The sequence below is a fragment of the Mytilus californianus genome, unplaced genomic scaffold (genome assembly GCF_021869535.1).
Source record: "Mytilus californianus isolate M0D057914Y unplaced genomic scaffold, xbMytCali1.0.p SCAF_3, whole genome shotgun sequence".
Lineage (NCBI taxonomy): Eukaryota > Metazoa > Mollusca > Bivalvia > Mytilida > Mytilidae > Mytilus > Mytilus californianus.
The window spans coordinates 126,836,432-126,887,481 of record NW_026262679.1 but is presented as its reverse complement, the minus strand read 5'-3'; the positions used below and the strand labels follow the sequence as shown (position 1 = coordinate 126,887,481).

At 31.9% G+C, this 51,050-nt stretch overlaps 2 protein-coding genes across 2 annotated transcripts; one reads left to right on the top strand and one right to left on the bottom strand.

The window, feature by feature from the left end:
* Window positions 1-37,721: 37,721 nt before the first annotated feature.
* LOC127736139 (heavy metal-binding protein HIP-like) lies at window positions 37,722-43,583 on the bottom strand. The gene is made up of 2 exons (XM_052246687.1): window positions 43,299-43,583; window positions 37,722-38,436 (listed from the first exon to the last, which is right to left on the bottom strand). Exons 1-2 carry the CDS (start codon window positions 43,504-43,506, stop codon window positions 37,946-37,948), a joined length of 699 nt encoding a protein of 232 aa, XP_052102647.1. The 5' UTR covers window positions 43,507-43,583; the 3' UTR covers window positions 37,722-37,945.
* A 1,332-nt stretch (window positions 43,584-44,915) lies between these two features.
* Window positions 44,916-48,604, top strand: LOC127736129 (heavy metal-binding protein HIP). Its single transcript, XM_052246683.1, has 2 exons — window positions 44,916-45,228; window positions 47,897-48,604. Exons 1-2 carry the CDS (start codon window positions 44,985-44,987, stop codon window positions 48,385-48,387), a joined length of 735 nt encoding a protein of 244 aa, XP_052102643.1. The 5' UTR covers window positions 44,916-44,984; the 3' UTR covers window positions 48,388-48,604.
* Window positions 48,605-51,050: the final 2,446 nt, after the last annotated feature.

The window sequence follows — 51,050 nt, the reverse complement described above, 5'->3', positions numbered from 1 at the left end:
ACTGATTTGGACAATTATTTAGCTAATCATCAAAAGCGAATGACCGAAGCCTTGAAGACAGCTAATGAGAACATCCACAAGAAAGCGAGTGATAGACAAGGAAATTATGAATAAAGGAACAGATGACAAGCCTATAGAAATTGGTTCAAACATCTTATTGAAGAAACATGTACAGGGACGAAAAAAAATGCAGGACAATTGGCACCCAATACCTTACAGAGTTGTTCACCGTTTTAAAGACAATGTGTATGGAATTCCGTTAGGAATGTCACGAGAAGAGAAATCTGTGACACAGGGAAAGTAGACATGATGCAAAACTCAAATTCAGATATTACTGAGGACAGAAATTCGAGTTTTGGAGTATGGAATGTGACCTATATTGACCCGAATTTGTTACCAATTCAACTTTAACATCAGGAATCTGGCGAAGATGAATAAGATGTAACAACAGATAGCGTAGATATGACACCACCACCGATAGATGCTGACAGTTCAAGAAGAAAATCAAAACGAACAAACGCTGGAAAACATTCAAATCCATTTAATTTGCCAAAGTCTGTCTCGTTAAATAAAGCATATGCTCAAGGGAACATAGAACCAGTAAAATTTGAACAATTAGGCGGACAATTGCTGCATTAGGAACGGTCTTGGGAAGAGTTTAGGACAAACACTTCAAGAAGGATGGTTAAACCATAATATGCCAAACAGTTAGATTTTTATATTGTTTGTTGAGGGCAACAAAAAGAAAACTAGGCAGATTTATAACATGTCAAAAATTACATTAGTTATTTTTGAATTATCCCTCTTTGTATAGAGTTCAGTAAATGAAGTGAAATTGAGATAATATTTATAAAAGCATTTATATATTTTATCAAATGATATTTATGATACAGTTTGATTATTTTGCCCAAATATTATTTAAAGGTATTTCAAAATATTATTTACTTCATTCTAGTAATTAGTGTACAGGTAAAAAATGGTTAACTACATTGTATGTTTTTCCCTATTTATATATAACTGATCGACAGGTGTAGTTGCGTCTCAGTTTTGTGAACCAGAATATTTGAAAATTGAAGGTTAGTGTATTTTGAAAATATTTATAATGATTTTGAATATGACTGTTTTATATAAAAGTGTTTTATAAAATACAAAAAGAACAAAAATATGATATGTACATGTAAATAACATTCTATATTTTTATCTGAAGTTTTGCAAATGCAAACATGATTTCGAAAATTTTGTATCATCATTTGAATTTGAAGTATAGTTTTATTGTGCCAGTTGATAGGCATTGTTGAGAAATATTTATACTATGAAAGATGTTTTTTATATTTTAATTATGTAGATAAGGTCAGTATTGTTCACAGGTAGATCTATGTGTTTTTCACTACTAGAGGATGATATTTTGCTGTGAAATTGTCTGCCATTTCTTTATTTAGGGTATGTATATTAAATTGTAAAAAGTAAAATCACAAAAATACTGAACTCCGAGGAAAATTCAAAACGGAAAGTCCCTAGTCAAATGGCAAAATCAAAAGCTCAAACACATCAAACGAATGGATAACAACTGTCATATTCTTGACTTGGTACAGGCATTTTCTTATGTAGAAAATGGTGGATTGAACCTGGTTTTATAGCTAGCTAAACCTCTCACTTGTATGACAGTCGCATCAAATTCCATTATATTGACAACGATGCGTGAAAAAAACAAACAGACATAATAGGTAAAAATGTCAAAAATGGGGGTACAGCAGTCAACATTGTGTTATAATCTTAATCACTATAAAAACAAACAAATATGTAACAAAGAAGCACAAAATGGCATATATCAAATTTAACAACCTCAATCATTGCTTTTTTTATAAAACGATTTTATTTATCTATGTAAAATCCACCCATAAAGGATTGAAAGATTTTAAGTACTATGACCGAATCCTTACCCTGACAGGCACATGGTTAGGTTAACATTAACTCTGACGTACAATTGCGCGTTTGACGTACATCAGCTGATCAGCATGTAAACGTCACACAGGTAGAAATAAAATAATTTTGTCGTTCAAAGTATGAACAGAATATAGTCTATAGTTCTTTTAGGCATATCCTCTGCAGAATCTAAATTAGAAGTTTCCCTTGTTTTCTTGTCGCGTGTCTATATGCTTATTGTGAATATCTTCTAAAAAAGAGCCACGTCATTATGTTTCAAAGACACACAAAAGGGCATACAGACAAAGCATTAGCAAATATGAAAGACAAGAATACAAAAATTATTATAGAAAAATAACACAATGGCGGGATGTATAAGTACAGAGCCGCGTCATATGTATTTTGTAAGTGTGTGTCCTTGATTGATATTATGATTATGTTTGGTTTTTGATATTTCTAATTGAAACATTATTGTTTATCCATGAACAAATATTGATTACTTTGAAGACTTTCTCTTATTTCATACTTTGATTGACAAAAGTTAAGAATTGTAATATTAAGAAAGGGAGATAATCATGTTCTTGTAGCTTTTATATAGCTTTGTATGACTAAATGTTTCTGATGCATTTAATTGATATTCGGATAAGCAATCTTTATTCCAAATTAAAGTTCATTGAATTTATGATCTGCATTTCAATAGACTTATGATGTTTTGTGTTTTTCTATTTTTCCACAAATATTGAACTATTCAGCGTTGCCAATTAATGTGATTATTTTATATATATGAATATACAATAAATTAATGAACCTTATATTTGTGCTTTCGTAAGCCAGTTTATTGTTTTCGGAGGTTACATTAACAACGTATTTGATTTTAACGAAAGAAATCTCTGTATTACTGAAAAATTATTACACCAGGGTTTTCGATATCAAACTTGTAAATTTCATCATCGGCACAGAGACATCATTCGTAAATATAAATCATCGTGCAGACATTTTATTCGTTCAGGTATTTCACAACCCATCTTTTATGGTAATATTCTAAATGTCGTCATTCACCTCAAAAGCTAACCAAACCTGTAAACTGACTTATTCAGAAGGGATATAGTAACGATACTGTTGTCAGGTCATTAAAGATGGATTTTGTTTGGAATTAATATTGATTCACTCATAGGGTCTTTGCATCGGAAATAAACACATTTATTATGAAACCAGTTGTTGGCATGATACGGATTATGTTCTTCTCGTATATTTGATGATGGTATGATAATAAACCCCTAACGGGAGGGATTGTGCTTGATTTTCATGTGATGAAGACATAATCTTTCAATCAGTTTAATTGAGGTCTGGAGCTGGCATGTCAGTAACTGCTAGTAGTCCTTTGTTAATTTATGTTGATCACTGTCATGTTGCTTAGTTTCTTCTGTTACCTATTCTAACATCGGACTCGGACTTCTTTTGAACTGAGTTTTTTTCTGTGCGTATTGCTGTGTGTTTGTTTATTCTACATTGGCATAAGGAGGGGGCGGTGAGATCTCACAAAACATGTTTAACCCCGCCGCATGTTTGCGCCTGTCCCAAGGTAGCAACCTCTAGCCTTTGTTAGTCTTGTATGTTTTTTTTTTATTTTTGTTCATTTATATGGTTCGGAGTTAAGTGTGACGTCCATTTTTTTTTTGTTTAAGGTGAGAGGTACGTAAATGAACGCCTCTAGCGGAAAACGGGAAAATTTACGTTTGTTGTTATGAGAGTTATCTCCCGTACACCAGAAAAATATTTTCAAGATGTCGGAAGATATTCCGCTTCGTCGGAATAATGGTCAATTCGGTGGAAGAGTATTGAATGCACCTCATCAAAATATAACAAAAATTGAAGTATGTAAATGAAATTTCTTGTCCGAGTTAAAATTGCTTCCCTCCCATGAAAATGAAAGTAACTTATCATGTCGTGATGGTCGGAGACTGAGAGTGATTGAGTTGAGTTTACTAGCTGACCAACTTAAAGCTTGCAAGAACTCCTTTGCACCATTGTTTCTACAGAACTGTTTAAAAGAACAAAGAATCTGTCTCTGAAGTATTTTGTATATACCTTGGGGTAACTGTCCATACATTAACTTAATAAACGCTGGTAAACGGCACAGATCAGAGACTTAAAAAATCGGGAATGTTGATATGGGACGTGAAAACAAAATTTAGTATGGGTAAGAATATTATAAACACTTGCATTACACACATACACTCGCACAAAAACAAATTAAAGCTTACACTATAACGTTTTATTTTCATTTTACATATTGAAATTCCATAGCAAATATAGTCACAGAGTGACAGATTTACATTTGCATACAAAGAAATAGATTTATTTCTCAAAACAACTGTGAAAACTAGAAGATATTCAATCCTCGACAAAAAAGAGGAAACACACTTTTATATGCTTAATACTGATATTCGTGTTATATAATCACTTTCTCATTTAAATATAAACATATGGATGTTCATACAAACAAAAAACCTTTTTTTACAGTGCTTTCTTTCACGTCCGCGATATGGTCTATAAATAGAATTTGAAAGTACTAGTACTAAGTGTTAAAAAACAAAGGATTAAAACAAATAATTTATATTAAAAAATAAAATTGAAACAAAAGAGTTCAATTACTGCGTTACATGAAATTTGTGAAATATAATGTCGGAAATTACTCCAGAAGGGCAAGCAAGAGAAAAGGAAAATAAACTTGAATGAGAATCGAAATGGGGATGGGGCCTTGTGCACGGACAAACGGGAAGTAAAATTGTCTTTCAAAATGAACGAAAAATTTTAAAAAAAGTTTACACGTTGCTTTTCAGTCAATTTGAATTGAATGGAACATTGTGAATAACGAGTTTCCAGCATGAAAATGCGGTAAGGGAAAAATAGAAATCCACTGCATGAAAACCCTTTGCCGCCGCTTCAAAAATAAAATAATTAGCAAAGTACATATATTATACTGAAGATTTAGAAATTTCTGCGTGCATCAATTAATTCATTTTAAAATGGGCAAAATTTGGTAACTACTGATTGCGATTTCAGTTAATACTGTATACAAATGCTGCTATTAAAATTTAGAGTTAGAGTTTTTATTTTTGCTATACGTATTTCTTCTCAATTTTCGCAATAATTAAAACTTTGCAAAAAATTCTAAAGTACGAACAGGGATATTGTTGGCATAAATTACGATGCACATAATGCCATTGGCGATGTGCAATCCCTGCAACAGCTAATCAACACGTTAAAACTCCTTCCAAGAGTTCTTCAAAATCACATGCAGCTTTTCTATTCAGTACATTGTTAGCATGATCATTAAATTGCAGCTCACAAAATCTAGACTGGATACATTTATCATTATGTCATCTAATGTGTGTTCAAAGTCCGAGATGAACAATTAATATTGCAAGATCTAATCCTTGCAGGAAAAAGAGGAGGTGTTGATGGGGTACGCGAATTGCGCAGCGAAAAGTTTGACGGGAAACCCCGAGTAACAAAAGACCAGAAGATATATACTGGAATCTATTTCAAAATACTAGTACATTATGTCAATAACAAACTAGTTAAACATTGTTTGAACGCTTATACGTTTGTTATTGTATGTTTCGTTTTTTTTTTTTAAATATTCGCAACAATTCACTATCGTCACTATAATAATGGAACAAAACCACGGATAGGAAAAAAAAGTAGGGATAATATTCATCAAACTTCATAATATTATTTTTGTTTGGTTTTTGCCTATAATTTAAATTTATCCCACATCTCCTTTCATCATATTAAACACACCATTTAAGTTTGCAAATGACCAGACGACAATTTAATTCAGTACTAGTGGGCTCGAAGTATGTGTGTATTTTTGTGTTGCGTTCTCGTGCCATTGAAACATAATTTTATATATTTTATATGACCTTCTGCAACGATCAGGTAAATTAAAGTTTACTGTTGTATTTTGTTTGTCTTTTGGCCGGTTTTTCGTTTTATTTTGCCATGGCATTGTCAGTATGTTTTCGGCTTATAAGTTTGAATTTCCCGTCGCGCGGTATATTTCGCCTCCCTTATTGTGCAGCAGCAAACATTTCATGCAAAATTGTGGTCGAAAATGTGAACATTGAATGGATATCGTCATTCGGAGAATCGATTTGAATGACAGATCTTTTATTGTTTCTGTTAAATATGTTTATAATTTTAAAGAATGTACAATTAAGAGCTTAGCATATGGCATATACGCCAGTCCATTTTTAAAGATGTCCTTTAATCGTTCCAGAAATACGTAATAAATACATAGGATCTCGTGTAATCACTAAAAAATAATAATAGGTAATTAATACTTTTTTTTCAGGCAGGATAATTTGCTCTAAGAGAAACAAATTATAATGAAGCGGTCGTTGTCTTTATGTGACAATATTTCAATGCTGGTAGACGATCAGCAATATGTATTGGCTCTAAACAGAAGCTTTCAGTTACATCAAATGAAAACATTAATATTGCTATGAATGGACAACAAATTAAAGAAAGTACATGTGAAAAGGTTCTAGGTATTTTTGTTGATGCATCTCTATCCTGGTCTTCTCATATTGATTATATCATAAAAAGGGTTAACTCTTCTTTAGCTTTACTAAAAAGGATAAAGAAATATTTAAATCACAAAGCTAGACAAATGTTCTATAACGCTTACGTTTTACCTCACTTAGATTATTGTTGTTCAATATGGGGAAACTGTAATAACTTTCTATTAGATAGTTTACTAAAACTGCAAAAGAGAGCAGCAAGAACAATTTTAGACGAACATGATTACACCAAACCTTCAAGCGAATTATTTCACGAATGTAACATTGTGCCGATTACACAAAGAATACATTATCATAAATCATTACTAATGTATAAGGCAAAACATGGCTTAGGTCCAGAATATATGTCCAGTCTTATTTTATCAGCTTCTGCAAACCAAAAATACAATACGAGATTTTCGTCCTCAGATAATTTTATAATTCCAAAACCAAATACAGAGTTGTATAAGTCTAGTTTCTCGTACAACGGACCAAAAGTATGGAATGCTCTTCCTAATTCAATTAAAAAATCAAACACAGTATTAGAATTTAAACATAACTACAAATCTATGTACTTTTAACATTACCATGATATTTGTACTGTAATGCCATATATAATAATTGTTTATTGTATTTAAATTGTATTACATCTTTATTTATCATTATTATTGAATATGTATTGTTTATTTTTAATGTAATTATTATTGTATTAAGAGAGCCTTATTGAAAATTGGTGTAATCCAAATGAGTTACTCTCTCTGAATAAAGATGTTATTATTATTATTATTATTATTATTACGACGATTCTGCTGATGGAGACTTAACGTTGCGTAATCCTTTTCGGCGACGTCATGCAATTTCTATCTTTTCCCGTCGGTAACACCCTTTCAACGGCTGATATATAAAAAGGGAGTTCGGTAAACCCATGAAAATTATATATCAATATAAAGGAAAATTCGACCATAAAAACATTTAATTTTTATAGAAAAATCGTAAGATTGGTTTTAACTGCAGAATAAATTAAGCTTGAATGTTCTTATTTTTGGTTTAAATTTGACGTTATGTCTATGTACTTTATGTTGTTTCCTTACCATTTTCAAATGTCTGGAACTCCGAAGTTAGATCGGTTACCAACTTAAATTTTTCGATTTTTCATTATCTTTTTAAAAGTTCTACGTGTATACAATTTCTTTTAAAAATCGGTAGACAAGCCATTTACGTACCTCTTACCTTAAGGGCCAGCTGAAGCCCGCCTCCGGGTGCGTGATTTTCTCGCTGTATTGAAGACCCAGCCTAGGGCTGTTTTCTGCTCTTTGGTCGGGTTGTTGTCTCTTTGACACATTCCCCATTCCCATTCTCAACTTTATCAAAAATACACAAAGACAAATAAAAAGAACACTATAACACGTAATTAAGATGATTAAACAACGTCAGTACCTAGAATCTATATTTCCATTCTCATTTTATTCAATGCCATCATGTATTATTTGTGAAGTTGATACAGAATATGTATCAACAAGGTAAACAATCTTGTGAAGTTGATACAGAATATTTATCAACAAGGTAAACAATCTTGTGAAGTCGGTTTTTCTGTGTAATGTTTTGTATACTGTTGTTTGCCTTTTCGTCGTTTTCTTTTTATCCATAATATTCTCTGTTTTTCTTCGACGTATGATTTCTATTGTCCGCTTGGTATCTTCTGTCTCTTTTTACCAGTAGAAGTCTAAATTTAAAAACCTGCGTTTGTTTCATTCACGGGATTAAAATCTTAAAGTTGTAGAATTTTTCACGACTCTAAATAATAAAAAGCCTATATCATATACTTAAAACAAGAATGTGTCCATAGTACACGGATGCCCCACTCGCACTATCATTTTCTATGTTTAGTGGACCGTGAAATTGGGGTCAAAACTCTAATTTGGTTTAAAATTAGAAAGATCATATCATAGGGAACATGTGTACTAAGTTTGTGAAATCAAAAACTACTTTGACCAAAAACTTTAACCTGAAGTCGGTCAGGCGGACGAACGGACGAACGAACGGACGCACAGACCGAAAAACATAATGCAGTGGGGCATAAAAACATTTTTTTACAACAGTTTTACACAGAATAGAGATTTACATGTTTTAGCAGAGCTACACGTTGCTGCTCAATGCATTTTGATACAAAATTAGAAATTTACAGGTTTTGTAAAATATTGCATTTAACCAAAATGAACATTTTACAAAATTTGTTGTCAAGCTAAATACATTCTTTTTTTCTTTCTTCCCTTCCTTTTTTTTTTGTAGTCACAATGTTCTTAGGAACCAAAACAATTTTATCACACAAAAAATATAAAATACTAAGGATTTTCTACCCCAAAAATAGATTAGCTATATTTGGCAAAACCTTTCGGAATTTTGGGTCCTCATTCTCTTCATATTTGTGCTTGATTTAGCCTGTAACATTTTTTGATTCGAGCGTCACTGACAAGTTTTTTGTTGACGAAACGTGCCTCTGCTGTACACAATTATAAGCCTGGTATCTTTGATGATTTAGTTTCTGCACCGGTGAATAATTTCATTAGGATTTACTTTTGTGATAATAATGGAATCGCAGTTATTGCTCTTTTGTCACATTCATGAGAAATACTGTAAACTGTCGTTATCAAAAACTTACGTGTTTGGCAATGGTAAAGATCAAATATTGATTGAAAATTAAATTTTATTCAAACAGAACAAAAAAATATTGATGAATGATCGTACATGAAAAATATCCGTATTTAAATGACAAATCATATCACTTGGGCAAACGATAACATTATTCAAGTATTGTTTTCAACTTTTTACCGTAGCTTCCATAGTGGCACCAACTAATCTGCAAGAAATATTTTATTAGATATAAAATTAATTGACACAAATTTATCATACACTGATGATAATGGGTTGCTCAAATGTAAAACCAAGGAGATAAATGTTAAGATTTTTTTTAGATATAATGATTTAATCAATAAGATCAAGGTTAAGAGGAATGGAGCTACTCATTAATAAAAAAAACCAAAGGTCTTCAATTTCATCCCCCTTTAAATTATTTTGATAGGACATATATATTTTCTTCTAGGTTGATTTAAAAAGATTCACCAATAAACATAACTTAAATTCAATATTTTTCGAAATGTCCCTTTAACAATAGATGACACGTTTACACTTTGAATAAGCACTGTTTGACATGTTACACATGAATAATGGAGATTTGAAAGCTTAGGATTCCTCAAAACGTAATGTTTATAAATCATGGTAGTGCCGAACAAGGGCCTTGTTAACGATTCTGTTTAGTATTTTTGTTTCCTTTCTGAAACTAAACGGAATACGACTAATAGTGCAAAGACATTAAAACCAAGTGTTAAAGGGCGAATCAGTTAAAGTCTAGTGATACTGACGAGACAGATCAAATATGCCAAAGAAAGGTGAACAGACATACAGACATACAAGGAAAGGTTTAATTAAAAATGAACCAGATAAAATAAAAGCCTGATGAAGGAAGTCCCACCAAAAACCGTGAGTGATGAATTTTGTTTTTCTTTTATAACCTCCTTGCTAACCCGAACCGAACAATCGACAGGTATTGGAATTGACAAAAATATTTTTATTTGCAATACACATTTTGTACTAATTGCAGCAATATTCCAAAAGAATGGTGGTGAACTTGTATTGTCAGCCCTAATCACTTTTCTCAATTAATCATACTTAACCTAATTTAAATTTTCAACGTAATTTTCAGATTATATTTGGATAAAATCTTATGATATTAGATTGATTAAACGAGAAAATCTGTGATTGTTTCCTCATAAAAAGTAAGAAAATCATTGAGAAGAGAAAACGATCTAATACTGGTTTATTTTAAAATATGTCAAAGTTTGACAATATAACTGCTAAAGTTGGAGGAAATACCAGTTTAATCCTTTTTGCGAGATAGTGTAAAATAAATTAATAAAAATGGTTCCAGGGCCTACAATATTAATGTTTTTTAAGGTCATAATACTATATGATAATGAAAATTAATTGAATTTTGCTATAGCGTTTCTTTAGAGAATTCACCAGGCTTCATATATTCATGAACATGGTGATTATTGGAAATTACCATTTGTGAAATAAACATTTAGATCTGCATCTTAATAAAAACAAACTTTAAAAATATTAAATGAATTTATCATTATAAATTTGTATTTAAATGCTAGAACAAACATTTTACTAAATTTCAGAAGAAATTGACTGAAAATACAATCTCCCAATCTCTCTCATTATTGTGTACTTTTTCGGGGGAGAGATGTCGCTATTATACTTCTCCTTTCAAGAACATTTATGACATAACTACAATCAAATATTAACTTAATGGTGTTTTTTTCTCTCCATCATATCATGGAAGAACAACCAAAAAAAAGGTAAAAGAGAGGCGTGAGATAAACAATAGTTATCCATCCTCATTAGTCGAAAACGAACTGACAACGCCATGGCAAAATACGAAAAACAACCAAAAAACAAACAACAGTCTTCAAAACACAACATAGAAAACTAAAGACTAAGCAACACGAAAACCTAAATAGCCAGGAGTGATCTCATGCGCTCTGTAGGAAGATACTGCTTCATATGTGGCACCCGTCGTGTTGCTTATGTAAGTACTCATTTGTTGATAAGTCTAATTATGTAGGTCATATTAGGGGATAAGAGGGCGGCATTGTGGTTATGACAATTGGAGCATATCCGTCTTCATCTTTTAAACAGATATTTTATAGCAGTTCCACTACCGGTTTACGGTGGGGTTTGTGTCGCTCAGTCTTTCGTTTTTTATGTTGTGTTTTGTAGACTGTTTATTGTCTTTTCGTCGTTTTTCGTTTTTTGACATTACATTGTCATTTTGTCTTTGACTTTTGAGTTTGAATATCCAGTTGGTATCTGTCCTTTATCAAATCGACAAAATACTTATGAGTGGATACGGAGGATTGCTTGGTATAATAGAGTAGTTGATACATACCCTTCAATACCATTACAGGCCGAATCAAACCCCTCCCCCACAGAATGTCCGTGATTGTATTTAATTTCACTATAACATGATAAATATTTTTTTTATTTTTCTTTAGTTTTCTATGTAATGTTTTTTTCGTGGATTTGTTTGTCTTTTCTTCGTTTCTCGTTTTTAGCTCACCTTTGCCATAGGGCCAAATGAGCTTTTCTCATCAATTGGCTTCCATTTACTTTTACAAAAATCTGAAACTACTTGGCCAAATGTAACCAAACTTGTCCACAATCATCATTAGAGTATTCATTTTTAATAAATGTGTCCGATGACTCCGCCTGCGAACTAAAATGGCTGACATCGCTAAAAAAAGAACATACCGCTATAGTATAAATGGAGAAAATGTTGAGATCGACCTACTGTCCATTTATGTCAAAACTGTCGACGACTTTTTAACAGGAGTTACTGTCCTTGAAAGATGAATTTTACAATTTTTTATTCATTTTTGCGTATCTTGAACACTATTGTAAATAGAGAGAAACTTTAATAGCAAAAATGACTAGAAAGGCAAGATCTACAAATGAGTGTAATGGCCAAAATATAGGAGTTATTGCACTTAAATGACTATTTTCTCAACTTTTTGTGTTTTGGGCAAAAACTAAAGAAGATCGAGAGAAACTGTAAACAGAAAAATGCTCAGCAAAACAAGACCAACAGAAAAGAGAGTTTTGTCATGAATTCTATTCTAGTCTACAATATTGAAGAGTTCCCGTTTTTGGAGATGTACATATATTAGGTGAGCGACACATGCTCTTTAGAGCCTCTGGTTTGACTAGGCGTTGTCAGTTTCTCTTCGACTTTTGAGTTTTCAATATCCCCTTCGTATCTCCCGCATTTGTAATGTGATAACATAATTTAAAAAATCCTTAAGTACAGATTTGAGTGTTTACGACAAAATTTCTGTACAATCTCCATACGATGCGCTTGAGAGCAAAAATTGGGAAAGCCGAACACATTAACATGTAAGATCACCAAGGAGGCTAAGAAGAATAACTGAAATAGTTATCGATTAAGCTCCCTGTGTTTTTGTATTGCAAACTTAATGTATTGGAAACCGTATGCAAATCTCCCACAACTCGATAAAAAAAAACGGTCAACTTAGCTTAAATGTAGTTTTGTCATTATTGAGAATTTGGTATTGATGGCAGATTTGTTTAAATATGATCAATAATAAACTTTATTCATATTTGTTCACTTCATATGGTGATTAAGGGCTAGATATATTGTTTAGACACCGATGTCTATTATTGAATATGACATGTTGTGTGAACAGCTGTTTAATTAAGACCTTACTATGTTGACTATAGATATCTTTTGGTTTTCTGTTGTGTTGCTGTCTTATTGAAGCATGTGGTTTTACTCCGTTCCAAGGTTATGGATTCCTAGTTTTCACTTCTTAACATAGGTAATATATTTATATCAAACCATAAAATGATTGAGATTAGATGATGAATTTTAAAGAATGAACTCCATATAGTTTCTGTTCTTTTTCTTAATGAATAATGTGTTTTATGTAATGTGACTATAAAAATAAGGAGATGTGGTAGTATTGGCATTGAGACAACTATCCACCAAAATTCAAATGAAGTAGATGTAAGCAATTATAGGCAACTGAACGGCCTTCAACAATGAGAAAACCCCATACCGTATAGTCATCTATAAAAGGCTCCGACATGAAAAATATGAAACAATTCAATTGAGAAAACTAACGGCATAATTTATAACAAAAAAATATTACGAAAGACAAATATGACAGACATGAATCAACGACAACCACTGAACTAGTTTGATATTTAAAGTTAAATACACTTTTACATGTATTTCTATTTAGGGTATAATTCAATAATGGATAAAACCATAAAACTAATAATAGATCTATCTATCATTAAGCAAACAATTTAATTAAATCTGAAACTTTTAACATAGATTTTTATTATAAGATTCTATACAAGTTTCAGGACTTCATAGGTCACACCGAATGTATGACGATATTATACAAAGTGCAACATTTTTTATTTTTCAGTAGAAAAAAACCTAATTAAAAGAAACAGGCTTATATAATTCGATATGTCAGACACGCAGTAGAGCCAAAAAAAAATCAAGATCTTACAATCAGCTTTGACACATAGTAATTACGTTATTTCAATATATTACCATCTAAGAAAGGAAATTACTTTGTTTACTATAGTTTCCTTTGGAATTAATTGCCTGCATTCTGGACAAATTCATTATAGGATGCATCATTACAGAACTTTTAAAGGTATGATAAAGGATACTTTTCAATCGAAAATCATAAGTATTTTAAAACTATCGAATAATATTTTTCAGTTATTCATAAAATACTGTCAAATATTAGAAACACTTTTTGCGTTAAAGGCAAAACTAAAAAACAAAAACAGAATCGTGCTACTTCGAGATTTTTTGAATATAAACTTCTATGGATAAACTAACAAGCATTCTGTGAGTATTGCCTGGCAATACATAGTCCCCTATCGGTTGAAAATTCATTGTACTGGAACAAAATGCTAGTTTGATCTATAATTTGTCTTCAAGCATGACGAAAAAAAATGTGGAAAATTGATTATTCGAGTGAATTTTCTAAGTCCAAGGACCATATCTCTGCACAAAATCATCAGACCGGAACAAAATCGAACTTGATCTGTAACTTGTCATGATGAAACTATACACCAAATATCAAGTCAATATCTTCAAGCATGACGAAAAAAGTGATGAAAACTGATTATTCGAGTGAATTTTCTAAGTCCAAGAACCATAACTCTGCACAAAATCGTCAGACCAGAACAAAACGCAAACTTGATCTGTAACTTGTCATGATTAAACGATACACCAAATATCAAGTCAATATCTTCAAGCATGACAAAAAAAAAATGGAAAACTGATTATTTGAGTGAATTTTCTAAGTTCAAGGACCATAACTCTGCACAAAATCATCAGACCGGAACAAAATTCGAACTTGATCTGTAACTTGTCATGATAAAACTATATACCAATCATCAAATCAATATCTTCAAGCATGACAACAAAAATAAAAAATGGAAAACTGATTATTTGAGTGAATTTTCTAAGTTCAAGGACCATAACTCTGCACAAAATCGTCAGACCAGAACAAAACGCGAACTTGATCTGTAACTTGTCATGATTAAACGATACACCAAATATCAAATCAATATCTTCATGCACGAAGAAAAAAGTGTGGAAAACTGATTTGCCGGACTGACGGATGGACAGACGGACGGAGTGCAAACCTAAAGTCTGCTTCGACTTCGTTGGTAGGGGACTAATTATCGGGTTTTCTGCATATTGTAAAATATCAGCCGCTTGACAAAATGTAAAGCTTTTGGTGTATTTTGTAATACATTTATGTTTTTTGTCAATTTTGAATTCGGAATTATTTGCAAATCTATAATAGTTTTTGCTATTTTAATTTAAAATTTTCCAGACTCGGATCTTTTTAAAGATTGGCATTTTGTAAAGAAACCTCCCTATTATTAATGGCCGTATGATGACGCCTATATGGTTAAAATTGAGAAAGGAAATGGGGAATTTGTCAAAGAGACAACAACCCGACCAAAGAGCAGAAAACAGCCGAAGGCCACCAATGGGTCTTCAACACCGCGAGAAAATCCCGCACCCGGAGACGGGCTTCACCTGTTCCATAAACAGAAATGTGTACTAATTCAATGAAAATGGACGTCACACTAAACTCCAAAACATATAAATGAACAAAAATTAAAAAAAACATACCAGACTAACAAAGGCCAGAGGCTCCTGACTTGGGACAGGCGCAAAAATGCGGCGGGGTTAAACATGTTTTGTGAGATCTCAACCCTTCCACTATACCTCTATTCAATGTAGAATAAACAAACACACAGCAATACGCACATTAAAACTCAGTTTAAAAGAAGTCCGAGTCCGATCTCAGAATAGGTTACCAAAGAAACTAAGCAAAATGATACATAAATTAACAAAGGACTACTAGCAATTACTGACAAGCCAGCTCCAGACCTCAATTAAACTGATTGAAAGATTATGTCTTCATCATTGTTTTTTTGTATTTTGTCTTTAGGATGCTGTAATACATGTATTTGCATATATACCCCACATATCTTTTAATTTTTTTAAATAATGTACATGGTATTTAAATTTTATGTTAGGGTTCATGATAAATCGTTAGTCTGAAAGAAAAGAAACGAAGATCTTTTGTCAGAATAGACATAATGTCAAATTCATTGAAAGCCTGGCATTTTAATTCCATCAACATTGATTGAAATGCTTTTTATTAAATTACAACTAATGTGACGCATTCAAGCCGCTGTAGAAACGATAATGTAGTTCAACGTTATACTTAAAATGCACCACTTTGTTAATTATTTCGTCTATGATTATTATTCTTTCAAAAAAAAAGGGAGCTGAACCGCGTGAAAACGTTAAAAAACTATCGATAATATACGTTGCAAGGAAATTTCCCTAATGCCATATTTAGTTATGTTACACACCAGGCGTCACTAGGGGAGAAGGAACTGAATACGACAACTTGTTCTGACATGTAAGCTTAGTATACACACATTTCTAGTAGGTATTTTTATTATCATCAATTTTTCGGTTTCGTTTGGAGGACGTGTTTTCAACAAACAATCGGCATTCCTTTGGAAACCATTTGTGCTTCTGACTTGTTCCTTAATTTACATGAGATAGATTTCATACTGAATGAAAATTTGTAACTGATATGTTATACTGCATCATTTGTTCAGGTACCATTTCTTAATTCATTTTTCATCGCTTTCTATTGTGTTAGTATTAACATTTATGTCCCTTTAAATTACAGCAAAACTATTATTGGTTTCATGTGCCCTAACTCTTGATAAATTTATAGAAGAAAAAGATCGTGCGAATTTCCGTACCTAATTACGGTCTAATACACCTTGTCATCGTGCGACAAAAGAGAAAAAGCTGACATTAAATTTATTTTTTTTAAACTTCTGCCAGATAGATTCATGGGTGATGGTTACTCGAAATAAATCTACGATTTTTCAACTAGAAGCACTTTATATTTATTCAGATTCCTCGTGTAAAGTCACGCTCTTTGCACGTTAAGAACCCTGGCAAACAACTCTTAGAGGGATCCTTAGGTGGCCTGTCGTATTATCTAGTTACACAATGGGCTATAAATATAAAAATAAGAAGATGTGGTACGATTGCCAATAAGACAACTCCTCTCCACAAGAGACCCATTGATGTAAAAGTTAGCAACTATAATAACTTTTTTTTATAACGCATAAGCAGTAAGCACATTTTGTGTTTTTCTTTCTTTTTTGATGATTTCTTGTTGCTTCGCATCACGGTGCGGAGCTATTAGTTTCAGTGGACATACACGCCATCTTGAAATAATTAATAATTACTTATCACATATAGATTCTGATTGGTTGCTTTATGATGCGGCCGAGATACAACAACAGCTATTAGCTTAAATGAGATAAAGAATTACAGACTTTTCTCGTCTCAGGATAAGACATCAAATGCCGGAAAATTAACTATGTGTATTTCAGTTCCGATCAACTGTCATTAATTTATGTTCGTTTTATTATGCATATATTGCACACTGAAATTCAATATTGAAATATCAATTATCAATACGTGTTTATTTGCTTTGTTAATCTGCAATATGCACGATTTGTTTTGCTAAACAATGTTCCTATACAATGCTTTCAACTTACGGCCTTCAACAATGAGCAAAACCCATACCGCATAGTCACCTATAAAAGGCTCCGAAAGGAAAAATGTAAAACAATTCAAACGAGAAAAGTAACGGTCTGATTTTTTACTGACATTTTTCATTTCATTATTTTAAAAGGATCACATTAAAGCTTATACATGTAGATTATTTATTTCATTGTTTACAAGTATTATCGTTTCTATAAATATACACTGTTGAATTCCATTGCTTTATGGAACTTATATAATTCTCACTGTATAGCTTTAGTTAATTAAGTATGAAGTTGCAATTTGTTTCCTTGTGTTGACCTATCAAAAAGCGCATAATTATCAATTTAAAATGTGTCTATAAATATACATTTATTTTTATTTTCAGTTATTTCTTTTTTGTTCAAGGTTTATGAAAATCAACGATATCAAGGTGATTTCCAATTTATATTATTGTGTATCAGATAGTTTTCCTTATATGCTCAGGTCCAATCTGAATGCTTCATAAGAAAATGCTTCAACAACCAATTTTTACTCAAATGGGCCATCATTTTGTTTATGTTCATATCTAGACGGGAAAATACTAAAAATATGCAAGTTTGTCGATATTGTCAGGGATTATTGATATGATGATTTATTTGTAAAAAAGTGACTTAATGAAGAACAGATTCTGTATTTTTCAACTTTAAATGTTTACTTGTCCAGCTGTTAATGGCAACCGTGATAGTGTCATTTATTCATTATTTAATTATAATATTCAAGATTTTGAGAAGCTACTTTTGTTTGTATTTGTATGGATTTTGCATGACTGCAATGTAGTAAAAATCCTCAGACACCAACCGACGCGCTAATCGTCTACAAATTACTTATCAGTGACATTCAAATCTAAAAAGTAAAAAAAGTATTAAATAAAATACAATGCTGAAAAGCATTGAGGACCCGATATTCAGAAAGGTTTTGTCAAATACAGCTAAGGTAAACTACTATTAGGCACCAGAACTCAAAATAGCTCAAAATTATTAAAGGCCCCCCCCCCCCCCCTTAGGTGCATAATTTGGATTTTAATGTGTGATATGGTTTTTGAGAAGCTATATGTGAATATTTCTTTTTTGGCTTTCATATGTTCCACTGTGGTAGTCATATCTTATTTCAGGGTGGCATTAAAAATTGCAAATACTCATATAGGATCACCCCAGTTACTTAGTGTTTAAATATGTGAGACAACTTCTGACAAAAAGCTTTGTATATGTATTTCTCATAGTTCTATGTTAAACTGTGTTTAATGATAGTGGCCATCTTGATTTTTTGAATTTGTATTGTCAACATGAACTCAAAATTTTTTTAAGGCTATCTTTGATTTTTTTCTACAATATTTCAAATAAATATGCAAAGAAATTCTTAAGAAATTATATGCAATTTCAGGTAATCAGAATACATTTTTGGTCTCTTGCAATCATTATTAATTTCAGATCCAAAAAAAAAATATTAATTGTACATTCAAATATGAAAATCCCTGATAATGTTGGTCCTAGTTGGCAGAAAATTTAAGCATGAAAAGTTTTCAGACGATTTGTCAACAGTAATGACCATTTAAGCATGAAAAGTGTTCAGACGATTTGTCAACAGTAATGACCCTTTAGGCTTGTTTATGGTTATAGATTTTGAAGAGAAAAAAAAGGAAATATGAAACATAAAAATTTGATATGACTAGAGTATTTGACTGAATTTGAAATACAAAAAAAATATTGCATGATCAATTTTGTTGACGAATTTTTGTTTTGTGGAGAAAGATATAAATAATGAATCTTGAAGGAAAGAGTGGATGAAAATAGGAGCAGGCAGTTTTTGCATCATAAAATAAAAATAGAGCAATACTGTTACATATATTAACACAAATTTAGATTTAACAAATAACTATAAGTTAAACTATGTAAGTTACTATTAGAAGTTAGTAAGGCCTCGTGAGATTCGTCCCTTTACATAAATATGATGTATAAATGAATGACAATTTGTACTTGGGACTCTTTAGTAGGCAGTACAGATGGTTAAAAGTGTATGTCAAAAACACCTGGCATCATACATGTATTGCAATAAGCATTTTTATGCTTTCCTTTGTTGGCTATCTGGAGACAAAGAATGTTAGGAACAAATGGAAATAGAATGCTTTAATCTCCCTGAACAGTTATGATAATACTTCAATAATACCATGTGCTGACAGTTGTTGAGAAATTTATATATTATAGATTATACAAAATGTTTCAACCATCTTACCTAACAGTTCATATCATGTACATGTAGATTTGGGTGGTCTGTTTTAAAATCTTAATTCCATATATAGTGTATATGCATAACAATAAACTGAGCTCAATGCAAAGAACTTTAAAACTAAACTTAGACAGAGAGCTCAATTCGTTGATATACTTCGCAATACTGGGAATAATCAACAAACTGCATGGAGATCCTGAAAAAAATATGCCAATTACTTCTATTAAAAGTAGATTACAAAGGAAGAAAGCAAGCTGTATACAAATATTCAGTATAAAGCTAGTAATTGCGATACAAAAGGGTAAATATTGATTGTTTTAACCGGCGTCGCTTTAAAGCGCACATGGGCTATTTCATGGCGGCCATATTTTATTGGTGAGGGAAACCGGAGTGCCTGGAGAAAACCGCAGGCCTTCTATAGGAAAACTGAAAATCCTAGTCAATAAAGATTTGAGTGCACCTGCACAAGCAGGGTTCGAACCCAAAACCTCAGTGTTGACTTGCTAGTAATTACAGTAACAACTTCTGAGACCACACGGCCACCGAGGCCCCTTGAAATGGTAAATACACAAGATGACAAACAATTCTACTATTAAAATAGTTAATTAAGTTTTCTGTGAATCAAAGTTATCTTCAAATTTTATTTAGATTTTTCTAGTTTTGGCGAACAGACAAATCCATGATGATATGGTCCTATCCCCTTCGCAAGAAGTGTCAAAACTTTACAAATTTATTCTACATATAACATTTTATAACTTACTATGAGGTCAAATGATTTAAGCTTACTTACTTGTTCATCATTTTCTAATTTTCTAAATTTGCTCCCTGGTAATTCCAATTTTAAATCCTGAAACATGTTAAATGATGAATTTTCATTTTTTTTTTATTACATTCACTTTCCTTTGTAGAACATTTTAACTGATGTGCTTTATACAAGCTTTGTGCTTGAACATTACATTCAATTGAGCAATTGTTGTGTTGCTCGTTTTCTTTAACACTCCTCTTTGAACAATATTATTTGTTACACATACTGCACATGTATTTCGAACAATCTGCAATCTATTCCAATATTTAACGCACTTTTACACCAGTATTCCAGTAAAATTTAGTCGAAGTTGAAAAAAGAAGTTCAGTAAAATATATACCAGTATACTATATGCATAGTTGATGTCTTTTGGCGAATACACAACATGTATAAAACACCCCACATTATTTATCCTGCGATGCAGAAATTCTAAAAAATATTGCATCAGAATTTTCCGACGATGCTGAAATGTTTTAAAATGTTGCATCAGAAATAACATGTAACCATTGCATTCGGAAATTTCATGATTATTTTATACTTTTAATGTATTTCCCAAATCATTTATGATGCTAGAATTTTAAAATATGTTGCATCAGAAAAAATGTTGCGTCAGAAATAGTCAGAAACCATTGCATTCGTAAATTTCATGACTTTTGATACCTTTAACGTATTTGCATTCGGAAATTTCATGACTTTTTATACCTTTAACGTATTTCCCAAATCATTTATTTATTTAGTGTATACATTTATATTATACATAATATATTTATAAAATATAAATAGATAAAATTGTATAAAATTATACAAAATTATATATAAATAGATATAATTATATATAATTTATAATATGATATATGATATATGATTTTAATATATAAAATATAATTTATAATATTATAATATAATATATAATGTATAATGTATAATATATAATATATTATATAATATATAATCATATATTACATTCAATTCAAAATTTATCGTTTGTTGATCTCTACTAGCCTCTTTGATGTTCATTGTATTGTTGGGTTGCCTTTATTGCCTTTACTCATCAGCTTAGGTTATGAAAAATAGAAGATATTCAAACAAAAGTTACACTGCTGACATTAAAAACACTCCCGTAACAAACGCTCACACAAATTCACCAGTGGCAGAATAAAACTACTAATGCTTTAAATAACGTCTAAAATGATGTAACATTGAGACGTTGGAATTTTATTCATTGTAAAGATTACAGAATTTTTAAAAGAAGAATTTCCTGGCTATCTTTGAAACCCATATGTTGACCTCTAGATGTCTTTCATTTTTTATAATGTTGGATTGGCACATATGATTATAAAATCTTGTCACCCCAGACACCTACATATGTGCTTATACATATGTGCTAGTGCTAAGCCGGGAACTTCGTCAGTGGTTGTCTTAATGTTTTTTTTGTCATTTGAAAATCTTTGATAGTTTCTGTTGAATCTATTCACAACATCTTAAGGCTCTGTTAAATCTATGCACAACATCTTAAGGCTCTGTTAAATCTATTCACAACATCTTAAGGCTCTGTTAAATCTATGCACCAAATCTTAAGGCTCTGTTAAATCTATTCACAACATCTTAAGGCTCTATTAAATCTATGCACAACATCTTAAGGCTCTGTTAAATCTATTCACAACATCTTAAGGCTCTGTTAAATCTATGCACCACATCTTAAGGCTCTGTTAAATCTATTCACAACATCTTAAGGCTCTGTTAAATCTATTCACAACATCTTAAGGCTCTGTTAAATCTTTTCACAACATCTTAAGGCTCTGTTAAATCTATGCACCACATCTTAAGGCTCTGTTAAATCTATGCGTTTTTTAGTGTTGCACATAAGTGTTTCTTGTTTCTCGTTTTTTATATAGATTAGACCGTTGGTTTTCCTGTTTGAATTGTTTTACACTAGTCTTTTTGGGGACATTAATAGCTTGCTGTTCGGTGTGAGCGAAGGCTCCGTGTTGAATGTTCTTTTATTGAAATCTACCTCACATCTCATTTTATTGACGTATACCCGACATCTTCCTTTATTGAAGCATACCGACATCTTTGTTTTATTGACGAATACCCGACATCTTCCTTTATTGAAGTATACCCGATATCTTCTTTATTGAAGCATGCCGACATATTTTTTTATTGACATAAGCCGACATCTTTTTTATCGACGTATACCAAACAACTCCCTTTATTGACGTATGACGACATCTTTTCTTTTAATTGACGTGCAACCTACAAGTATAATAACATTTTTTCTCTTAATTGACGTGCAACCGACATCTGCTTCTTTTTTTAAAGTATATTCCATATCTCTTTTATTGACGTATACCCTATATCTCTTTTACTGAAGTATACCCCATATCTCTTTTGTTGACGTATACCCTATATCTCTTTTATTGACCTGTACCCCATATCTCTTTTACTGAAGTATACCCCATATCTCTTTTTACTGATGTACACCCGACATGACCCTTTTCTATTGTTGAAGACTGTATGTTGCCCTCTAAGGGAGCTACCATTTGATTTTTATGGAAAAGGGGGGAGGGGGGGGGGGGGGAGTGAACTAGGATGAAATTTGAAAAAAAAGGCAGGACAGGAGTTTTGAGTAAAAAAAAGGCAGGATGACCAATTTATGTAAAAAAAAGTCAGGATAAACTAAAAAAGTAAAGGCAGGACCGAATAGAGAGAAAAATAAAAAGGCAGGACAAAGTAAAAAAAAAAGGCAGGACACAATTTTTCATCCTACCACCTCCCCCCCCCCCCCCCCCCCCCCTCCCCCCTACCCCCCTACAAATACATTAATTGTTGAACTTCCCATCTGATGATAAATATATAAAAGTTGGTACCGTATAGTTGCACTTCAAGCTATGCATAAAGGCCTTTTTAATATTGTAAACGTTTTTGGCATCACTGAAAATACATTAAATTGTTGAAACGCGCATCTGTTGAATAAATTTTATAACAAAGTTTTCCTTCAAGCTTTCGCTGCATTTATTTTTGTTTGTTTGAAGAATCATTTGTAAGATAAGCTGTCCTGAAACTGGAACATGTATTCTTATATCAGATCGCCGTAATGTGTGATTGATAACCTTACGTCATTTTTTTCACCTCACGCCAATGAACTTTTCATTTACTGAAACTTACACCGTTGCAGAACATTTATGCCTCTGTTGGATACTAATTAAAAATAAAGATACAGATCAGGGACGAGCTCGTCTTTTTCTCTAGGCAATAGGACAGCGTTAATGCTAAATAAAAGCCAATACATATTCAGTACTTCGGTATTGGAGGAGATAAACGGATATTGTTTTCTTAAATCGTTTGTTATAAAACTTGAGAAATCATTGGAAATGCAGGGATGTATCTCTTTTATACATATCTTGTTTCCTTGTCCTTTTTTTGGTTATACTTTTGGTCCTTTTCGATTGTAATTGCACTTCAAGATATGTATTAGCTTTTTTTCTAATTTTCGTAGTTTTTCGTCGTAATTTAATGTAGTTGAAGGACGAGGTCATCTTTTTTATTTAATCAGCAATAGTGTTTATGATAAAACAAATAAAATATATGGCACATAAGTTTCACATGTTTTCACAAAAAATCTTGCCATTGAAAAGTGTATGACTAACAAGTACTTTTATTATTCAGATGTTTTGTGAAAAGAGCCGCTGAACTTCAAACAATTTAAGATTTGAAATAGTTAGTAAGCAACGTTATCTTGTATCTTATTCTGGTCTATGACACAACAGCTAGCCTCAAACAGTAATCATTAGATACTTTGCACTTCATGAAATTTTCAAGAAAATACTAAACTGACAGGTTAACTTGCTATCCTGAGTTCACACCGAAATGCAATTTTTTAATTTAGTATTACAAGCCCTGTAGCTCAGTTCTTCTGTACTGGAATGAATAAACGGATATTGTTTTATTGAAATTTGTTGTTATAAAGCTAAGAAATCATTTGAAAGCAATGAATGCATCTCCCTCATCTTTGTTTCCTTGGTTATATGGTCCTTTCGGTTATATTTGCTCTTCAACGAGTGCATTAGATTCTTTTAATTCTTTTATTTTCAAATGTTTTTGGCAAAACTGTAGATACATTAACTGTTGTAATGCACATCTTGTGAATAATTTATAAAATGTGGTACAGTTTAATTCCACTTCAAGATGTGCACTAGTTTTTTTTGGGTTTTTTTTTTTCAACGTTTTTGACACCACTGAGTATACATTAATTGTTGAATTGCTCATCTAGTGAATTAATTTATTAAATATGGTACCGTTTTATTCCACTTCAAGATGTGCAATTGGTTTTTCTTTATTTCGTAAACGTTTTGGTATGACTGAAAAAACATAAATTGTTGAAATTCGCATCTGTTGAAAAATAATTTATAAAAATTTGGTACCGTTTAAATGCTCTTCAAGTTGTGCATTATGTCACAAAAAAAAAAAGATTGAACGTTTAGGGCATCACTGAATATACATTAATTGTTGAAATTCCCATCTGGAGAATAGATATATAAAAGTTGGTACCGTATAATTGCACTTCAAGCTGTGCATTAGGATTTTTTAAAATTTTGTAAACGTTTTTGGCATCACTGTAGATACAGTAATTGTTGAAATGCGCATCTGGTGAATTAATTTAAATTTAAAATTTGGTACCGTTAAAGGTTATTAATTATAGTTATAATCTTAATTAAACAAGTATACTGAAAACTAAATGTACACTGTTGATAATTGTAACTTATTGCCCGTGTCATCACCATCCAGTTCTGTCATTCTTTATATTTTAGAATGAATATCATTTATTTACATGAATGAATGAATTAATTAAATATTTAGTTTTGATGTCTTTTATATAACTATTTGTTAAATTTTCTTTGTACTATTCACCGTTTTCCTTTAAGTCTTCGGTGCAACCATATTTTTTGCTTGAATCATTACTTTTCGTTGGAGTTCGGTATTTTTGTTATTTCTTTTTTTTTTGTAAAATATACTGTCCTGAAACTGGAACATGTATCTTTGTGTCAGATCGCTAATGTGTGATTGATAACCCCTTACGTCATTTTTTTCACCTCACGTTAATGACCTTTTCCTTAACTGAAATTTATACCGTTGTTAAAAATATAGATGCAGATCAAGGACGAGGTCATCTTATTTTTTTATTGGCCTCAAAACAGTGTTAATGCTAAACACATTTAAAATCAAATACTTTTAGTACTTCGGTACTGGAGTGGATATACGGATATTGTTTTCTTAAATTGTTTGTTGTAAAACTTAAGAAATCATTTGAAATTCAGGAATGTATCTCCCTCGTGTATATCTTTAATTTGTTTCCTTGTCCTTGTTTGGTTATACTTTTGGTCCTTTTCGGTTATAATTAATCTTCTACGTGTGCATCATCTTTTTTTAAATGTTTTAAACGTTTTGGGTATGACATAAATTGCTGAATTTGCTTCTGTTTAAGATTATTAATTTAGATTATAATCTTAATTAGACATGTATAGTGAAAACTAAATGTTCACTGTTGATAATTGTAACTTATTGCCTGTTTCATTAAGATCCAGTTCTGTCATTATCTATATTTTAAAATAAATATCATTCATTAATATTAATTAATTAATTAAATTCTTAACGAAACAGACAATGGATAAAACTGTTTTGTTTTAGATTGTTCAAATTCTCTTAAGTACAGCTATTTGTAAGAACCAGGCAGGGGGTGATTCATGTATGTTTCAGAACTTCTTTATTTTTTTATATAATAGACAGCTAAGATTGAAATGATGATTGCAGGCTAAATTTTTTAATTTTGTTGAACGGTTGCTATGGAACCATGCATCCATTTTTCGAGAATTGATGATGAAATCATACATGAAAAATTGAAAAATCCATGTTATTTTGGTTGCAAACATTTTCTGATTATGAGAATTGCAAAAAAAAAAATAATTTTACAACATTATTAAACATTATTTGAAATATATATTTTAATGTATAGGTTTTGAAATTTTTGTTCCTATAAAGCGAAAATACTATTTTAAAAAGTGGCAAATATCTGTTTTTCACATTTTTTGAAAATGGCTGAAATGTTACATTTTCAATCAAATAAAATTAAAAATGGGCAGATGATTTTCTTTTAAAACATGATTGCAGCTTAAAGTTCATATATTGAATTATTGAAAACTGTAAAAAAAAATCTGGGTTTTTTTCGCAATTTTTGTTACCATGGGAACCAAAATTGGCAATTTTCTTAAAAATGACATATCAGAAAATGTGTTTATTATTAAGATTGTGCATATCTGTTATATTAATGCAATTTAACACACAATAAAACCTATAATTTGTTGGAAAATATTTTTAAAAAATTTAGAATTACTTAAAATGGTAAATTGACCATAGAAACAGATAAAAAGCCTTAGCAACCGATCTCAAATTGCTGAAATAATTCACAATCAGCATCTAACACATGAAAATCAATGTATTGAATACATATGATAAATGGAGTTTGAAGTCTATACTCAGCACTTCAGTGTTTCATTCTGCTTTCGGTAACCATGGAAACAAAGTAAGGTTCAGATTTGATACAAACGGATACGGTATAATGTCTTTTATTCAGCACTGTAAATGTACTTCTTTCAATGAAAATCAACATGCAATTATATTTCTTTATATTTACAACTTGTATCTCTTGATTCCATGAAAGGGTTATCTTAAAATCAATCAGGTTAATTCTACCTTGTAACCATATATAAAGTCTATGTAAACATCATCAAATTACAACAAGGCATGCATAGTTACTGGAAATTAAGAAATTATTGTGATTTTTTTTGTCCAACTGGAAGGTGTCATCTGACCTTGACTTCTTTTTCATGGTTCAGTGGTTAGTTAAGTTTTAGTTTTTGGTCTTTTTTTCGCATACTATATGTAATAGGTAAACTTTATTTGGTGTATGGAAATATTTTAAGACGAACATGTCTGTCTGGCAAATATCATTGACCTTGACTTCAATTTCATGGCTCATTGGTCAATGTAGTTTTTCTGTTTAAATTTGTTTCTTAGATACTGAAAAAAATATGTCTATATTTAATGCATAGGTTGGTTGTAAGGTGTAAATGTCTGTCAGGCATGGATCATCTGACCTTGAAGGCTTAAACTCATTTTTATGGTTCATTGTTCCATTTTAACTTTTCCTTTTTAAGTTTGTTTCTAAGAAACCATAGGCAATAGGTCAACTATATTTTGTGTATGGAATTATTGTAAGGTGTAACTGACTTTGACCTTCTTTTCTTGGATCATGTTAAGAATATATTTACAATACTTATATTTGTGATACTAGTATTACAGCTTTTATATTTAGGACTATCAAGATAAAATTAATGGCCAGCAAAGCAGACGAGACATTTCAGCGTGTGCACTCTTGTTCTTATCATCTCAAAAATTAAAATTGAAAATGTTTAGGCAATTCTTTTTTAAAACATAAAATAAACATAAAATATATAAGATGTACCTTATCAAATGACATATGAACAATAATTCATAACTAAAAATGTGCCTGCCATAAGCAAGATTTGATTTGCAGCAGGTCAAGTTTACGAGCTTATTCCATCTACGTTAGTGACATACAACCTTACGACTTTTCATGGTGCGCCAGAGGGTTGCATCCTGTTCTGCAAATTATTTTTTGTTTCCATATAAATGAATTTGTTTCACCAAAAGTTAAAAGATACCAAAATAATTTTTATAGAGTTTTAGAATTTTCCTATATTATCTGTCATTTGAAAAGATATAATTTTATTTTAAAAAATATTGCTTCATATTATAAAATTAATGAACAGTCAAATCTGATTTCTAGAATAACAATTAAAAAATTCTTCTTCATTAAAACAATGCTGCAAGGAACATATTTATCTGCATAATTTCTAAATACTGAGCACAATTCCTTAAATAAGGGTGGTAACGAATAGATTCTAATATGACACATTTTAGAATTTGTCAATTATATATAGAAATTACCAAAATGAAATTACTATAAGTCTTTAAACTTAGAAATTGTTTCAAATACTGACCACTGTAGAATGCATACCTAAGACATGTCACAGAAGTAATTTTTTTGGCCCTATATCATAAGAACTTTGGTAGATAAGTAAAATTCTGTCTTTATTTTCCCTGTATATTGCCCGTTGCCATGGTAACCATCAAAACAACATTTTGCCTGAATATGTCAAAAAAGACCCTTTTGAAAATTTAAAATAAGGGAATTTAAAGTCCCATGGAAATTGAGTTAATCAATAAAAACAATTAGGGTTTTTACATTGTTAATAAACAAATACCCAATCTATTCAAAAACGTTAAAATTTGGAATTTACCAAATAGTTTGTTTCCATAGCAACCATTTAAAAATGTGTTAAAATTCGAAAATGAAAAATTTCAAAAACTCCTAAATTTTAAATCTGTTTATCTCCCAAGACCAACAATACCATGACATTTCATTGACAAATTTTGAAAGACAACTTTCTATATATTCATAAAATAAAAAGTGAGTGGTGTGTTTTTTTTTAAGTTTAAAATTTTAAGTTCTAATATTGATTATTATTTTTTGCCAAAAAAGACTATTTTTAAAATAACAAAAATAAAAAAACAATAAATCGGTCTTTTGTCTTAAATCAGTGGTTTTGATAAGAAAATAACACTCTGTAAAAATTAGACTAATGGGACAGTTATCAAGTTTGGTACAGTGTTCAAATTTCATTATATATGGAAAATTTAATACATTGCCTTGTATCGTTTCTTTTGTTGACTAGTATACTATTGCGCAGAGTCCGAATATGTACACATAATGGCTGTTACTATTTACCTCCCATGTAATTCGACTTGTATCGAAACCTTTATGCAAACACTTATTTGTCACTATGTCGATTTAACTGTGTCAAAATTGAAATTGAAGAAGAACTACAGAACCGTTCTTTCTATTCTAATATATAATGATTCTAACTTATGCAAAAGAGCTTGAAATAAATGAGGAATGTGTCCATTGGAAACAGATGATGCTACCGCTTGCATATCATAAAAGTTATAAACGGACATAACTGAAGAACGGTAAAAGTGACACTAACCAAATGTGTACTTTATGTAAGTTTTGTGGTCACAAGAATTGTGTAAAAGTTTCATAACATTTGGTTGAGGCAAACTAAAGAAAGGAAAAAGAAACGAAAAATTCAGCAACTTTTTCCCTTTGTAAAGAGGCATGGCTCTAGAACAGTAAAAGTGACACCACCAAAATCCAAACTTGATCTGTATTTGGTGGTTTTAAGCATTGTGTATAATTTAAATAACATTTGGTAAAGACAATCTAAAGTCAGAGAACGGAAACGAAAAATACAGCAATACTTCTATTTGTAAAAGGGCATAACTCTAGAACGGTTAAAGTGACATCACCAAAATTATAACTTGGTCTGTGTTTTGTGGTAATAAGCAATGTGATTAAGTTTCATAACATTTGGTTGAGGCAAACTAAAGTTAGAGAACAGAAACCAACTTTGGGACGTACAATGGTAAACCTTAATGCCCCCTCCGCCACGGCAGGGGCATACAAATGTGTAAATATAACAATTGATAAAATTGAGCAAAATTCCATGAATGATCTTTGCACATGGTGGTCCTAAGGTTTTGAGAATCAAAACAGTATATACTAGTTAGGACCAGCAAATTTTCCTCAAGGCCCACAAGGAGAATATGTTTTGAGAACTATAAAGATGCGATAACTCTGCCTTATACAAATAATAGTTCAGTTAGGTTATTTAAAAAAAAATTGATAGACAAGCTGTCCTTTTCCATCATATACCATACAAACATTGACAAAGTCTTGCACAGTTTAAGATAGATCGTTGGTATATATATCCTCAGATAGAACACGTAGAATGTGTATGACCCTACCGTAGCGAAGGGGGCATTAAGTTGTACCCTTGTTCGTAAGTACCTCCGTTCTAGAGTTATACACCTTTACAAATGGAAAAATTGCTGACTTTTTTGTTTCCGTTCTCTAACTTAAGTTAGCCACAACCAAACGTTTTGAAACTTATACACAATGCTTATGACCATAAAATACAGTTCTAGTTTGAATTTTATTGGTGTCACTTGTACTGTTAATGAGTTATGCCCCTTTAAAAATGGAAAAATTACTGAATTTTTCGTTTCCGTTCTCTCTCTTTCGTCTGTCTAACAGTTCATCTTACCCTGACCTCATTTTCTTAGAACATTGATAATGTTAAGTTGATATGATACTTATATTAAAATCTTTATATAACAGAGTTTCAAAAGTAATTCATTGATAAATAAAACCAACCAGACATTTCAGGGTGTGCATTTGTGAGCCAAAATTTGTTCCTGTGAAAAAAGTTCCAGTGGAACTTATATCACATGAAATATGTTCTGGGAGAACTCTTTTCACAGATAATTTCTATATAATTTGTTCCATCTCTATAAAATAAGTTCCACACTTTACCTGGTGAAATAAGTACCGGGTTGGTGAAATTTGTTCCTTACATAGTGAAATAAGTTTCGGGTTTATGAGATTTGTTCCTTACCTGGTGAAATAAGTTCTGAGTTTGTGAGATTTGTTCCTCACTTGTGAAATAGATTCCTTGTTTTTGAAATATGTTCCACTGGTTAAACAAGTTATCTTATATACTGAGCATTTGTCATCAGTGAGTTTAAAGTTATCATTCATGTGCATTATAAAAATAAGTATTATATTAATAATATTATAGATAAAAAGTGTAAATCATCCAGTTTGGATCCTATGGAGTATAGCAAATGTTTAATTATATACTCTGTAAAAAATATCTAAATGACACTTTTGAACCAGAAAAGATTAGAATAAGAAAAATCATTCAGAAAAAAACTATAGTTTAAGAGGAACATATGTACTAATTTGAAAAGGACAAAGTGACTTGATCATTTATAAATATCAAAAGACATGTAGAAAAAAAAGACACACTCTTTTGAAACTGTGCCATGTCCTAAGTACATGTATGACTAGAACACAGGGCCATGACAGTTAACAGGAACCAAGGAGGAATACCGCATAAAACATAAATACAAATTATGATACATTACCATCGCTTTTATTTCTTATCTTTATCCTATAGTTACAGTCATGCCTTCAATTGCAAATGTATCCCATGCAAGTACACTCAGTACAGCATTTAGCTTGCATTATAATTTAAGTGTAATAAGAAAATGTTTCGGTGTGCAATAATGATTAAGCGGAACTTATTCATTAGTTTCTATGAAATATTTAAATGTCCGTTTAAAACTAATGTCACGGGAACTTATTTAAAACTTTTAAATATTAATTGAAACAAAATTCATGGAGCTATGATTTTTATTCCGGAACTTATTTCACATTTGGCCAAACAAAAAATTAGTTTCGGAACAAATTTTACAGTGCTGGAACATATTTTCTGTGATATAAATTCCGGAGGAACATATTTCCGATGAAATTTGTTCCGGTGTAACAAATGTCACGCCGGAACAAATTTTTTGTTACACATTCTTGTTTAGCAGATCTCAGTCTAGGGCAATTTTTTTTTTAAATTGTTCATTAAGATTTGATTTAAAGACAATCATGTTATGCTCATTGTTGAAGGCTGTTCAATGACCTGGGTTGTTCATTTCTATGTCATTTGGTCTCTTTGGTCTCTTGCGGAGAGTTGTCTCATTGGCAATTACAACACATCCTCTTATTTTTATGCACAGACTTAAATGTTTTTGGAGTTCAATATTATTCTTTTTCACTAACAGCATCAATCCCAGGTACGACAACGGGTTATGCGTATTACCATTTTTTTCAAACTTCTGAGAAATCTTACATATAACTATAGAAGTAATGGTATGCTTATGCTTAGTTCACAAGAAAACACAATAAGATTTCACATTTTTTTCAACAAATTTTATAATTTTGAAAAAAATGATTTTTTTTTCCAAAAAAAAAAGGGGGGGGGTGCACCATACCCAGAGTGATGAGTTTTCGTTTTGTACAAATATATCTTCATTAATTATATATTCTTGTTTAAAATTAACAATTGTGTGTCAGAGTTGCACATATAAATGGAATATTTTAGCTTTTTAAGTTCAAAATGTTTGATTATTCATCTGTTTGGTAATCTGAATTTTGGTGAAAATTGACAATTTTTGACTAAAATTATTTTTTTAAAGAAAAAAAAACCCACGACTTTCTTTTTATTTTATGAATATATAGAATGTTGACTTTCAAAATTTGTCACTGACATGTAATTGTATTGTTGGTCTTGGGAGATAAACAGATTTAAAATTTAGAAGTTGTCAATACTGTAAATATACTTATTATTTGTATTGATTAACTTTATTTCAATGGTTCTTTAAAATCCCTTATATTTCAATTTTCAAAGGCTACTTTTGTACGTATTTTGGCAAAATTTTGTAAGGATGGTTTCCATGGCAACCAAGGTTCAAAAGAAAAAAAATAATATATGAAACTTATTTTCATACCATACCTTCTTCATAAACAAAATATAAAGACATTTGAAGAGGGGTCATGAATCGCCCATCAACAGGAACCTGCATGATTCTTACAAAGACAGGTACATGTACTTAATACAATTAAGACCAAATGACGTAGATGTTTTATGATTTATGTACGAAACACAAATATGATATATAGCAACAAACGACAACCATTGAATTACAGGCTCCTTACTTTGGACCGGCACAACCAGATTGCGAGTATCCAAGCCTTCCTAAGCTGGAACAGTGGTTAAGCAGCACAACAAGAACAAACTCATCAAATCGTAACAAAGCGCAAAAACAACTAACAAAAAAGATAGACACAAAGTACAGATCTGAAAGCTACTTCAAATTCAAAAATAACTAGTCAAAACCATGTATCTTAGACTAAAATATCAATCAGTACAACTCCAATGGATTTAGTGTAAAGACGTCATAACCAGTCACATAATTTAACATAACTTCAGTGATATATTTATATGAAGTTATGTCCTTTCATAACGCTAGAAAAAACAACCCGGAAGATACCAAGATATAATGTGCTTCAATTCATAACATAATGACCTGTGTAAGTAATTATTTACCCTGATTGAAATACAGTTTTTAAAGGTTTTAGACATAAATATTCATTTCCTTCGTTAAAGCTGATTTTAATTTTCGAAACAAATAATCTATAGTTTTATCGCTACATTGCTACAATCATTACATGAGATAAATCTAATAATGCAAAATATTATATCACATTTATGTGTAGAATTTTTTTGGGGGGAGGGGGGAGGGGGGAGGGGGGGAAATGATGTTTCCCCCTGATTTTCAATCTATGAAGAAAAAAATCTATTGTCAGAATAAAGGGAGGACACTATTATTCTGAATAATTCTTTTAAAATTGTTAAACAAAAATAATCTGCTTTACTGCGGAAAAAATATTGTTGGTTGTTATATGATAAGAAAAATGATAAAATATGCATGTTTAATCCCGCTACATAGTATATGTGCCTGTCCCAAGTCAGGAGCCTGTAATGCAGTGGTTGTCGTTTGTTACTGTATATCATATTTGTTTTTCGTTTATTGTTTTGGACATAAATCAGTCCGTTAGTTTTCTTGTTTGAATTATTCTAAATTTGTCATTTCGGGGCCTTTTATAGCTTACTATGCGATATGGGTTTTACTCATTGTTGGAGGCCATACTGTGACCCATAGTTGATAACGACTATATCATTTGTTCTTTGGTGGAGAGTTGTCTCATTGGCAATCATACCACATCTTCTTATTTTTATATTACCTATTATACATATTGATCCTGTTACCCAATAACCCACGTTTCATCCCGTTTATCCCAGTGAACCTGAAACTAGAGATACTACTGACACTAGAAGGTTTGCTTCTTGATATTTGACACAAATGGACGACTTCAAACTAAAAAATATGACAAACATTTTCAACTTCCCATTTCTTAACAGAAACATACCCTCTGTGCCATCGTATGTCGTTCATATATCTCAATACATACGTTATGCTCGTTCATCTTCACACTGTATCGACTTCATTAATAGGGTTTGCTTCTTTCACAAAAAGTGTCCCAACAGAGTTATGAGGAGGAACTAAATCGATACATCACAAGTTTTACGGTCAGCATCAAGAATTGGTTAACAGAAACTATGTGTTTGATTCTCAGCTCACTAGCGACATGTTTTGGAGGTCTTAGATCTTTATATATATATATATTTATCTTACCTCCTATAGATTTATAGGGATATGATTGGTTAAAGGACTACATGTGGTGACTATGTATATTTGATATAGGGTGTCCTAAAAATATAGGGTTAGTTACCATACATGGTTAGTTACCATATGGGGTTAGTAAGGAGTTACTTCCCCTTCAAAACAAAAAAGATGGCACGACCCTTTATAAAAACAACACGGTGTTGAGGAAAAATCTGAAAGGTTTCAACAGACGAAGAAATTGATGATGAAAGATTGAAATAAATTCATAAAATATAATTAAAGCTAACAAGTTGTTATTGTTGGTATTAAGGAGTTACTTCCCTTTCAAAACAAAAAAAGAAATCTGAAAGGTTTCAACAGACGAAGAAATTGATACATGTAATGAACGATTGAAATAAATTCATAAAACAAATTTAAAGCTAAAACGTTGTTATTGTGGGCATTTGTTTTCTGTATAGACAAATGGAAGTAAGATCTTAATACTAAGTATTGAAGACTTTAAAATCACTTTGATAGGTCGCTAGTCAAAATACCACATGTGAAGATAGTCGGCAAGATAAATTCGTTACACGGTGTGCTAGTGACCTAATACGATATATATGGGTTCAGAAAATTCCATATGGGGATTCGAGCTTCGCTCTTACCCCATATCGAATTTACTGACCCCATATATACCGTATTAGGTCACTAACACACCATGTAACTAATAATATATATACATCATCTTTGTAAATTTGCTGGTTGGTCCTTTTTATAGGCTTCTGAATTATTTTTTTCTCCGAATGACCTGTATTATGTTACTTACATAATCCTAGTGAATTTAAGTTTCCATCTCTTACAACATGAACATTTTCTGACATATATATAAACAGATTAGAACACTACTAAGATGGTTCTATCATTTGTTTTTCTATACTTGTATTCTGTACTCATTACAAAGCACAAAATCGTTTTAATGCATTGCTTATAATCGAGTAACAAATTAACTCGGAAGTAAATCAGCAGATATCAGAGTGTAGTAAGGCATAGTATTAAATGCTATGGGCTTGTTTTTAGTAGCAGCAAACATGCTTTTTTTTCTACAATTTTATTAAAATTCAGATCTATCGTATTATCGTCTTATAGAAGCATAACAAAATCAGAGATGTAATACTATCTTTAGATTGTTGTTTCTCTTTCATTTTAATACTGGAGCGTGTCAAGTATTTAGTATGTGTTGATTTCGACTAGCTCTTTGAGGTTTATTATGTTGTGTTTATTGATTTTATCCATGTGCTTTGGTTAGGAAAAAAAAGAAGATATCTAAACGAAAATTACACTGCTGATTCAGACATTAAAGCTATCCCGACACAAGAAGAATTGAATATTGTCTATCTGTGAAACCTGTATGTTGACCTCCAGATGTTGACATCTAGATGTCTTTCATTCATTATGTGTGTTGGGTTTCTGCATATGAGTGTAGGACGGCAAGGTTTCATATGAGCGGGTTTTATACTTTGAGCTAGGTTTAAGTAACTGAGATTATCCTGATATTATTGTATTGTTTATCATTGTTTTGTTTGTGCTTGTGTTTTAAATATATAATATACCTTTATTATATACTTAAGCAATTATCCTGTAGTGATATTTATAGCATGTGTTTATGTACCCTTTGTAACCGATGGAAATTAAAAGAGGGTTGAGATTTATGAGTTAACCCCGACACAAACTTATGTGCCTGAGCTAAGCCAGGAACTTTGTTCCGACATCTCTTTTCAATGACACTATTCCATGCCTTTTATTAACGTATACATCATATTTTCTTTTATTGATATAAACCTTCTATCTCCATTTAATGAGGTAAACCAAAATCTTTTATTGACGTATACCCCATATTTCTTTTATTGACGTATACCCCATATTTCTTTTATTGACGTATACCCCATATTTCTTTTATTGACGTAAAACAAGACATCTCCTTTGATTGACATTATTAGGCCGTTATTTTTCTCGTTTGAATTGTTTTACATTTGTCATTTCAGGGCTTTTTATAGCTGACTATGCGGTATGGGCTTTGGTCATTGTTGAAGACCGTAAGGTGACCTATAGTTGTTAATTTCTATGTCATTTGGCCTCTTATGGAGATTTGTCTCATTGGCAATCATACCACATCTTCTTATTTTTATATATACCACAAATCTTCTCTAACGTATACGACGTCGCCTTATAGTCACACATACTAAACAAATACTTTTATTGACAAACACCCGACATCTCATTTCAATGGTGTATAACTCACGTCACCTTTTACTTAAATACACCCGACATCTCCCTTTTTGAAGTAAACCTCATATGTCTTTTTATTGTCATCTACCCGACATCTCCTTTTATTGAAAGTATACCCACATCTCTTATAGACATATACCCTACATATCTTATTGATCTATACCCCAGATTTCTTGTAGACTTATACCCTATAACTTTTTGGATGTACGTATAAATCGACATCTCCTTTTATTGACATTTACCTTAAATCTTTTCTAACGTATACCCCAAGTCTACTTATATTCACATTTACCCCACATCACTTGTACTTGAAGTATTCTCTACATCTCTTTTTACTAATTTACACCCGACATGACAACTGTTGTCGTTTTATTGCTGTGCCATTGAAGCATATCCACATCTCCTTTTTATTTTCCCTTCTATTTACTTACATCTCCTTTCTTGTTGTATACAGACAAAACCTTATATTGATGCATGCCAAAAATCTCATATTACGCATGCCCACATCTCATATCGACTCATGCCCATACATCTCATATTGATGCATGCCCACATCTCATATTGACGAATGCCCACATCTCATATTGACGCATGCCCACATCTCATATAGACGTATACCCAAGTTTTTTTTTTATGTTTGGAATAAATCTTGGCCAGTGCTAAGGCACTGACTGTTTGCCTGGTGAATAGCTAAGAAACTGAATGTTCATTGACTAACTTCAAACAATGAAATATATTGATTACTAGGTGAACAGGTATTAACCTACACTGTATTCTCTTACTATATACTTGAACTACATCGTAGCAAGACATGTATTTATAAAAAGAAGACATACTATTTAACTATTCTTTTTTTTATTAATATAGAAACTGTTGACATTTAGATGTAAAATTTGGTGATATTTAAGTTGTCTTTATGATATATGAGTGGTCATTGTTTGTCCAAAGCACTGTATTATTGCAAGTACTATTTGTAATTTGTAATGAAATGAAAGTAAATTTAATTTGAATCAGGTTCACAATGGAAAAAAGAAAAGTCCGTTTCATTTTCTTTATGCGACTTTAATGAAGCATGAAACCAGTGAATGTGCTCATAGAATGGACATAAAACGGAGGAACACCATCAGAGCCATGTTTCACTACTTCGACATGATCTCCTTTCTGAAGATGGACAATTTCACTATTTGAGGCGCAACCCAATTCTAGATGTTCTGCGTCGGCAAATATAATCATTTCATCATGGTCCTCGACGTGTAGTGCCATTTCCACAATGGAGTCCTTCTTGGTGCATATTGTGACACTGAAATAAAAGAAGCCTTCTTCTTCTGCTACAAATTTTCCAGTATCAGCACAGTAAGAACCTCCAGAGTTTACTCTGACTTTATCAAAATGAACTACTTCGTCTGCGACCATATTTTCTATTGGATGGGTCAGTTCAGCAGAAAATGCAACGTGGTGAGTTTTTAAATATTCAACTTCCTTATGCAGCTGTTCTATTTCATGATGTAGTTCCTCAATTTCGTGCGTGTTATGATTTGTATGGTTTTCAACTTCTAAAAAATAGATACAGTCTGTTGTTAATATTGCAGCATTGATGGGTACTTTACTAAGTAAACCGCATACAGACTTATTATTACAGTTATTGTATTACAAGTATGTCAAGAGAAAATAGCTTATTTTAGACTTGTTTTTCTTTTCGTTGTTTTTGTTTTGCCATGACATTGTCAGTTTGTCTTCGACTTACGAGTTTGAATATTCGTTTGGTATCTTTCGCCTCTCTTTGGTATCTTTTGCCTCTCTTTTGCTGATACAAGTTAAACATTGAGAGAAAATCATTTTTAAACTCAAACAAAATTTTCAGCTAATGTCATATATACCGGTTTTGCTTTTGAATAGAAACATTCTTCAAAGATGTGCATCAGGGTATATATATATCAATGGGACAGAAACCGGACGACAATATCTCAAACATCATAGCATATTCTTTCAATGAGAATTTTGTTTGCAGTGTATGAACAGGAAGGGAAAAAATAATAAAATTAGGACCTTTATATCAAAAGAACAACGCGTGTATTTTTGGTATAGACAAATAATTCATTTTTGATATTGTATTAAAAGCAGATTAAAGGTCAAGGTATATTTTTGCGTTGAAATTACGTATGTCATAGTTAATGTTAACCATTTTGTTTTGATCGATATTGACGAAAAAACATAGCTTTACCTTGCCATATTGTAAAGGTGACAAAGGTTAAAACAGTGAAGATTTTGAAAAGTTTGCAGAAAATGTTTGTAATTTCATTTAATGACACGATAAAAAAACATGAAATCATCGTATAATTAAAAACTTTATACAGCCAGAGATTCACAATGAAAATTGATAACCTTAAATGACACAACACTAAGAAATGAGTATAGAGAGTTGTATAACTGAAAGTTAATCGAAAACTGAAATTTACTAGGACACGAAGACTATAACAAGGACAAAGGAAGGACAAATAACCGAAACTTGCTGAAAATAAACTGGACATAGAGAGGTATGTTTCCAAAAGTTACCGTACACATACTCTGAAATTAACAAGGACAAGGACAGCTAAAAACTGAAAGTTACCGTACACATACTCTGAAATTAACAAGGACAAGAAGAGCTAAAAACTGAAAGTTACAGAACACATACTCTGAAATAAACAAGGACAAGGAGAGCTAAAAACTGAAAGTTACAGAACACATACTCTGAAATTAACAAGGACAAGGAGAGCTAAAAACTGAAAGTTACAGAACACATACTCTGAAATTAACAAGGACAAGGAGAGCTAAAAACTGAAAGTTACTCTGAAATAAACAAGGACAAGGAGAGCTAAAAACTGAAAGTTACAGAACACATACTCTGAAATAAACAAGGACAAGGAGAGCTTAAAACTGAAAGTTACAGAACACATACTCTGAAATGAACAAGGACAATGAGAGCTAAAAACCGAGAGTTACAGAACACATACTCTGAAATAAACAAGGACAAGGAGAGCTAAAAACTGAAAGTTACAGAACACATACTCTGAAATAAACAAGGACAAGGAGAGCTAAAAACTGAAAGTTACAGAACACATACTCTGAAATAAACAAGGACAAAGAGAACTAAAAACTGAAAGTTACTCTGAAATAAACAAGGACAAGGAGAGCTAAAAACTGAAAGTTACAGAACACATACTCTGAAAAAAACAAGGACAAGGAGAGCTAAAAACTGAAAGTTACAGAACACATACTCTGAAATAAACAAGGACAAGGAGAGCTAAAAACTGAAAGTTACAGAACACATACTCTGAAATTAACAAGGACAAGGAGAGCTAAAAACTGAAAGTTACAGAACACATACTCTGCAATTAACAAGGACAAGGAGAGCTAAAAACTGAAAGTTACAGAACTCATACTCTGAAATAAACAAGGACAAGGAGAGCTAAAAACTGAAAGTTACAGAACAAGTACTATGAAATGAACAAGGACAATGAGAGCTAAAAACCGAGAGTTACAGAACACATACTCTGAAATAAACAAGGACAAGGAGAGTTAAAAACTGAAAGTTACAGAACACATACTCTGAAAAAAACAAGGACAAGGAGAGCTAAAAACTGAAAGTTACAGAACACATACTCTGAAATAAACAAGGACAAGGAGAGCTAAAAACTGAAAGTTACAGAACACATACTCTGAAATTAACAAGGACAAGGAGAGCTAAAAACTGAAAGTTACAGAACACATACTCTGAAATTAACAAGGACAAGGAGAGCTAAAAACTGAAAGTTACAGAACTCATACTCTGAAATAAACAAGGACAAGGAGAGCTAAAAACTGAAAGTTACAGAACAAGTACTCTGAAATTAACAAGGACAAGGTAAGTAACTGAAACTTGTTAAAATAGCAAGGACATGGAGAGCTATGTAAACGAAAGTTACCGAACACATACTCTGAAATGAACAAAGACATTGAGCTATGTCACCTAAGGTAAACGAACATACTGTGAAATTTACAAGGATATGAAGACATAAAACCTAGAGTGACCAAACATATTCCGAGATTTCACTATTACAAAGAGGGAGCAATTTAAAGAAAAGCTTTATAACATTGTACGCAATAATTATCTTTAGTCCTTAGGCAGAGGCATCAAAACAAAAACATGTGTTTACAGAAACATTAGGCCGAATATGTGTTGAAATGAAATTTACGTGCCTTGTGAAGTTTTATTCAGTGATACATGACATAAATTACTATCATTATTTTTTGCATTTTAACTATGAACAATGTCTTTAGCTATGGTTTAAATAAATAATCGAACGAAAATTTAAGAGTGGACCACATCATATTTCTACAGCATGCATATTTTAAACAAGAGTGGACACACTGAAATGTCTCGCCTGCTTTAATGACCATTGATTTTTTGTTCAAAGTCTTAACGATAAAGGTTATACTACAAGTATAACATGAACGTAACATTTTTAAAGATCCATGACAATGAGGTCAAGGTCAAGTAAATCCTGTCAGACAGATCTGTACACCTAACAATTATTTCATATACCATATATAGTTGACCTATTGCTTACGGTTAATGCAAAAACAGACCAAATCACAAAAACTTAACATTGACTAATGAACCATGAAAATGAATTCAAGGTCAGATGATAAATGCCAGACAGACATGAACACCTTACAAGGAATGAACTAGTATTCTACTATGAACAATGTCTTTAATTGTGGTTTAAATAAATAAGCGAACGTTAATTTAAGAGTAGACCACAGCATATTTTCTACAGCAAGCATATTTTAACCAAGAGTGCACACACTGAAATGTCTCGCCTGCTTTACTGACCATTGGTTTTTTGTTGAAAGTCTTAAAGATAAAGGTTTAACTACAAGTATCACATAAACTTAACATTTCTAAAGATCCATGACAATGAGGTCAAGGTCAGGTAAATCCAGGCAGACAGATATGTACAACTAATAATTATTTCTTACGGTCAGATGATAAATGCCACACAGACATGTACACCTTACAATTATTCCATGCACCAAATATAGCTGACCTATTGCTATTAGTATTTGAAAAACAGACCAAAGCACATAAACTTGACATTGATCAATGAATCATGAAAATGAGGTCAAGGTCTGATGGTACCGGTTAGACCGACATGTACACCTTACAAGCATTACATACACCAAATATAGTAGACCTATTGCTCATAGTACTTGAAAAACAGATCAAAACACAAAAACTTAACATTGACCAATGAACCATGAGACAAAAACTGTACTGAAAACCCATTATTTAAATCAGTTTGTTCTAACATGAGCAACACGACGGGTGCCACATGTGGAGCAGAATCTGCTTACCCTTCCGGAGCACCTAAGATCACCCCCAGTTTTTGGTGGGGTTTGTGTTGCTCAGTCTTTAGTTTTCTATGTTGTGTTTTATGTACTATTGTTTGTCGGTTGGTCCTTTTTTAGCCATGGCGTTGTCAGTTTATTTTCGACTGATGAGTTTGAATGTCCCTTGAGTATTGCATGGCAATACATAGTCCCCTACCGGTTAAAAATTCATTGTACTAGAACAAAATGCTAACTTGGTCTATAAATTGTCATGGCGTAAACTATATAACAAATATCAAGTTGATATCTTCAAGCATGACGAAAAAGTGAGGAATACTGATTATTTGAGTGAATTTAAAGGACTGTAACTCTGCACAAAATCATCAACCCGGAACAAAATTTGAATTTGATCTGTAACTTGTCATGATAAAACTATAAACCAATTATCAAATCAATATCTTCAAGCATGAAGAAAAAAGGTTTGAAAAACTGGTTTTCCGGACTGATGGACAGACAGACGGACGGAGTGCAAACCTAACGTCCCTTTCGACTTCGTCGATAGGGGACTAAAAATAAAGACATTTTCCAAGTAAATCTCCCTTTTACTTTACTATAATTTGAGACAGGAAATATATTATCCCAATAATTTAGACGGCAAATGTATTATCATAATAATTGATAAAGATAAATTAGTATCACAATAATCGAGGCGGGGTATAAATAATCACCTATGTGTGGTATTTTGCAAATGTTTTGAGTGCAAAATTCGAAACAAAAATAAAATTATGATAGTTTTAAACAAATTTAATATCTTTCAAAGGCCTGTGATGGTGATACTATGAATGCAGTTTTTAAATTGAACATTTAATCATTCTGTATGACTTTTTGGTTTTCTAATAATAAATAACATGTCAATAACCTATACGTCTTTTTTAATATCTGTTATGTGACGTTCTGATGTAAATGTTGTGACAAGAGTATTCAAAAACGAAAGAGACATCAAGCGCCAAATGTATAAATTTTATATCTTGTAATATTGTTTCTTATTTAAATAATGTCTTACCGTGAAACTCCTCTTTAACGTCACGATGAACGTAATTTTTTAGCTGACCATTGAGTGATGTCAAGTCAAATTTGGCCTTAAGTAAAGCTTTGTGATGGCCTATTATCGGGGCATCGTGGTGTGGTTCTTCAACGGGATTAGTTGATCCCTGTTCAAATAAACTGATAACGCAAAACAGCACCAGGAATGAAATGTGGTAACGAGCCATTCAAACACAGGTTAAAACTGATGTAGATGTTGTAGCAGGCAAACGTCGACAGTCGTTTGTATCCGATTTCATTTGAATTTCAATTTTATACAAATGTGTCAAGGCGCATGGGCAATCCCAAATTTGTAGTGTGTTATTTTCTAGTATGAGAAACATATCTCGTTTTCCTATTATTTTCAGCTGATTTCAATATGCTACAGTAGTATGTAAAAACTCGATCAAAAATACCAGGCTTATAATTTGTTAAGTTTTGTTTGTCTACGTAAGACTCATCAGTGATTCTAGAATCAGCTTGAAGACCAAATTAAATACAAAGTTGTAGAGCATTGAAAATCAAAAATATCGAAAAGTTGTCCAAAAAAACTGCGAAGTATGGCTGTGGGTAGAAATAAATACCTGAGTGTTCCGAATGATTCAAATTTTGTACCTAATTTACAGAAAATGACCGTTTCATTGATATTTCATGTCAACACAGAAGTGGTGACTATTGTGATACCCTCGTGGATGAATAGTCCAGTGACATCCACCCAGTGGTTGTAAAAACTCAGCAAAGATAACAAGCTTATAATTTGTAAAGCCAGTCGCACGTTTTGTCAAACAAATACCCAGCAGTGGCACTCGAATCAAAACAGTTTGATGTATGTACCTATAAATACAATTATTCTATATAGTGCTTTCACATTTGGGCTTACAATTCTTATACTACACAAACTTTTTCTTATATATATTTACATAGGCATAAGAATAAGAATATGATGGGCAGCATGACATGTACACATAAAACAATACATCATGATTTGTAACAGAAAAACATTTTTTTTATACATTGAAATGAAACATTAAAAAGTTCAGACATGTTAGGCATATATATAAAGGAGTAAAGCAAAATAGTTCATCGTTCCCTGGTGTATTATAAGTTCGATATAGAACTTACCACGTAACTGAAACAACTTTTTAACCGACTTTCGGTAATTCTTTGTAGATATTTGTCCTTAGTAATGTCGGTTAATCTAAAATTTCTCTAAGTAGCTAAAAAATGCTGACATAATATTAATCTGTCGAATGTGCTTGCGTAACAAAACCAAAGTACATATGTATCTATCATTTTTTATCAAGTAAATGTAGAATTCAATTATCCTCTCCCCATGTCACACTGCACTCAATTTTAAAATGCATATAACCTTGGCATACATCCACGTTTCAAAACCTAGTTGCACTCTGAATTAATATATTTGTCAGGGTTTCCTTTTAAAAAATACAGATAAATCTTGTATAAACTTCGTAAAACTGGCAATTAAATGCTGCCGATGCAGTTTTTCTTTCTTTGTTTCGATGTTCCAAATTCTGGACTGTTAATTCGGGCATGCCCATGCGCCTTGACACATTAGTATAAAAATGAAATTCAAATGAAATCAGTTACAAACGACAGTCGACGTTTACCTACTACAACATTTACATCAGTCTAAACCTGTGTTAGAATGGCTCGTTACCACATTTCATTCCTGGTGCTGTTTTGCGTTATCAGTTTGTTTGACCATGGGTCGTGTAATCCCGTTGAAGAACCACACCACGATGAACACCAAGATGAGCATCACGATGAACACCACGATGCCCCGATAGTTGGCCATCACGACGCTTTCCTTAAGGCCGAATTCGACTTGACATCACTCAATGCAGACCTTAAAAAGTACATCCATCATGAAATTCAAGAGGAGGTTCACGGTAAGAAATTATTTCATAAAGAAACAAGTTTTGTTTTAAATAGTCTGGTCTCAACATTTACATCAGAAGGCCACAAAACAGATATCAGAAAAGATGTATAGGTTATTAAAATATTTTGTATCATTAGAAAATCAAAGAGTCGCACAGAATGATTAAATGTTAAATTTTGAAAACTGCATTCGTATTTACACCATTACAAGTCTTTGAAAAATATAAATTTGTTTTATAATTATCATAATTTTATTTTTGTTTAAGTAGTTTGGAATTTTGCCCTTATACGTTTGACAACTATAAATGTCAATTCATTCCCCGCCCATGTTATTGCGATAATAATTTCTCTGTATCAATTATTATGATACTATATTTTGTATTGGGGTAATATATTCCCCCGTCTCAATTTATAACAAAGTAGAAGGGGAATACCTTTGGAAAATGTCTTTAAAGTTTTAATTTCTGTGAAGTCTTGTTTAAGATGGTGATAGTCATCTAAAAATTCAGTAAACTTGCGTAAAAATAATCTACTTTAAATAATGGATATTTAGTGCAGTTTTTGAAATATGCATGTTGTAGAAAATATGTTGTAATCACACCTGAACTTTATGTTCGTGTATTTTTTAAAAATAAAACCACAAGCTAGAGACATTGTTCATGGTAGTATACACTAGTTGAACATTCCTTAAAATTAAAAGATATCAATAATAGTAATTTATCACTGAATGGACCTTCACAACGCACGAAGTTCGTATATTTTACAACGACACATGTTTGGCCTACTGATTCTGTTAGTTAATTTTTTGTTTTGATGTCTTTGTCTAAGGAGTAAATATAGTTATTACGTACAAAGTTATAAAGCCACTATACATTTCTCCCTCTTAGTAATGGTGAAATTCCTGAATACTTTCGGTCACTCTAGGTTTTATGTCTTTATATCCTTATAAATTTAACAGTATGTTCGTTTACTCTAGGTTACATAGCTCTCCATGTCTTTGTTCATTTCAAAGTATGTGTTCCTTAACTTTCGGTTACATAGCTCTCCATGTCCTTGGTTATTTCAGAGTATGTTTCGGTAACTTTTGATCATTTGACCTTCTTTGTCCTTGTTAATTTCTGAGTATGTGTTCGGTAATTTTCTGGTATATAGCCCCCCTTATCCGTTTTAATTTCATAGTATGTATTTGCTAACTTATGGTTATATATAATGCTGTCCTTTTAATTTCTGACTATGCGTTCGGTAACTTAAGGTGATATAGCTGTACATATCCTTGTTAATATCAGAGTATACGTTCGGTAACTTTATGGGATATAGTTCTCCTGGTCTTGTCAATTTCAGAGAATACGTAACTTAAGGTGACATTGCCCTCCTTGTCTTGATAATTTCATAGTATACGTTTGCTAACTTTAGGAGATAAGGCTCTATGGGTCCTATTGAATTTCAAAATATGTTCGTTCACTCTGAGCTGTAAAAGAGGGGCGAAAGATACCAGAGGGACAGTCAAAATCATAGATCGAAAAAAAACTGACAACGCCATGGCCAAACAAAAAAGACAAACAGAAAAATAATAGTACATATGACACAACATAGAAAACTAAAGACTAAGCAACACGAACCCCACCAAAAACTGGGGGTGATCTCAGGTGCTCCGGAAGGGTAAGCAGATCCTGTTCCACATGTGGCACCCGTCGCGTTGCTTATGTTATTACAAATCCGGTGAGTAGTCTAATTCGGTAGGTCACATTCGTGAAAAGGGAAGAGTATTGTAGTTACGACATAAGGAACATATCCGATATCATCTGTGAAACGGTTATTCCATAACGGTCAACCAACTCTAAAGTTCCTCGTGTATAATTTTTTGTTATACTGCGCTCTATTTTCCTGTTCAATTCACAGTCAATTTCGCTCATTTAACTCTCCTTGTGAATCACTAGCTGTCTCTAGTTTTCTTTTTTACGATGATTTTTATCGTGTCATAAAATTAAAACTAAATTAAAAAAACAAACTTTTCAAAATATTCACTGTTTTAACCTCTGTTTCGTTAACATATGGCAAAGCAAAGCTATATATTTTCCGGCAAAACCGATCAAAACAAAATGGTTAACAACCTATTAATATGAAATGCGTAATTCAAACGCACAGTATAATCTGTTTTCAATCAATATCAAAAGTACATTATTTGTCAATATCAACAATACACGCGTTATTCATTTGATATAACGGCCATTTACCTTCATTGTATTGTGTTTGTTTCCTACTTGTAGATACACTACAAACAAAATTTTAAATGTTATGATGTTTTAGATATAATCGTTAGGTTGCTGTACCATTGTCGTATGTACCCTGATGCATATCTTTATAAGAAAGCTTCTATTCAAAAGCAAAACTGGTATACATGACATTTACTTAAAAGTTTGTTTGAGTCCAAAAATAATCTTCTCTAAATGTTAGACTTATGTCGGTAAAAGGGAGGCGAAAGAAATTAAGGGATATTCAAACCCATAAGTCGAAGACAACTGAAAATGTCATAGCAAAAAAGAAAAACGGCGAAAAGACAATCAACAAAAAAAGACATTTTCACTTTACATATATGTAATACAATAACTGTATGCGGTTTATTTAGAACAGTAATCATTAATACAACAATATTAACAACATACTGTATTTATTTTTTAGAAGTTGAAAACCATACAGACCATAACACGCACGAAATTGATGATCTTCATCATGAAATAAAAAAGCTGCATGATGAAGTTGAATACTTTAAATCTCATCACGTTGCATTTTCTGCTGAACTGACCCATCCAATAGAAAATATGGTCGCAGAGGAAATAGCTCATTTTGATAAAGTCAGAGTAAACTCAGGACATGCGTACCATGCTGATACTGGAAAATTCGTAGCACCCGAAGAAGGCTTCTTTTATTTCAGCGTCACAATATGCACCAAGAAGGACTCAATTTTGGAAATGGCACTACACGTCAACGACCATGATGAAATGCTTATACACGCAGACGCAGAACATCTAGAAATGGGTTGCGCCTCCAATAGTGAAATTGTGCATCTTCAGAAAGGAGATCATGTCGAAGTAGTGAAACATGGCCCCGATGGTGTTCCTCCATTTTATGTCCATACTATGAGCACATTCACTGGTTTCATGCTCCATTAGATTCGCGCAAAGAAAATGATACAGCCTATTCTTTTTCCATTGTGAACCTGATTCCAGTTTATTTACTTACATTTCATTAGACAAATAGTATTTGCAATAATACAGTGCTTTGAGCAAATAAGGACCATTCATATATCATAAAGACAACTTAAATATCACCAAATTTTACATCTAAATGTCAACAGTTTCTATATTAATAAAAAAAGAATAGTTAAATGGTATGTCTTCGTTTTATAAATACAAGTTAGACTGTCTTGCCACCATGTAGTTCAAATGGACAGTTAGAAAAGTGTGTAGTGTTGTCATTTTAGCGATATATATTTTTTTTAACATTGCCATATAAGCGAGAGGTTTGGCTAGCCATAAAACCATGTTCAACCCACCATTTTTTCTTAAAATGTCCTGTACCTAGTCAGGAATATGGCAGTTGTTATCAAATAGTCCGTTTCTATGTATGTTGTCGTTTGTTTTTGATGCAGTTTAGTGTTTCTGTTGTTTCGTTGTTTTCCTCTTATAGTTGATGTGTTCTCCTCGGTTTTGGTTTGTAATCCGGATTTGTTTTCTCTCAATCGATTTATGACTTTTGAACAGCGGTATACTACTGTTGCTTTTATTTATATACAGTGTAGATGAATACATGTAAACCTAGTATTCAATATATTTCATTGTGTTAAGATAAAATCCATAGAATTGAAAACCAATCTGTGATAATTAGGTTTCATAGCTATTGAACAGACAAACAGTCGGTGCCGTAGCACTGGCCAGAATTATTTCAATATATTTATGAATAAAATAAAACTTGGGTATACGTCAATATTAGATGTAAGCATGCGTTAATAAAAGGTTTGTCGGAATACACCAAGAAAGGAGATGTAGGTACACTTCAATAAAGGAGACACAGGGTATACGTTAATAGAAGGGAAAATGATTTAAAGGAAATGTGGGTATGCTTCAATGATACAACAAGAAAACGAAAAAATACCAAATAATAGTAAGAGGGCAACATAGAGTCTTCAATAATAGAAAGGTGTCATGTCGGGTGTACATCAGAATAAATATGTAGAGTATACGTCAATAAAAGGAGATGTCGGGTATACGTCAATAAAAGGAGATGTTGGTATTCTACAATTAAAGGAGATGTCGGGTAGATGTCAATAAAAGGACATAAGAGGTTTGTGGTGTATGTCAATAAAAGGAGGCTTGGAATATGCGTCATTGAAAAGAGATGCCGTGAGTTCATGGCTTAGCTGAGGCACATACGTACGTGTCAGAGTTTATAACTAGATTTCATAAATCTCAACCCCCTTTTAATATCCATCAGAGTACATAAGAGAACATGCTATAAAAAAAGCTCAAAGTATTTAACCCGCTGATATGAAACCATGCCGTTCTACACTGATATGCGTCAACCCAACATCAGAAAAAAAAAAGAAAAAGACATCGAGATGTCAACATCTAGAGGTCAACATACAGGTTTCTAAGATAGACAATAATTAATTCTTTTTGTTTCGGGATAGTTTTAATGTCTTCAGCTGTGTGATTTTTGTTTAAATATCTTCTATTGTTTGGTAACATAAGCACATGAATAAAGGCAATACAGGCAACACAATAACACAATAAACCTCAAAGAGGCTAGTCGAGATCAACACATACTAAACTATCAAAATAAAGAGAAAAAACAAAAACAAACTGATCATAATGTAGATCGCTGATTTCGTTATGCTCATATAAGACAAGTAAGCTAGTTAAGATAGATCTCAATTTTAATCAGATTGGAGAAGAAATAGGATCAAAGCATGTTCGCAGTTACTAAAAATAAGCCGAAAGCAGTCAATAATATGCCTTACTACACTCTGATATCTGCTGCTGTACTTACGAGTAGATATCTTGCAGCTCTATCATAAACAATCCATTAAAACAAGATTTTGTGATTTGCAACGACTACATAATACCAGTATAGAAAAGTAATAATAGAAGCATCTTAGTAGTGATATAATTTGTTAATATATATACGCATGTTCTGTTCATATTTTTTTTTGTGAAAAGGGAAAAATTCATGAAATAAAACTTCAAGGCAATGAGAGAACACACTTCAGTTTGTTAATAATTGACTGATAGTTTTTAAACGTCCAGCGAAAAATACTACATGCAAATTTCAAACGACAACATTTAATATGATATAGATAAAGAACCAATACACAGTTAGTTTGGTTTCGCATTTTGGCCGCGGTGAAATTTTCAAATAGGAAAGTTTTAGTGCAATAAAAAAGATTTCTAGATAGCTGAAGAAAAATGAACACTAAATTTTTTGCATGTTTGCATGTTTTTCTGTTTGGCAGTCTTTATTTTCACATCCGTACCGTCCATAGCCCGAAATAATAGTAGTAGTTCCAAGAAATATTTTACCCTTGAACTTTTCAATTCAATTTTATGGAAACATGAGGTAAAATGTATATGATTTTTATTTGACTTCTTGATAGATAAATGTCAATGGTTTCAGAAAAGGTATCACTCAAATGGATTGAAATTCTACTATGGACCAAATTTATGGGGACTTTTGTGACATGTTTACACTAAATAAATGCAACAGTAGTATACCGGTGTTCAAAAGTCATAAATCGATTGAGAGAAAACAAATCCGGGTTACAAACCAAAACTGAGGA

What these genes read in the sequence shown, in the direction of transcription:
- LOC127736139 (XM_052246687.1), bottom strand. Translation starts at nt 43,506, where the DNA reads ATGGCTCGTTACCACATTTCATTCCTGGTGCTGTTTTGCGTTATCAGT. An exon ending in CGTTAAAGAGGAGTTTCACG is followed by an intron (nt 38,437 to 43,298) that starts GTAAGACATTAT and finishes TCTATTTTTTAG; the next exon opens with AAGTTGAAAACCATACAAAT.
- LOC127736129 (XM_052246683.1), top strand. Translation starts at nt 44,985, where the DNA reads ATGGCTCGTTACCACATTTCATTCCTGGTGCTGTTTTGCGTTATCAGT. An exon ending in AATTCAAGAGGAGGTTCACG is followed by an intron (nt 45,229 to 47,896) that starts GTAAGAAATTAT and finishes TTTATTTTTTAG; the next exon opens with AAGTTGAAAACCATACAGAC.